This window comes from Argiope bruennichi, chromosome 10 (genome assembly GCF_947563725.1).
Source record: "Argiope bruennichi chromosome 10, qqArgBrue1.1, whole genome shotgun sequence".
Lineage (NCBI taxonomy): Eukaryota > Metazoa > Arthropoda > Arachnida > Araneae > Araneidae > Argiope > Argiope bruennichi.
The window spans coordinates 114,707,660-114,779,748 of NC_079160.1; the positions used below are offsets into that span (position 1 = coordinate 114,707,660).

At 29.1% G+C, this 72,089-nt stretch overlaps 4 protein-coding genes and 1 long non-coding RNA gene across 6 annotated transcripts; 2 read left to right on the top strand and 3 right to left on the bottom strand.

Annotated features, from left to right (window-relative positions):
• Positions 1–6,875: 6,875 nt before the first annotated feature.
• LOC129989314 (uncharacterized) lies at positions 6,876–16,211 on the bottom strand. 2 transcript variants are annotated; one of them, XR_008785753.1, is made up of 4 exons: positions 15,995–16,211; positions 12,729–12,837; positions 11,441–11,524; positions 6,876–7,679 (listed from the first exon to the last, which is right to left on the bottom strand). It is a non-coding gene; the product is annotated as an uncharacterized LOC129989314 (long non-coding RNA). The 2 variants fall into 2 exon arrangements; XR_008785752.1 differs by lacking the exon at positions 12,729–12,837 and having other exon boundaries at positions 15,995–16,210.
• An 18,915-nt stretch (positions 16,212–35,126) lies between these two features.
• LOC129987739 (uncharacterized) lies at positions 35,127–37,783 on the top strand. The gene is made up of 3 exons (XM_056095682.1): positions 35,127–35,420; positions 35,553–36,648; positions 36,804–37,783. The coding sequence occupies exons 1-3, from the start codon at positions 35,127–35,129 to the stop codon at positions 37,781–37,783; spliced, it is 2,370 nt and encodes a 789-aa protein (XP_055951657.1).
• A 477-nt stretch (positions 37,784–38,260) lies between these two features.
• LOC129987740 (uncharacterized) lies at positions 38,261–39,157 on the top strand. The gene has a single exon (XM_056095683.1). The coding sequence runs from the start codon at positions 38,261–38,263 to the stop codon at positions 39,155–39,157; it is 897 nt and encodes a 298-aa protein (XP_055951658.1).
• Positions 39,158–44,491: 5,334 nt separating this feature from the next.
• LOC129987808 (zinc finger protein OZF-like) lies at positions 44,492–48,495 on the bottom strand. The gene has a single exon (XM_056095746.1). The coding sequence runs from the start codon at positions 48,270–48,272 to the stop codon at positions 46,701–46,703; it is 1,572 nt and encodes a 523-aa protein (XP_055951721.1). The 5' UTR covers positions 48,273–48,495; the 3' UTR covers positions 44,492–46,700.
• A 3,146-nt stretch (positions 48,496–51,641) lies between these two features.
• Positions 51,642–57,675, bottom strand: LOC129988579 (gastrula zinc finger protein XlCGF7.1-like). Its single transcript, XM_056096830.1, has 2 exons — positions 57,579–57,675; positions 51,642–53,375 (listed from the first exon to the last, which is right to left on the bottom strand). The coding sequence occupies exon 2, from the start codon at positions 52,893–52,895 to the stop codon at positions 52,038–52,040; it is 858 nt and encodes a 285-aa protein (XP_055952805.1). The 5' UTR covers positions 52,896–53,375; positions 57,579–57,675; the 3' UTR covers positions 51,642–52,037.
• Positions 57,676–72,089: the final 14,414 nt, after the last annotated feature.

The window sequence follows — 72,089 nt, forward strand, 5'->3', positions numbered from 1 at the left end:
ACTAACTGGGGGAACTATATTCATAAAATTCAACATTCAATACTATTTAAATAATATGTAAAAAAGAACATATGTAATTTTTCAAAAACACTGCCATAGTCATTTGTCAAAATGTATCCTTCGGATGAAAAAATGGGGGTGGGGGGATATGAGAAAGGAAAGAATAAAGCGGCACCAGACGAATTAAAAAGCGATGTTAGTTAATTTTGCATAAACAATAATTCTATTGAAAATATTAATTAAAATTTTAATATAAGAAATAAAAATATATAACTGAGAAAATGTGGAGAAAATAATTCAAAATAATATCTTAAAAAAAATTAGAAGTTTTTAATAATTGATCGGCTAGCTTAATATTTACTAAACAATGTCAACAACAATGTAAACAGTGTCAACGTTATCGGCAGACATCTCGACATGCGCAGAACGGTTGAAAATTGAACAGAAGCGGTTTGTTTGGTACCTGACCGTGAATTGACCCGATTACTCTCCACAGTTAATACACAGCTATCGAAAAGCCATACATGTATTTTGAACGACTCTTCGTCTGTTGATTAAAACTAAAATTTGTCACAGAACTATAATTACAATAGCCAGATAACAAATGAAATTTCATTTATTTAAGTTAATACCATTTTGAGTTAACTCGTTTACGTGCATGTGAAAAGTACAGACAGACAGTCAGTCCCTGATGGAGTTGATTCCAAATTAGTTACGAATCTAAATTTCAGATGTTACATCTATGTATCAAATTTTATTTATCAGCCTCTTTACAATTTATAGTTGTTGTATTACTTGTGTTTCATCAGACAGACTTCCTTTGAACGGATTTAGTACAAAATTTGACAATATTCTGCAACTATATTCTTAAGTCCATATGCTTAGCTTGATTCATTTAGCTCAAGGCATTTTTGAATACCGTATTCTCAGACATATATGTATAATGCCAAAAATATATTTCTGGTATTTAGGTAGTTCTAAAATGTTTAAATTCTTCAAAATCTCGCAGTCTCTTATGAAGAGAATTTGATGACCGTTAAAAGAAACAATTTCTCTTTATAAAAGCGTATATGAGCAAACGATCGCTATAGTTTTTGCTAGGAAAGATGGTTTGATTCTTTTGAAATTAAGGGGAACTCTGTTGTAACATGCAAGTTTTTAGGTTAGATATTCATTGCAAGTTGCGCGATTTTACATGTAAAATGGACGCAAAAATCCTTCGCAAAGCTATACAAGGCCGACTGTTACCAATAATCACCAAATTTAACAGGTAACATCTTTTTATTAGTAAACACTTTATAAAATACCGTGCTTCAAGATTTTAGTTGCTTTCTACATAAAATATTATCCGAATTTTTTCAATATTTTTTTTCACTCAAACTCGGGAGAAATCATATCTCAAAATAATTATTTTTACTCTATAAAATTCAAAAGAGAGAGAGAGAAAAAAGCTTTTATGTGATATCAGTTCTATTTCCCACAATATTTTTCTATTGTTTAAGAAAGACAGGAAATATTTGCTGTTATGATGAATTTTTAGATTCGAACCTCCTTTTAAATATTTTATAATTATTTTTTTGATGTCATATTCATTGAATAATAATTAGAGTTGTTTCCAAAAAATAAATCATATTCAATTTCAATTGTTTTTTGCGTTGTTCATCTTAGTTAAATTCTTGTTGAACTTAGTATATATATAGTATTTTGTTTGAAATGTTTGCAGATTCTATTTATTCTTTCTTTTGTTAAAGTTCTATCTTTCATTCTCTGCTTCAATGATATAATTCCAAAAATATATTTTTCAGATTCAAGGAGGTCTGAAACGCCACGATTCGTCAAAATGTCAAATTCGAATTTTTCGATGATTATATATATATATATATATATATATATATATATATATATATATATATATATTTGTATGTCGCGTGTGCCAGAAAAGTTTTAAAAAATGCAATTATGGTTTACAACAGCCAAACTCCAGTGTTAGGCCAGAAAAATTTATTATTATTACTCCCAAGAATTTATTCTTTAAAATAAAAGAGACAAAAAAAAAAAAAAAAAATGTTGGAAAGGTCTCTTTATTACAAGGCAGTGTGATTTCCATTTCCAGAATGAAGGTAACAAGAGTTTAATATGACGTTTAACATTCAGTATCAAACAAAACATACAGATTTCAATTTTCATATAAATTTCTAATAATGCAATGGTAAGTCAAATTGCATTATCATTCACAAGGAAAGTTAGCTATCTCAATGACCTAATTTGCCAAATACGGATGTGATATCAAATATGCGAACAGGCTTTACATACAACTGTGAATCATTATTTAGTATGCGTTGAAAATGACGGAGAGCAGGTTGAGACAATCAGGAAATTGACTTATCGCATTTGAATGACCCGACACATTTCTATCATTTGAATGGTAACATAATATGGATTCATCTTTTGCATCTCAATAAAAAAAAGAATAGAATACAACTAAAACTTCAAAATTAATACTAAGCAATTCTTCAATCTGAATTATTTTCATGGAATTCGAACAACTTTTGAGAGGGAAAAAAAAACATCGTTTGTAATTATCGGCGTATGCGTAATCTGATAGTCACTTGATTGTTTAAACCCATTTTTTAGCGGGAAAAAAAATACTGGCATCGAAAGAAAAATCAGAACTGAATTGATTTTAAGATGGTCAAAAACCATCGCTTTTCTTCAAATTAATTGCAATTTTAAAAAATAACATTGCAATCAATTAAAAATGGAAATAAATATACAAAATAAGATATTTTTAAAAAATTTAATAGGCATCAAATAAAAAAAATAACCTAACATATAATAATATTTTTATATAATATTTAAGCCGTAAAATGCCAAGAGAAAAATATTCATTATTTTCTCAAAATCTTCTAAAATAACACAAAACTAAATCTTTCTATAGTTATATAATAACATTATCAAAAATCACCTGCACAATGAAACACAGACCATTCTAAATTTAATTTTTTTTAATCAAAATTTTAAATTTTATATTCTAAATTTAATGAAAAATTTAGAACTATTCGATACAAAATGGTTCAATATAAGATGAAAATTTAAAATTTAAAGCAAGAAAACATGTTATATTAATTCTATAATTGAAACACATCCGTACAAAGCAGTTCTGCATATTACATTTTATATTTCTAATAATAAATCACTGATTTGAAATTTCAAAAAGGTACAAAATGTCATAGAAGAAAAATTATATATGGTATAGGCATATACAATAGTAAAAGAAAAGTACTTTAATATACAATACTTATCAATAAAATACAAAAAAAAAAAAAAATACCTTTGCTTTTCTAAAAATTAACGATTTCGCAGTACAATAGTAATGTGATCATTCCAAATCAGTTTAAACCAAACATTCGGAAAAAAATCTGCTCTCGAGAAAAAGCTTTGGAGCTCCAAAGATTTTGAGTAGAAAAATAATCATCGTGTTCTATATATCGATGCATTCGTAATTTGATAATCATGCATCTTCTTAAAACCGGTTTAAACTGGTATTTCACGAAAAAAAAAATTTTGCAACTCAATCGATTTAGAGATAGTAAAAAAAAAAAACATCGCTTTTCTAAATGTCGGTGATTGCGAAGTATGAGTCATGTCAGAAAATGATGTTTTTCTTTATGTTTTTAAACCACATGGGATCAAATTCTAATGTTCACATATGATAAAATAAAATTTGCGACAGCAGATTTCATTTTTTAAAAATTTTTTACAGTCTTTATAACTATTCATAATTTCATTGATTGATCAAGGTTAATCTAATATAAAATTTCTACACAGATACACATGCAAAAGTGGAGAATTTCCGAATCCGAGAATAAACACATACACAGAAAATTTAGCTGAAAAAACAACTTAGCAATCAATTAATAATGGAAATAAATATAAAAAATAAGACAAAAACTTAATACGCATCAAATTAATTTTTTTAACCTCATATATAATACAATTACGTAATATTTATGCCGTAAAATGTCAACAGAAAAATATTCATTATTTTCCTGAAATCTTGAAGAACGTAAAATTAAATCTTTCCATAGTTATTATATAACATTATCAAAAATCACCTGCACAAAAAGACACAAAACATATTAATACATTCCAAATTTTAAACCTTGTATTCGAAATTGAAGGAAAAATTTTCCAAGAACAATTCGATACCAAAATGGTTCAATATAAGATGTAGATTTAAAACAAGACACCATGTAATACAAATTCCATAATTGAAACACATCCGTACAAAGTCACACTTCTGCATATTACATTTTATATTTCTAATAATAAATCAAATCACAGCTTTGAAACTTTAAAAAGGTACAAAGTGTCACAAAAATTATACATTTATAGGAACACACAATAGTAAAAGAAAAGTACTTAAATTTGAAATACTTTTCAATAAAACGCAAATTTTTATTGGAAACATATTAAAGCATGTGTATGAAACATGATCACATGGATAAGATGACTTCCCATGAAATAAGTAATTAAGACATAAATATTCATTTACATATTTCACAGAATATAAGATGATTACACAAGAATATCCTAAATTTGCCGGTTTATTAATAGAAAACAATCTTCTTATTTATCGGAAATCAAAAATAATAAGTGAAAATTTAAATTCAAAACAGTTAAAAGAGTTCAATGCGAGTCCGTCCGGAAACGAGAAGGATATCGAAGTACGATAACACATCCACACTTCTCTGCATACCCGGAGTGAAGCGTTCAAAGGTAGCGAATATGCGTGTAGGGTGACATTTGATTTTTTCCCCCTCCCTTGCGGCTACAGCAAATTGAAGGTGTTTGTCCCCCCTCCGTAAAAAATGATGTTCATAAACTTAAAACGTGCATATCTTCAGGCTTTCAAAGCGTGATATTGGAGAAACTGAAAGGGTATGGGATGAGTGATCGTATCGTCTTGTTCATAATTTTGGAGGTGCTTCTAGTGAACATTTATTACTGTGTTAAGTTTTTAATTGTTATTTATAATTTCGGATGAACAAGATTTTACTTTGTTTCATTTACTTCAATAGAACTGCATGGTTGAAATATTTATTTAAGTATACGAATTACCCTGCATAATAACAGTGAGCATGCATTGTGTCCTACAAAATAGAATTTCTAGAAGAGATTATTTCAATATATTTAAGTAAAATAATAAGCCTTTATTTCTATTTTTTGTCTATATTTTCTGAATCATTAACTTGCTAAAAAAATCATTATTATAAGTCTTTCTCTTTAAAATGAAGTGAAGTTCTCCCATTAATAAGCGTTCAACATCAGATCTGTATATTCATTCATTTTCTATGATATTTGGCAAATGCATTAAAGAAATGGAATGAGAATATCTTATATTACAAAATTCACATGAATACGGTTTCTTTTTCGTATGCTATTCTATGAATTCGGTTTCTTTTTAACTTTGATATACAAGAAAATGTATATTTAAAGATGCCATATGCATGCGGTTTTACTTTCATATCCGTCCTCAGATGTATGTTTAAATCAGAATGCTAAAAAATGGTTTACAGCAAATGTCGCATGCATACTGTTTCTTTTCCAAATCGATTATGAAATGCAGGTTTAATCGATGCCGCATAAAAAACCTTTCACTGCAAATTTCACAAACATACGGTTTCTTTATCATATGTATTCGCAAATATAATTTTAAACTAGATGCATTAAAGGCGTTACAAAATTTCCAAACATGGAATTTATCATTCGTATGCGTCAGTAAATGAGTTTTTGACTGCTGAGAATATGTCTGTAAAAATTCACATGTTTACGTTTTCTCTCAAGTATGCGTACGTAAGTGTCTTTTGAAACTCCAATTATCCAAAAAGGGTTTGTTACAACATTCACATATCTATAGTTTCTCTCCCGTATGCATACGTAAATGTTTTTTTGAAATTCCCCCTATTCGAAAACAGTTTGTCACAAAATTGACATGAATTCGGCTTCTCCCCAGCATGCTTTCAGAAATGTCTTTACAAACTTCCCTGATCTGAAGAGGATTTGTTATAAAATTCACATGAATATGGTTTCTCCCCCGTATGCGTCAGTAAATGTCTTTTGAAATTCCAACTAACCGAAAAGGATTTGTCACAAATGTCACAGGTATACGGTTTCTGTCCCGTATGCAGATGCAAATGTACTTTTAATCTCCCGTTCTGGGAAAAGGCTTTTTTGCAGAACTCGCATGTATAGTTTCTTTTGTGTATGTGCTAATAAATCTATTTTGAAATCTCCTTATCCGAAAAGGGTTCGATACGAAATTCACATGTACACCTATCTAAATGTCTTTTGAAACCCCTCATATCCGTAAAGGATTTGCTACAAATGTTACAGGTATACGGTTTCTCACCGGTATGCGTACCTAAATGTCTTTTAAAATACCTGTTATCCGTAAAGGCTTTGCTACAAATGTCACAGGTATACGGTTTCTCACCGGTATGCGTACATAAATGCACTTTTAAATGCCCCTTCCTGGTAAAGGCTTTCTCGCAAAACTCGCATGGATATGGTTTTTCTCCCGTATGCGTACGTAAATGTGCTTTTAAATTCTTCCTATTCGAAAACAATTTATTACAAAATTCACATGCATACGGTTTCTCCCCCGTATGCGTACGTAAATGTGTTTGGAAAGTCACCTGCAAAGAAAAGGATTTGTTACATAATTCACATGTATAAGGTTTCTCACCCGTATGTATACGTAAATGTCTTTTAAAACTTTGCCTACCCGAAAAGGATTTGCTACAAAATTCACATGTATACGGTTTCTCTCCTGTATGCAGACGCAAATGTAGTTTTAAATACTTATTGCGGGAAAAGGCTTTCTTGCAAAACTCGCATTTAAACAGTTTCTCTTTTGTATGCGTCCGTAAATGTCTTTTGAATTTGGAAATCACAGTAAAGATTTTGCTGCAAAAATTACAAGGGTAGTATTCCTTGTTCAAGGGTAGATGCGACATTAAATGGAATTTTAAATGTGATCGTTGAAAAATTTCTTTGACACAAATGTCACAGGTAAGTGTTTTCTCCTCAGTATGCACCAGTAAACGTTTCTTTAAATTCTGAAGCTGAGAAAATATCACAAAATTTGCAAGCATATGGCTTTTACATTAAGTGGGCAATGAGAAAATTCCGTTTGCGAAACATTTCTTTCTGTATGACACAAGCACGAGACAACTCTTTAATTCCAGATTGCCAATAAAATTTTCATGATGGGCACAATTTAAATGTCGTTGTCCATATATGTCAAAAATGAAGTTTCTTCATTATGTTACTCAAAAGGGGAAATTTTGAATGTAATTTTTGGAAGAATGTTTTATAGCATGGATCATAAGAATAAAATTCCTTTTTATATGTCAGTAACAATACTCACCCATATGCACTAATAAATAATAAAAATTATAGCTTAATTAAAAATTTCTAAACAGATGTATTGGGGAATTTATTATTTCATGATTCTCGATTCCATCGAGATATGTTGTATGTTGCAAGTTCGGATTGTGGATCTTTCAAAAGTCAATCCTTTCTTATTGTAGCCAATTTTATTGCGAAAAATATGATGATTTATCAGCTTTTCTCATTAGCAAGGCATTAGATTCGTGACAACGCAATTTTGGAATCTAAAAAAACAAACAAAAAAATTAATGCAGTGTTACAATAAATAGTTTTAAATAATAATATTTAAAATAAGCAAATTAATCAACTAAATTTATCACTATCTTCTTAAATATTACCGTTGTTATACTACACAGCTAGAGGAAGTTTGCATTCTATATAAATAGAGAAAGCACTTTGAACCATGATTTCATAGTACGTCATTTGAAGTGGTCCCTTGAAAACTCACAGAGTATATATATATATTCATGTCTCCGAGAGATAACATGGACATTACCGAAGTTAAAATATCCTTCTCTAAATCCTCATGCTTCATCACAACGAATTTTACATACATTCAGATCTGTACACATGGCTAACTTTAGAACCAATCTAGTCTGAAATCGAATACAACTCCAAGATTGCCACTTCATCCCTAAGTGAAAATACATCAAAAATGAAATTAATCAATTATTTTCGGAATTTATTTTTATGTCCCGGAAGTCCCCTCTTTTAAAATCAAATGATTATGGATATGCCCGGCAATACAAATTGCATATTTGTATATTACATATGGAATAAAAATAGTTTCACAAAAATTTTGCAAAATAATATTTATTTATTGTTTATATTCAATATTCATTATTAATCTTATTTGCGAATAAGATTTCATTTTTGTTATATAAAAAATTTCGCATCATCCGTGTCAAAATGAAGATTTGGGTTTATGTAAGCATCCTAAACTTTTAATATCGCAATCAACTTCGCACTCTATGTTTATTACATTTTTTTTTTTTCGTTTGAAAGTCAGCCACTTATATGTGTCATCAAAAAATAAAACTTTCCACTTTAATAACATTTAACTCTTTTCATTTACATATGCCTATTAATCTATTAATTTTACATTCTATATTGCAATGTAAAATGTAATCACATTGAGCCAAAGTTCATATATCTAATGATCAGCATAAACCACCAAATAGAATATTTTATTCCAAAGAGTTTCTGCAGCCTGTATATTATTCTGATAGCTTAGAACTTCCATCGATATAATACACACAAAATATTTTCTTCATCATACAATTCTATACTTGGAAAATTATTATGGTTTATTCTTTTTTTTTTTTTTTTTTGTAATAGTTTTTTACTACAAAAGCACGGAAAGATTATACTTAAATCGATTATTTGAATGACTCCTTTGAATAACTGATATAAAATGAATTAAAATTTAACTATTTGTAATTAGGTCAGAATAATAATTTGGAATATATGAATAAAATTATAGAAAATAGCATTTAAGATATTGAAATATCTATTGATGTTATTACACTGTTTTATATTAAAAAAAAATGACTAATTCTTCAATAGTTGCAAACTTTCCCTTCTGCATGAGACTTTATGCAGTTAAAAATAATTACAAATGGTGTTACATTTTTCAAAGAAAAAAAAAATTCAAACTCTATTTAGCTGTGCAAACAGGAAAACAGACCAGCCGTAGAAGGCGTGAAATCCAACTGGAAACAATATTAATCAACCGCTCTGACTTCCCATAAATTTGCACCTCAGATATTTTCTTTTCTTTTTTTCTTCTCCCACATTTTCAAATCTTGAATATATATATATACATTCTCAGAAGCTTGGAAAAAAATATCAATGCAGAGAGAGCTAGAAAAATTATAAATTAAATATATAAGAGTGAAAATTTCTGATACATTTAATTAATAATTTTTAAAAACAGTGAACAACTTTTTGTCATTGTTCCATTTTTACTTTCTTATATACAAAGCAAAGAGAAGGTATTTTAATTGTTAAAAAATTGGTGCTCAAAATTTTGATGAATATCCACGTTTTAGATGTTCCTGGGTTTAATAAATGCTTTTATGGAAAATGTCCATCTGTCTGTAATAGAATTAATTCAAAAATGTTTTTGTCTTAATGGATAAAATTTGATATATGGTCTTTATACTGAATTTGTAGATTTCTGTGAAATTTGCAGCAAAATCATCCAGGAGAATTCTGCCTATACACCTGTTTGAGTGTAAGATAACACAGCAACTACAACACAGAGAGAGCTCGAGAGCTGATATACACATAAAGATGTTTTTATATATAATAGCATACAATTATTCATTTTTATAGAAAGAGTACTCAAATCATCAAATTCAATTTCAAGATTTTGTCATCTTTCAAACCTCCATAAAGCCAAAAGTAATTCTTTGAAGGAGATAAATCTACCTGAACTAGATATCTCAAGAGTGCTGGATGCCAGCGAGATGAAATTCCATATGGGGCTTGAAACTTACTTAATGTTGATTTCAATCATATTTTGGCAAAAATTTATCTATGGAAGGTCTGTACATCTGCCCACCATAATGCTAACAAGATTATTCTAAAATGCAGAATTAGATGAAGGAAATATAAAAAGTGATTCTTTTACAGTATAAATTTCAATTTATCAATTCGGTCTCTGAACCTATAAAGTCGATAGCAAATTATTATCAAATTAATTTTATTTTCATAACTACTTTAATTCTTAACCATTTGCTTTCTGCTAAATGTCTTTCCTCAGTAACTCAGAAACAATCATACATGGAATATTCAATAAATCAATCACACATAAAAAATAAAATATCTATCTATCTATACTTATATAAAGCTCAAAGTGTGTGTGTATGTGTTGGCGCTCTACAGGCCAGACCGTTCGACCTGCAGCTACCAAATTTGGCACATGCATACCTTGGTGCACCTGGAGTTCTTTTTATTGAATTTTTCATTAAAATTTTAATTATTAATAAAAAACTAACTTTCCCGCCAAAAAATCTTTTTATTTCCCCACCGCCAAATGAGTAAGGCTTCAGTTTTTTTTCCCACGCAAAAGAGGATAGGCTTAAGAAATTTTCGGCAGATTATTTCAAAGGATTCTGTTTATTTTCTTAAGGTTTGATGCATTTAAAGTTAAACACTGTTAATTAATCGATCTTTCAGATTCATTCTGAAGTACTATTGAATTAAAATAAAACAGAATAAAGGAAATTAAAAATTTCTAATCTGATAGCGTTACCCCAACTGGCGTAGAAAATTCACGCATGCGCATTGTGTTCTGATTGTTGACAACGAATACGGACTTGGTTTTGAAGGCTTAATATGTTAACAACAAATTATTTCAAACAATTCTTTTTATTTTTTTAGTGTTTGATGCATTTGAAACTAAACATTGTTAATTAATCGATCTGTTCATGATGAATCTGGGAAAATTTTGTTGAAAACTTCTTGAGATATTATATAAATTAGGAAAAATATTCTTTAGTGCCCATAAGGTTTAAATACTCAGCGACTCTGTTTCCAGTACTCATATTTTTAAACAAATGCTCCGTTTCAGTAAAAAAAATATTATATTTATTGCAGTTTAATCATTTCCACTTTAATTTAAAGCATTAATTCTACAGGGGCTAACAGAAAATTAGAGATATACATATTACATTATGGCTGAAGGCCTTTATAATATTATGAGTGATTTATGACTATTAAAATTTGAAGTTTTAAAATATTTTAATGAAGAAGCAATTAAAATGGTAGTTCTATAAGATATTTAATTATTAAAATTTTAACATGCATTAAGATTGGCGAACCGGCTCGTTGTCAAAGGCGGCTAGTAAAAAATAAAATACAAATTTATTAAAAATATTTTCATTATTTGCTGTTCCTTTAAAGAAAAGATTTTATTTATATAAAAAATATTAATAATACAGCTGAAAATAATTTACAATTAGTAAAGAATATAACTTACTCAACAAATGAAAGAGTGGTCACATTCTTTCACATAAAGCTCTTAAATGCAATCTTTTCAATAATGTATTAGTGAGCAACAGATCTGGAAAAAATAAGAAGAAGAACATAAGAATTAATTAAAAATGGCTCATTTAGTAAGAACCCAACAATGAAACCATTTCTCAAACTGAACAAATGCTAAATTAATAAACAAGTATAGAAAGATAATTAAGGAGAAATATACCAAAAAAATATTTATCTATTATTTCTAAACAAATTTTTTCAAGTAATGTCACTCAAACATAACAAAACAATTGTTTCAAGAATGCAAGTTTCTTTGCCTTCCTCTGGAATTTCTTCCAATATAATTAAGATTGTACGTATTTTAATATTTTTAATGATTTAAATAATTCTACATATTTACAATATGCTCTACCTAAGATATCTAAGGCACCAGTTAATAAAGTTAAAAGTGTACAAAGAAATAGAGAAGTTCAAAACCAAATAAATAATTAAAAGAATTCCTTACTTATTTGTTTAATGAGCAAGATCTGCAGAATTTGTATGAGATCTTCAATAATATAGATTTTTTTTTTTTAGACATGATGAATATTATTATTCTTTATTTCTATTTCTAACAATGGCTTACGCTTTCAAGAATATATTGTTGTTAACATAATACATTCCTCTAATTTGAGAAGCACAATTCATGTACATATTTTTGAATATTTTTTCAAAAGAATTTTTGGCAGAATGCTTATGTGTGTTCCACATATTTCAATTCTCTTTGAATTAGAATGTCAGACATAAAAACAAAATCATTTCATAAATATTTGTTCATTTATATATTGTACTTACAATAATATTTGTTTTTCATTCTCTTATACTGAAATTTTTTTATTGAATCTTAAAAGATGAGATAAAGCTGATCTGATGTAAATGTAATTAAGTAAATTATTTTATAATAAAATTTAAATAACATTCAAATGGCAATTTAAATCAAAGAATTCAAATTTTTTTGAATTTAAACACATATGAGCATTTTTGATTTTGATGAAATTTAAAACATTTTAATTTCATTAAAACATTATGACTGTAAATAGCAACCTTCTCATCGCTCTTGCATCAATCCATGCTTTGATCATAAGTGCAAGAAATAATTTAGTATAAATAATTTGCACACTGTTAAATTAATGAATCATTCAATTTAATATTAATAATTTATGGCTCACAAATTATAAATATGCAAAGTTATCAATTGAATCTACAGTACTTTAGTTTAGTTATGTATTGAGAAAAGAACTTACTGAATTAAACCTTCAAAACTTCACACATAATTTAGCGTAACAATAGTATCTTCTAAAATGACTACCATCAATCAACATATTCCTTTTTTATTATGAGAAGTAACAGCAGCTGCATGGAATGATATAAGCTATTAACTTAATTTACAAAACAGTTATTTCACAACAAATAAAAGTAAGCAGGAGAATTCTTTTAAAATATTTTATTCTTTAAATACTAAAAAAAGATTTTTACACATTTATCTAATTTACACCAGAAAATGAATGCAAACACATATTTTTTATTCCCAAATTTAACAATAACTTGTCAATATTAATGTCTAATAGTATTATTTGCAAAATGTTTTATTATAGCAGGTTATCAATATATGTAGTGTATTAAACTATGATATTTATTAAATAATGGTGGAAGAATCAAAACTAGTGAAATGTATCAAGGAAATTCACCAACTTATGAACACGCTTCTAAATTACAAAAAGAAAGCTAGCATCTGTTAACACAGTTTATACAAAGTTTACAGGCAAAATATCATATTTCTGCCAACAAATTGCCCATCCTACATAATTCATTAATAAGTACCTAAACTATTTTGTTACATTGAATTATTATCAAATGAAGTTCAAACATTTTGATACCATGGAACACTAACTTTCTATTTTCTCACTAAATATGTTGATGTTTCTCAAAACCACTTTTTAATAGCAAGTGTTACTTATCATTAAGTCAGTGAATTCAATTTGCATATAACAGGGTATATTTACAGAATACAAAAAAAGGTAACAAAGGTATTTTCTTGGGATCAAAACATTAATCATCTCTAGAGCTGAAAAAAAATTAAATAAAGATAGATGGTCACATAATATCAATACAAAATAAATGGTGCAATATGAATAAAATATACAATTTTCAAAATATTAATATAAAAAATAAAACAGCTGGATATTTCACTATTGGATAACTGGTATGAAATAAGAAAGGCTATAATAACCATGAAATTCATCTAATTTATTAAAAACATTCTGTAAGATACCCATTCCTAGAAACTGGCCTGTGTATCGTGTTACTCATTGAAGGAAAGAAAAAATTCAAGAGATCACATTCACACACCTTCATAGTTCAAGCTATTTAAAAGTGTGTTAAAAATATAAACAGTATAAGGTAATGTAGAGCAATATTTTAGAATATAAGGCAGCAATTATTCCTTTGGTACAGTAATTTGAAATATATATAGCATAAAATTTCAACTACACCATATAAAGTAAAGATAAAAAGAAATATCTCGATATTCATATCCCATGATTCAACAAGGTCACTTAAAGTAATGATAATGATGAAAAGAAAATACGATAGAAATTCTAATTTCATATTCTAATAGAAGACATTTATCATAATCTGAGAAGTCTTCAAAGAATTTATTACCAAAGGAGAAAAAAGGTTTTATAATAGTAAAAGAAATATAATCCAAACCATGCACAAATTATAAATGCAAAATCTTCTGCTTTCTGTCAAATCATCATCTTCCAATATCAGCACATTTGAATACAAGTCATTAAATTTTTAAGTAAGCTTCAATACATTGATGAAATGTTTAAAAATACCTACTAAAATTCATTATGAAATATATGAAAAGCTACTGAAAAAAACATTATCTTTTTGAAATATGACACTCTGAACTGCAACTTTAGGGCATTTAACAAATAAAATACAATTCATAAAAGAAAAAGTGCTTTGCTTCATTCATTTTTAGTAACATGTTACTTTTCATCTGAACTAAAGATGATAAATTGAAATGACCTATATTGCATAAAATAATTAATTGTTTTTGATGAATTACAGCAGTATCTGTATTTATACGAAAATAAAGCTTTCATGAAAGAAGCAATCTATTTTCAAGTAAATTCATGAAAAAAATAAGCGAAGAGAGAAGAAATAAGAAGTGCCAATAGGGAGAAAAAATAAAGCTAGTGAATTAAATGTTCTTAAGTTTTACTGATACTCTTTCTATGCAAATTATTAACAATAAAATTTAAAAATATTTTTTTCCTTTTATTTCTTAATCTGAAAATTATAATACTGTAAAAAAATAAACATAACTTTCATTAAAAAAAATGTTTTGATACACAGATATAAATTTTAAAACATGGGCGATATACTTTTTCTAATTTAAAATTGCCCTTTTTTTGCAAATATATATTTGTTATTTTAAATATCTGCCACAAACGTATTTATCACATTAAGAATTAAAATGCTTAGAAAATAAGGTGGTATCTCATGTACAATCCTTATTATTTGATCATGGATTTCTTATTCTTTGTATATCATCACAAAGAAGCAAAAAAAAAAAAAAATGAATAAAGATGAAGCCTTGAGAGAACTAATTTTTGATCATTATCTCCCTTGAATATAGTATTTAAATGGTAGAGGATATAGAAAGCTCAAAACATCTTTTATATTAAAAAATATTGGAAATCAAAGTCAATTTATTTTGTGAGATTTAAAATATGGAGTAGGCCTTAAAATTGACTTGCACATAGTTATCTTAGAAACAAATAGTTTAATTCCTTACAGAAAGAGTGAAACTGGATAGTTAATAGTTTTCTTCTCTATTTTTATTTTAAATTCGATATTGTAATATCTAATTGTTGGTGAAATTTTTGAAAACAAGACGATACAGAATGGTTCCATTTTCTAGTAAGACAAAAATCATAGTGCCCAATAACAACAAAAATTGAGCAACTTGAAATTTACAGTTTCAAGAAGACTGCATTTTGCTGCATCCTGTTCCATATATTACACATTTGATGTAACATTCAAATAAGTTTTTTTTCTTCTATTTGTTTCAGTAGTTGAAAAAAATAAAAAAACCAAATCTTTACTAGCATACATAACCATAAAAAGATTAAAAATGCTAAAATCTTCTAAGACTAAAAACAGATAAATGAAAACTTTCAAACAGACAACATCCTGACAGATAAATGAAATCTTTCCAATTCGGGTGAATGAGTACAAGCTTTCAGAATTCAATTTAAATTTCAAGATGTATAAAAAAGCAGCAAGACATAAAAAATACGAAAAACAGCAGAACCTTGAATACAACTGTCCATATAGGAATATCAGGTACGAATCGGCGAATGGAATAAAACTTTAATAATGCAATATTTTTAATTTTCCTTTTATATTATTTTGGCAAGAATTTTGTTCGCCTTGACGTAAAAGCTGATACCTGATTCTCCTATTTTATTCACCATCATCATTTATCTAAACTTACCTACTGCGTTAGTCCTATTTTATTTCTTGCTTAATAAAAGAAATGCCGAAATTATTCGATTGCGCAGCAATTTTCATAATACAGTATTATGCAGCATACGTTTTTAAAAATAAAAACGCATTTCTTATACTGAGAATTAGATTAAGCTTACTTAACAGTTTCAATATGAGACTCGTTAACCGGAGGAAGCTTGAACCCCCGCAGCAGAAGTTTAAAGGGGGGGGGGAAGCAGCACGGGTTTCATTCCGGTAGTGATGGAAATAGGGGAATCGATGTATGGTTGCTTACGGAAAAGCTTTTTTCACCAAAAGGTGAAAATTTATTTACACGCCAAGAATGAAGCGCATTTTTGGAATGCATAGGGTGGAGTGTAGACGACTGTCGGTCGGATGTATGATGAAGGCAGACCTTATTTATGCACGTTCTTTCTTAATAAAAGAATAATATCGTGTTATAATATATTTATTTTTGCGCATAATTACGTTTTATGAATCTAATTTTTGACTAGAAATGAATGTTTATTGTCACTGGGAACTTGTTAAAGCTAAATTTTCTACAGGCGCCTTCTATTTATAATTAATTAAATGGCAAGAAACTAATATAATAACTCAGAATTAAATTCTATGTTCTATTGGTTTGTTAAATGAAATTTTAAGTTTTCACAAAGTAATGGAATGAACTTACAAGTTTCATTTAAATTCTTAATGGAAGCTAAAAATGATGCTTTATTCGGAATACAAATTCGATGTAGTTTTAATTTTATTTCTTGCAATTTGGCTGTATTCATTGGAAAGTATTTTAGTTTTTTTATACTATTAATTTTAATGCTCATATTTTTTTTTAATGTACAAAACTAAATGTTCTTTTTTAATTAGCTAAAAAATTTTTAAATGATGCTTTTTTAAAATTATATATATATATTTTTACCTCATTAAGTAATAAATTAGTGTTATAGAACATTTAAAACATTTTTTATAACTGCAGGCATGCTTTGATTTTGTTATTTGCTAGTATATGTAGTAGCAATAGAGCATTTATATTTTGTGGTCTAAAAATTGCAATAATAAAAATCTGTAATCTCTTTCTTGCAGTTTTGTCCATTCTTTTTTTTTTTTTTAATATTGATAATGTGCATGATAAACTCTATAAAATTTGTTTTCAAATTGAATAATTCATACTTGTAAAAATATGCATTGTAAAGATATATATATATATATATATAATTGTAGCTAAGTTTTTGATAAAATATGACTTATTCTCTGTTAAGAAAGTATGATAACCAAAAATCCTCAAAGGAATCATCAAAATATTCAATATTTTCTATTTAATAAAAACTAATTTTTGTTTTCTTAAAATAAGATTTATATTGAATTAAAAATTATATGCATAAGCTTATTAATATTACATGATTTTAAAAAGTGCTTTTTCTGTACATATACTTCTTATTCTAATTTATTAATTTTTTTTTCATAAATGCTTAATACATTTATTTATGCATACAGCAATTTAATTCTTCTTTTAATGTTAAAAATCAGAATTTTGATTAAAAGTAGCGAAACTAAATCTGAAAAGGTAATAGAATCAATCTATACGATTGGTGTAATAGTATTTTAAAAGAAAAATTGTACTAAAAATTCTAATATCTTGGATAAATTTGTTCAAAATGTTGGATTTTCTACTTTTATAATAATGCACAAAAGTTAAAACTTTTAAAGAAAATTTGGAATGTAATTTTTAATTTCAAAAAATAAAAATTATTTTTTAATTTAATATAATAATATTAGTTTATTCTAAATTAGTCAATAGAATTTTCAATTAAATTGTAAAATATCATTTACTAATTTTTGCATAGTATTTAAGTCATATTTTATTGAACACTTACAAGAAAATAGAAATATTATAGAAAAATTTCTTCAAGAAATTTTTCTTTTTCTTAGTTTTTTGAAGCTTAATTTCTTCTCATTTTGATTTTCAATAATAATTCATGAAATAAAAGTGATTTGCTTCACAAGCATTCATTATTGTAATATACTAATATATAACTATTAGTTAACCAAACCATTAATAAAATAAGAAACATTTGCTCCATCTTAAAAAATGCTATACTAATATTGTTTTAATTGATTCAAATGAGTGGATAAATACCGAGTGGTGAATATTTCTGAGATATTGTGTAAAAAAAAATTATAAAGTATGATGAAAATCCTTAAAACCTATATAACTTATATAGTTTATATACCTACTTTATCTTTTAAATTAAGGTTTTGACTAAATTATTAAAAAAGACAATTTCTATGAGGATATAGAAAAAAAATGTTGAAGAAAAATGAAATGGGAAAATAATTTTTATTGTTTTAAAGTAATGATAATTACAATGGAATAATGAATTTTAACACTGTTTAGGTTAAATTAAAAAAAAATATTTACAATTTAGAATCAATAATAAAAATTATCATAATCTCTGAATCAAGTCATCTCCGAATTCATTTGTTCAATAGGAATTTAATAACTTGGAGAATATGACTTTAGTCAATTGGAGACTTTAAAAAAACTTCCATTGCCCCCCTTACAAAAATGTGAAGAAAGGCTAATTTCCAAAAATAATTTAGTATTGATTCAATTCACCTTCAGCAAAAATTTTAAAGCTAATGACACAAGTAGGTTAAAACTGTCTGAGTGGTTTAACTTACATATATCAATTGGATCAATAAAAGAAAATAGATTTCAATCAACTGAAGGCAGATTTTATTCATTACAGAAAAAAGGATGAACAGAGAATGAAAAATATCAGAAGGATCACAAAATATGTTTTGTCCACTGTTTTGATGAAGGAGTTTGCATGAAACCAATATTTTAAAAATCAAAGTAGTTTTGTACATTTTAAATGCAACTGAAAGAACTTCCTGGGTCATTATATTGACAAAAGAAAATTATCTTATCTTATATTTAAAAATCTAGTATTCTCGTTTATATGAAAACTTTATCTTTTCATACGTAAATATAAAAGGAAAATTTTGATTATAAAACATACATGCTATCTAAGATCGGTATTCTTTTTACAGAATAAAAATACACAAAGACTGATAAACCAATAAAATTAATGAATTTTTTAAAATTTTACGTTAGAGATAACATTATTTTTTGTATCAATATTTTTAAATGCACTGAATTGCATATTTCTTTCTCCCAAATATACGTGTGTTAAATTTAGTATCTCTACGTGTAGGGATTGCAACACCGGGATACCGAATACCGGTATTTTGAGCCATTTGTACAATTTTGTAATACCGGTATTCACAAGTTTAATTACCTTTTTTTCGGAATTTACTAGAAATTTTTAAAATTGTCTCCATTATATGTTCAGGTATCGTGAACATAGCAAAATAGTATACGTTTTTGTTTTTATGTCTGCCTAACGGGTAAAATTAATTAGCTAATTAATGGCTTAATTAATTGCTTAAATCTAAATTAGCGAAACATGGATTATCCCTGAAAGAAGATATTGTATCCATAACGACTAATGGAGAAACAATTATGAAAAAAGTTGGAAAGTTGATTGGTGCAAATCAGCAGTTGTGCTATGCACATGGAATTCAATTAGGAGTAATAGATGTGTTATACCGAAAAAATAAAGAACAGAAGAATCCAAATACTGTGGATATAGAAATTTCGGATTCCAACTTTGAAAAGAGTAAGAGTGAGAGTGATATTGACAATGAAGATAATGACAATGTAATTGTTGAAGAAGATATTGCTAATGAGGATGAAATATTAATCTATCAAGAATTGCTTCCTATAATTTATAAAGTTCGAAAAATTGTTAAGATATTTAAATTTTCCCCTATAAAAAGGATATATTACTAAAATGTATACTAACTGAAAATAAAACAGAATATATGTTAATATTAGATTCTAAAACACGTTGGAACAGTTGACTCCTAATGATGGAACGATTTTTGAAACTGAGAAATCCAATCCAAAAAGCAATAGTCGACTTAAACCTGTAAATTAATTTTTCAGACAGTGAATTCGATTTAATATGCAGAACTGTTTCATCTCTACTTCTAATAAAACTGACTATTGAGACATTATGTCGGAGAGATTCTAATTTATTAACAGCTAATGCAACAATAAATTTCATGTTGCAGTCACTGAAAGAACAGCACACGTCATTATCTGAAGAATTATATATTACATTGAAAAATCGCACAGAAGAAAGGCATACCGGAATAGAAAATGTCTTATGGTATTTACATAATTATAGTGATTTTAAAAATGCAAATGAAAAAGAAGAAAAGAAAAGAACCAATTCAAATCTGATTAAGTTTAGAGTAAATTTTCTTAAAATTTTTTACCCACAAACCTATCCACATTCAGAAGAATTCGGTTCAATTATCGAAGATTATGATGTCACTACTGTCGATAGTGAAAAGGAATTGTCTTTTGAACAAAAATTAGAATTAGCGATAAATAAAAAAATTTCAGCGAACCAAAATTCAATACAGAAATCAGCTGTATCCAAAACCATCCGACGAGAAATCGATTTATTTGAAGATGAGGGATTTAGAGGTAAATACTTGGAAAAAGTATATCGCGCATTGCTAACAGTACCACCAACTAGCGTAGATGCCGAAAAAGCGTTTTCGACAGCTGGTAATTTTTACACAAAATTATTTTTCAGGCTTAATGACAGTACAATTAATGCATTATGTTTTGTTAGATCACATTTAAAAAAATTTGTAATAGTACCACAGACTGAATAGTGATATTTACACTTTTTTTGCGATTTAAATAAATAAGATGTTTCTTTATTTTTTTGTGATTATATACTATTATAATTTATAAGTTACAAATTATTTTTTGTGATATTACACTCTCTAAGAGAACTGGCAAATAAAACAAAGAAACACCTGCGTTTTCTTTCTTTTTCTAAAATTTCTAATACCGGTATTAAAACCGGTATCCCGGTATTAAGATTTAAAATATACCGAATACCGGTATTGAAATTTTGGTCCAGTATTGCAATCCCTGTCTACGTGCAATGGTCTATATTTTAAATATACTGATAATCGCATATATATACATTCACTTCTATTCTTGGAAGAAAATCTTATTTTGTTAATTAAAACTTTTAGATTAAAGTCTGAATGTTCCACACTTTAATTTTTGATATAATTTTAAACGAAAATTTTGGAGATATCTGTGAAATTTGAAGTATATGCTTCCGTGTTAAAAGTCAATTTTTTTCCATTTCCTCCCCTCCCCAATCCTTTGTCTGTGTGTGTGTGCGCGCGTATGTTATCAGAAAGTTTCTTATTTTTAAGTTCCTAAAACAGTCCTTATTTTAATTTATGAATTAAAAATAAAATTCAGGATATTTAAAGGAACATTACAACTGGAAATGGAATAATAATACATAAGAAAGCATTTTTCACTATTTTTTTAACTTATCCCGCATTTACTATTTATTTGATTTTTTATAATATTGCAATGTATTTAATATTATTTTAAAATATTCTCAATGTCATTCTTTTGTCTTTTGTGACATTGTTGCAAATTTAGGTAATTTTGAATTGTTGTTTTCTCTTATTTTTCCATTGATGACGTAAATTTTGAAAGTAGAATGCATAAAAAGCTTATAAAGAATACTTACGATAAATATTAATCGCAAAATGCATATGCAGGCAAGTTAACATATATTCTAGTTGGACGAAGAAGTATTTAAATATGACGAGTCTGATTAAATGACAAATCTTAACAAAAAGTGATTAGTTAAAAAAAGCAACAAAGAAAAATACCCTCAGCTCTTGTTAATTGTTAGTAGTTGTAGAATGGTATTTAGTTTTATACTTTCATTTAATGGCAGAGGGTGCTGTAGTCAGATTTATTCAAGTATTAATTAAATTAATTTTGGAACTTCAATTTAATAATATTCCTAATTTCCGTTTACAAGTTATTCGTTATGCTATTTTATAATTCTAAAAAATTTGGAGCTTTACAATTTAAAAAATATATTCCTTCCTTTTACAATATTATTTAGAGTGTTATAGAAAGTTGTCTTTTGTTTCCGTTATTTTGCTTAAAATTGATTTTACGTTTTGACTGTGCACTTTTTTTTATTTGTACAATATTTAAATGGGCTTTTTAGAAAGGGACTTGTGACTTCAGTTTTCAAAATTTACCACATAAAATTGCTGAATAAAAATTAAATTCAATTAAATTAAAAATTTGGAGAGAAAGGGGGTTTTGAGATTTGAATTATCTCAGAGCCCCTGGAAGGTTTAAAAAGGCCATAAATTCTTCTGAAATCAGAAATAATTACATTGTTTAAAATATGGAAGAAAACGCATAGCTAATCTGTAAACATTTCAATAAAGGTCTAGATTTATATTGTTGAAGAGTGTATTATCAGAATTTCATTCAACATTATTTTTAATGACTTATTGTACATATAAAAACAATCTTTAATAAAATTAATGTTTCTGAGAACATATACTACATATATTAATGTAAAAATCATTTTACTTAATTGTGTTTTATTTTTTAACAGTAGATTTGGATCATGGTTTAATAAATAGTGCAACTAGAAGAAAATTAAATTTGAATTCAGCTAATATCTCCTACAAATTTTCGCTGATACAAATGATCAGTTAGCAAAATATTAATATACTTCCGATTTATAAGCTGCTTATATTATGCACCGTATACTTATAATATTTCATATAAAAAATCCAAAATCGTATCATGAACAAATAATTTATCTTTTTCAGAGTACAGATTTTTAAAAAAAAAAAATTTAACAACATTTAAATTAAATCTACGATGATAAACAGAAAAGTTTAAATTTGTAATGGCTTTCTACTCTAGAAAATGAATTTTTTAGAAACTGATATAGCATGGAAACCTAACATCCGTAGTTGGAATCTTTTCTTACTACTTGCGGCATTTCAAGAATTGCTTTTGTAACTTTTCCCTCCTTGCAAATCATTCCAATACCACTGACCTCATTTAATTGTACTTTAAATTTAAGAAACAACTTTTTTTAAGTGCCTATATTTAAATAACATATATTTTAATGTTCGAACTTATTGAATTAAATAAACGAATCAGGAAGAAATAAAGCAAAAACTAATGAAACGCAATTTTTTTCGTTTAATGCAAAACGTTATATTTATATAAAGTAATTCATTTATATCTAAAATCTAGAAGAAATGATTACTATTTCGAAGTGGATAAACTATTTATATGAGTAGAATGAGTCATTTCTCGTTAATTTTTATCATACATTTTTGATTAAATACATTGAAAAGCAATTCATCTTTCAGAAAAAGCAAAGTGGAAATTATTCATATAGTATTAAAACGCATGAAATTGTATTAATGAACGTATCGTTAAGTATTCGAAATTGTGTCAAACATCATGCTAACTCTTGCCAAATATGAGCATCTAGAACTGACCCTTATCAGTAACACAACCACAGTAATAAACGAGACTATTGATTGACAGTTCTACCTCTAAAACAGGATTCCTATTAATGCTTAAACCACAGCCTAAAAATTGGAAGGAAAAAAAACTAAACATCATCTTTCACTTTTGTTTCCAATATCATTTTAAGTAAAATAATAATAATAATTTAGTTAAAATTACTTTTTAAAAAATCGTCTACCTCATTATTGTTCTTTGTAACTAAAAAGAATTTAAATCAAGTATGTAAAATGTATGATGTGTTATTGTTTGTTTTTTATTAATTTTTTAAAATTTTATAAAATAAAAAAAATTTATATGCTTCTCTCCCTTTCTCTCTTTTATCTTTATACTTTTTTTGCCTCTTTATAACATTAGCATATAAGATCATACAGTTTTTTATATGAATACAATTATTTGAAAAATAAATATCCATTCTGTATATTTATCCTTAAAATTAGATAGCCGAATGCCATCATTAATCAACTCACACTCAAATTTCTTTACAGCATTTTTTTTTTTAATTTACTTTTGAAGAAAAATAATTCTTTTGAGAATAAAAGAAACCTTTGTTAAAGCTTCAGGAAGAAAATTTCATAATTTACAAATGTTATTTTTGAATACTAAATCTGAATGATAAAATGGTATTTTAACAAAATTTCGAATATGGCTGTGTTAATTTACCTAAGCATTTTTATTAAACAAATAAAATATCTTGAAGGGTACTGGAAATTGCGTTGTGTCAAGATGTCATAAGGAATTGTTATCCTCGTTTGTTGATTTATCAGCTACTACTGCAAACATAATATTCCATTTTTTTCAAAGATCATTGAATAGCATTATCAAATAATATTATCGCTGTCATACTTTTTTTTGTTTTGCAATTACTACATTGCATAAAAACAAACGTATAATGTTGAGTGACAGAAAAAACAAGTTTAAATTAATGGCAAAAGAATAAATTCGTCTTTACTTGAGTAGGTAAATTTTGATAGAGTATTGGGAATGAAAGGAATTGCATTACAATAATAAAAATTATTGTAGATATACATTCTAAAATATTTTTTTTTAGTTTATTAATAATAAAAAGACAATTGTATGATAATGAAATTGATATCAATTAAAAGATTTTGATATTAAGTTTGTAAAATGGTGTTAGTATCATTTTTGTACAATAATATATTTTGGAAATTATAAGAGGAAAATATCAACATTTTGTTTAGTTAAAATTATAATTGGAAATTTTCATGCATTGTATCAAATCACACGTTTTCAACCTTTAAAGCATGTTTGATTTATTTTCAGTTTCTGGAGTCGGCAGTCTGTCTTATAACTAATGTTAAAGTATAGATAAATATATGAACAACTATATATTTCTTCAGTAAGATTGAAATTACAATTGCATATCTGTATGTTGACCTAATGTTATTCTTTTGATTCGATATTCACTGGAATACAGCATATTGTAAAATTTTTATTCATCTACTATTCTATTTAAAAGTGAAGGTTTTTTTTTATCAAATAATTTTAATAAACATTATTTTGATATTTTACCCTTTCTTCTTTGGCATTTTAATCATCAAAATAAAATTGCTTAAATGTCGTTTCTCAAAGAAAACTTATTTGCAGAGAAGTATTTCTTAGATAGGGCAGTAGCAGATGCTTTTACGAGCATCAAGAAAGAAAAGTAGATATGTATGACAGTTCTGTAATTGATTCCTCCACTTCCATTTACTTACCTATCTCTGCTGCTTTTGAAAAGCGACCCCAATTTGTCTACGACAACAAAACCACCGGGTGGTCGTATGGTAGTATCATATGTGCTAAAGTTGCAGGATTAATGGAATTTAATTACCTTTTAGAAAAAACTTGGTAAACAGTTAGAAAAGCTGTAGAGAATGCATATTTCTCAATCTTATAATGAGAGTGATTGATGGATAATGATTCTTTTTTATGGGATAATCAACATTTTTTTCCCATGCGAAAAAATTCAGTGAATTCATGGTCTAATTTCCTTCAAATAAATGCCTTCATTTTATAAAGGCAAATGAATAAATTTTTATAGAATTAAAAAAAAAAGACAAATTAAGAAAAAATTAAACAGACAGTTATTGGTTTACACAAATAATATAACAAAGTATTTGATATTCGCATTGGTCTGTGAATATCCATTTTGTACGGAGGTTTTTTAAGTAAAGTTGAATAAACTTAATCTAATTTTCCCTTGTAGCATATAAATATTACAAATACTTGATAAAGGATATTGCAATTATTATTACGATTTATTTCTTATTTAATGCTTTTTTATCGATGTATTTTAGTCAGTTTTTGAGTTCGCTGTTTTGAGTTGCATTTTAATATAGTTTATGTTTTGATAGCAAGAATGGACAAAACCATTTATTATACAACCATGTCGAATGAGTTTTATTTTAATATATATATATATATATATATATATATATATATATATATATATAGAGAGAGAGAGAGAGAGAGAGAGAGAGAGACAGAGAGAGAGAGAGAGAGAGAGATTAATTAAAATTATAGTTGTAAATTTTGATAAATTACCTAAAAGTACACATTTTTAACCTCTAAATCACGTTTGCTAAATGTCAAGCTTTGAGGGCGGCAGTCTGTCTTGTAACTCATGTTAACGTATAGATAAACACATTAACAAGTATATTATTCTTCAATAAGATTGGAATTACGAATGTGTATCGCATCTTACTCTAATGTTATTCTTTTGATTTAATATTCATTAAAAAGGATCGAGAAAAGATATTTGTAATGCAGCATTTAGCAAAATTTTTATTCGTCTACTTAGCGATGAAGATTTTTAATCAAAAAAATTTTAATAACATGAGTTTTATATTTTACCATTTCTTGCTTGGTATTGTATTCATCAAAGAAAAAAAATAACTTAAAAGCAGCTTCTCAAATAAAGGTAGCTGTTTGCAAAAATAAATTCAGGTTAAAATATCAATTTTTATTTATTCTTTTCCTTTTTTTAATTATATTTTTTTTTATATTGAACTCAATTTTTCATTCGGTGGATATTTCTAATTTTTCTGAAAAAAATATCGCATTATTTACAAAATTACTAAATTTTTAACGATTAAATTTATAGACTGATGTTATCTCTGAATTGAGTTAGGAGACATTTATAACGCAAAATCATATTCGGGATTTCTGTAGAGCAGACCGTTGGACCGAAAGTTTAATTCGTAATTTGAGTAGTAGATGTTCACTAAGAGATGCTTTTAAAATTTTAAATAGGTTTTTACTTTAAAAGTTTACTGACGTTTTAACTTCTTGTCTCAATAACTTTGGAGCATGTTGTTGCATAGAAGCCATTCTTATGCCAATTTAAAATTCAAGACATTAATTATTCAGTGATATCAATTTTACTTCTGTGCAATTTTTTTCATAATTTAATTAAATATTTGAAAATGTTTAAAAAAATATTTCATAATTATAGTTCCCAGTTCCTTAGGTATAGGGTCAGTCTTAGAAGGAGAGGGGCCCAATTTAAAAATATTTTCGATAATATTTATTTCTTAGCAATTTTTACCAGAAATGTGAAATAACAATAAAAGAAACACTTTTTAAAAGATATACTGATTAATGAATTAAAAGTAGATTTTTTAATATTTAATTGATTTTATTTTTTTTTATTTTTAAATCATTGTTACTGTCCCCCTTTGGCAAATAGCTGGTTTGCCAGAATTTACACGCTAAAATTTTCAATTAAATATTTTATGTAACTTGCTCTCTTAATAGATTTCCAAACAAAATATTTTGAAGCTTCAAATTTTTATAAACATATCATTGATACTATTATAGAAGCATAAACTTATTCTGCTGAAAGTAGTTTTGGAAAGGATTATGAAGTCTAAATTTTATATGATCCTTCAGGCCTAAGAATCATATTCAGTAAAATAATCTTGACAACCTAACGTTTCCATCTTCTGCGGCCAAATCTGACCGAGTAATAAAGCCTTGAAGATCTTTATTTTAGGACAATTAAAAATGTAATCGTTTTAGATTGATCAATCTTATGGAAACTCAGGGCACTGATTTTGTATCTTCTAGACAGTCGATGGAGTTCCATGTTTTTATAAAACAGTGACATTCAAATTGTCTTAACTCACTCCGTTTTGGTTGCAAAAGAGCGAAATTTATTTAATGCAAAAAAAAAAAAAAAAAAAAAAATTATTAAAAGCATGCCTTATATTGAAGCCAACTCAACATGGAAAATAAACCGAGCCTTCATATCTTGGTCTTATCAGTCAGAAAAAGCCAAGATGCGGTATTAGGTGCATTAATGTAAATGGTTTCAGTTTCACTTGAATAATAAAATATAATGTTGTAAAATAAGCTTAAAAACTTTTTAAAAAAAGGAAAATTATATAGCAAAAAGTTGGCATCATTAAAAAGATAATGTTTTGAATTTTAAGATACTGTACAAATTGTTTTTCTGCTGTATTATTTTCAGAAATTAATGCAAAAAACGCCAAAATTTCACAAATTTTAATTAACTGAAAATTTAAAAAAAATCGCAGCCGGAATACAAATTTTCGCCCTCCATATATGTGCAAAATTTGGTATTTATAGATGAAACGATTTGCCTGTACAGTACCATTACAAACGCATATAAATGTATCTTTATAATTAGTGTAGAGTATATGCATTATGTGATTTAAAAATAATTTTTTTCTCAAATTTAGTACCTGATGGCATTACTCATGGGGAATTAAAAATTAATTAAATTGACAAGTTAAGTCCTAGCAAAATTATGTATAGTCATAGAGAAGAAAAACGTGCCGTGCAATTTCGAAACTCTGTCACTTCATAGAGTGAATGAAAATTCCATTACAAAGTTTCATTTTTAGAAACATGAAATGCATTATCTATACTAATAATAAAGATGAATGTACATGTCTTCGTGCGTATTTGCGCTCTACATGGCATGGCGTTTGACCAAAAGCTCTCAAATTTGGCACATATATCCTTTTGATGCCGGAAATAGATAACTCAAAGCGATTTTTTGATATTTCAGTTAATAAAATTGAACGAAATTTTGACTCTTTTCCGCGATAACTTTCGAAAATATTATAGCACAAAGGTAATTTTTACATAATCTTAAAATTCAGTTTTTTTTTCTTTTCTACAATAAAATTTAATTGTACAAATATTTCCTGATTTATTTTTTTTTACCTAATTTTCAACAATAAATTATGTTGTTACCCTGAAATTCAAACCGTTTTCATTGTTTCTCAAATTATTAATCGCTTAATCTTTTTAAACTGTTGGGAGCTAAAGAGGGTGAATTTTATTTAATATCTGTGCAATTTACGAGATGGATAAAATCATGAAATTGCAAGGTAGATCAGAGAATTAGAAAGTTTCAAATACATAAGAGTGGAATATGTGTAAGACAATAAAAGTAACACATCTTTAATGTCTGGAAATTTAGCGATATCATGGATATGTAGTTATATCTAAATAATTTATTTGAAATTAAATATAATCAATATTTTTTGTCTAACTAGCTGGTCACCAGGAGTGATCTCTTTTAATAATAAAGATGAATATATTTTTGTGTATCTGTATATCTGGGTGTTGATACTCTATTAATCAGACCGTAGGACATATAGCTACCAAACTTACTGCGCAACTATGTTGGAAGGATAAAATGTGCACTTCGGAGCAATATTTTAAAAATTTCATTTAGAATTTTAATTAATTAAGAATTAACAAGAACTTGATGTTTTTGTCCTTTGATAACTTTCGAAAATATCGTAGTATAAATGTTATTTTTACATATTCAGAATTTTTTTTTCAGTGATTGTAATTTTTTGCAGTATAAATATTTTTTCCATATTTAAGCAATTTTTTAAAAATATTTTAAACACATTTTACAACAAAAATCTTCTGAGCAAATATTAAATATATCAAGAATAATAATACAAAAGCATAAGAATTCTGGAAGAACATCAAAGTTATTATTAAATTTGCAAAAATATATTAAGTTTTCATTTTATAGTGCAAATTATTATTCTCTCCTTTACAAAAGTTATTACTGGCAAAGCTGATTTCAGGAAAGTAAGCAATATAATTATTTAATTCCGCAAAAAAAAAAAAAAAAAAAAAGCGAGAGATAGAAACAATGACAGACACACACACACACACACACACAAAAAAAAAAAAAAAAAAAACTGGTAACAATGATGGAAAAAGAAAAAAAAAAAAAATGCCGATATGAAATTAATAGCAACATTGAAAATGGTTTTGAGCTTTTTTTTTTCAACAATAAAATATATATTGTTGCAAAATACGTTTAAAATATTTATTAAATATAGTAAGAAAAATTGTATGATAAAAAAAAATTTGGTATCGTTAAAAAGATATATTTTTTTTAATATTATGGTGCTATAAAAACTATTTTTCCATTGTAAATTTTAAAAAAGTTATCCCAAATAAAAGCCAATATTTCGATTAATTTTGATTTAATTAAAAGTTTTTAAAAATCTCTCTGAAAAGCACATTTCTACCCACCAAACTATATATTTGCCAAATTTGATTGATATATGTCAAAAAGGCTGGTTTGTAAAGTCAGCACATGCACAAACAGAAGCTTTTTCCTTATGTTTAAGTATCAAAATTTAGTTAAAATACCAATACATTTTCTCACCAAACATTCTTGCCAGCAGGCTTATATGTTTTTAGCAAAGACTAATCACTTCCTAGCCCCTTTTTCAATGAGTTAAGAAGGATTTATTGAACGTTTGACTCGCACGAAAATGTCCGGTCCCAATACCCTTCTCATGACCTTTTTCTCCCAACTAAATAGACAAAATAGCTATAAATGTTATGTTACGAACATACAATGACTACTAGGATTTGTAAAATGACTACTAGGATTCTTTTATGTTTGTTAAGGTCCATGGGAAGGCGGAAGAAAAATTAGCCCTGTATGCAGGAAATATGAAAGAGACCTTATGAACGTCGCCCAATTGGAAGCAATCGACTAAAGACTGATCCTGCTTAATTTTTGGTCTTATACTCAAAAATGTGTTCGGCAATGTCGATATTAAACATCATTTTTATTTACTTTAGTGCTGTTGTAATTAAGAGAAAGAACAATATAAATATAAATTAAAATGAAACCTAAAATATTATTATACTACGATATTTTGAATTAAAGAATAATAAAGAGATTTTTGAATATTTCGAATAACCTTGTATTTATTTTTTTTGTATCATTTTTGTGATAAATTTGAAAAGAGAATATAAGTAGTCTGTAAAAAATATAAGGATCTTTTTTATCTGCCGTAAAAGACATGCTAAAAAAAACGCCATAAAAACTGGTAAAATAAAGAAAATCAATTGCTTTTTATTAGAAAAAAAAAAAAAAGATGATGCTTCAGTTATACCTAATTTTTAATTTTATGTTAACCTAAAATGAATGAAATGAAATAAATAAAAAATAAATAATAAAAATGAAAATAATAAAGTAGATTTCAATCTTCATCCAAAACATTATAGGAAGCCTAGGTTGTAGAATGTAATTCTTTAGTTTTATTTTATCTTTCAAAAATTAAAGTGACAATAATATGCACATAAAATTGTATTTAATATCACTGCAATGTGCTCATATAGAAGTATAGTTTACTAAACCAATGAAAAATATTTTTAAAAAATTAGTTCAAAAGTATTTTGAAAAATATTAAGAACAAAGAAGAAAAATATTGAATGGAATTAAAAAAAAGAGATCACTAAAAAACTAATTTTTTTAAATTTAAAATGTTTTTGGTCAGTGATATGATTCGAAGTTATTAAAGAAAATGCTGGATTTTTGTTAATTTTTTATTAAAATTTAATTTAATTTTTGAAACATTATTTCTTAATATTACTATCTAAGAAATAGCTAAATTTGTAAGCACTAAATCCAGCAATCTGCCCTGAAAGACGGTTTATTGATATCATACGAGCCTATGAGTTTTATTATATTAAAAGTATAAATAATTTTATCTCATATTTTTTAGCAAAAAAAAAAAAAAATCATTCGCCTTTGAATGAACAATGAAAATGATTTATCTTTCATTATAACGATATTGTTGAAAATCAATATTTAAAAATTTGTTAAAATAAAGAAGGAATATCATAAGATTTTATAATTAAAAAGATATATGTATAAATTTATTTTAAAGATGAATTAAAATCTTTTTTAATCGGGAAACATTTTTGGAAGTTATTGCAGAAAAACATCAAACTTTTTCGCTGTTTTTAAATAATAAAAATCAAAAAATTGCAGTAACAAATATTACACTTTCCCACCCTCCAAAGCATATCTATTCTTCTCTGGAGACACACAAACACTTTCTCTTTTATTAGAAAAAAAATGTATATAGTAAAAAATTTATATATATATTATGTGGAGAGTCCTTGCAGCCAAATGTTATTTCAAATAGCAATAACATAAAAACATTTATTTATTCAAATTGTGCATCAAAATATTTCTATTATTTCCAACTGTTGGAAACATTTTCTTTCAAATGAAAAATAATTATACAAAAATAAAATAAATAACAAATAATAAATAAATACATTTATATTTTTAATAAGTTGTTTAATAATTATTAATTTTTAGCGAATGACTAAAAAATTCTTAATAAATAAATATATTTTAATAACGATAATGAATTTATTTATATCAAATTCAATTTAAAATAAAAAAATTATCGGATGAATTTCTGAAAGAGTGTAAAAGAAACGAGTAAATTTTCAGAAAGAGTAAAAGAAATGGAACAGTTTTATGGTTCAAAGTTTAACGGAATAAAATGAAAAACAAAATCGCGTAATAGGAAATGAAAAAGATTCGCACAATTCGCCAGAAATATGCTTCTTTGCCAAATCTTATAACCTCTATCATAGCTAGTCCTGGAATTGAGATAGTTCTTGTTAGCGCCTATAGACGGCTGCAGACTGCTACCGCCATCTACAGGCACTAATTAGAACCTAGCTTGATCCTCTAATGCCACCTCCGGCTAACGCTACCCTTCAAAATACCGCTTTCACGTTAGAGATGGGTCGTTCGCGAAAGTACGAACGATCTGATTCAGGACATTTTTTTAAAAAATGTCATTCGTTCGCGAGCGATTGTGTGGATCCAGCTATTTTCGTTCGAGAACTATTGTGTGGATCGTTACCGTTCGAAGTACTATGTATCGCACACTATTCTCGAGCTACTGTGTGAACCTTGCTGTTCTCTATTGCGGTTTGTACATAGGAAAAATAAGGAGAGGTTGGGGGGGGGGTCGCAATGTCGCTTTTCAAAAGAAGAGCAGTTGACCATTATAGATAAAACGGCATGGTAGAAAGGTTTTTCTCAGTGATTTGTTTTTGTTTCCTCCCATCATTTAATTGATGAGTTGCAGGGTTGCATGGAGAGGAAGGGGTGCTGATACCATTGAGGCTAAAGCATTTTAGTTTTGATGTTATCGTTTCTAAGTAAGGGACGTAAGACGATTTATTGAACCGGGGTGGGGAAATATGTGCGTTTTTATAGATTGATGAAAATTTATTTAAGGTATATATATGTTTGCAGATATATATTATATTTGAAGAGTAAAAATAATGTTTGCAGAAAATACGAGATTAAAGGAAAAAAGTTATTTACAAGAACTCAAATATTGCTTGTAAATCTATTATTTGCTTTTGGAATATTTGAAATAAGAGTGTTCTATGAAATGAGTATAACAATAATAAAATATATTAAATCAAAATTTTCTATATTCTTTGATTTTTAAGATAAGATTTTGAAAAAAATAGAACGATTGATTTTTCTGAAGTTACTAGCATTGTTAGAAGAATATATTATTTACTAGCCGCCTTTGGCGACCAGCCGGTTCACCAATCTTAATGTTCGTTTAAATTTTAATAATTAAATAGGTTGAACCGGAGTTTAACCCCCCTTCTTCGCCAAGTTGCGACAACGCGCCAAAGCTGGCAATCTTTATTATGCACTATAATTGAACATCTGCTCCTTTGCTTTTGAATATTTCGCAAGGCCGTTGTTCCGCGATTTTTAAAAATTGTGCCAAGCAGGGGGTTAAACTCCGCTTGTCGCGTTGATTCTTTATATCTATTAATATTGTCTATGTTTCAGCTTTTGTTTTGTTCCGAATGGCAACGGTGTTAAAAAAGATGTATATATAGTTTGGAATTCATTAAAAGAGGTTGTGTTTACTTTTGAGAATGGCTTTGAGTTTTATATTTACGCCATAAACAAATGCCCTTTCACCCAAGAAATCGAAAGCAGAGTCTTTAATGAAAGTATCTGAATAAGAATATTATCTGATTCGATGTCAAACCGTGACATCTGGAGTCCGTGACAGGACTCGGTTGCTTTTTAAGAGTAAGTACGAAACATTTCAGCATTTATTTCATTATGGAAACTGTTTTGAAAGATAGGAAGCAACTGAGAAGGCTGTTTACTATAGCATGCCTTTCCTTTGACAAGGCAGGAAAATTTAAACAGTTGTTGTATTCCGAGGAGACTTCCGATACTGAAATCGAGAGAGAAGTAGATGAGTCGGAAACTTACATTGATCGCTGGAGATCTTTGAAACAAAAGTTAGAATCATTTGTGATTGAACAGTTATCCTCTAAAAATGAAAGTTTTAATATTCATACGAATACCTTATTAAATTATCCAAAAATAAAATTACCTACTTTTGACGGTAATGTACGCAATTGGTTATATTTTTGGGGACAGTTTCAAAAAATTGATGAGGACATTAATATCGATTATCACGATAAATTTTCATATCTATCTCAAGCAATGGAACGAGGTAGTCCTGCCGAAGAATTAATTAAGAGTTTTCCTCCAGGTGGTAATAGCTATGAAAAAGCTTTAAAACAATTAAAATTGCGTTTTGGCAGAGAAGAATTATTAATTCAAGTATATGTTAGAGATTTACTAGCATTAGTTCTTCAAAAACAGAACTGTTCAAAAAACTCATTAAGAAAGTTGTTTGATCAACTCGAGAGTAAACTACGTTCACTTGAACTATTAGGAGTTACTAGGGAGAAATATGCTGCTATGTTATTTCCTCTAGTTGAGTCATCGCTACCCGAAGAAACTTTGATTGCTTGGGAGCGTTATAGATCGGCTCATCGTAGAGTTCGTGAAACGAACACGAATGATTCCGATCAAAATTCAACTAAAATAGAAAAAAGTGATTTAGAATTTATTTTAGAATTTTTACAAGATGAGGTTGAATCAGAAGAACGCATTCTTCTTGCTTCTAGAAGTTCCAACGCTTCTAAACCGAAAGCGGAAGTGAAATATAATAAATTTTCTGGTGATAAAAAAATGAGTGAAAATAAAACTAGGAATGTAAAGTTTTATGAGGCACCTAGTGCAACTGATCTTTTGACTTCGTCGCAAGTGTCAAAACAGTGCATATTTTGTTCTAATGCACACTATTCTGGAGATTGTTTTAAAGTAAGGAAAATGCCCTTGAAGCAAAGAGAGGCAATTGTTCAACAATCTCATAATTGTTCTTTATGCTTAAAAACTGGACATTCTGTCAGAGATTGTAATGTCAGAGCTAGTTGTTTGTGTTGTGGCAAAAAACACCACATTCTTCTGTGTAGAAAAATGAATCCGATATCTGAGTCTAAAGACAAAGAATCGCTTGAAGTTGATAAGAGAACTGATAGTAGTTCTGAAATGGATCAAGCTCTTTCCAACTTGTCTACCAATCCAAACGTATTCCTGCAGACATTCAAAGTTGTAATTAGAGGCAACGGGAAAAAACGTGTAGCAAGAGCTATTATCGATACTGGTTCACAGCGGTCATATTTACTACGAGCTACAGCTGAAGAAATGAGCTATGAGCCTACCAGCTGTGAATATTTGCAGCACTCCCTATTTGGTGGCAAGCATACTGGGGTATGTAAACATGATGTATATACTTTGTATTTATCGAGTGTACATGAGAATTATAATTGTAATTTTAAAGTTCTTAGTCAACAAATTATTTGTAAAACTGTGCCACCTACTGTGAATGAGTTTTGCGTGAAGGAGTTAGCTGCTTATAATGTAAATATTGTGGATAATTGTGAAGATAATATTGAAATCCTTATCGGAGCTGATGTAGCTGGGAAGCTCATGACAGGAGGTTATCGTGAAATGTCTTGTGGACTCGTAGCGATTGAAACAAAACTTGGGTGGTCTGTAATGGGACGAATAATTGATACTGCGAGAAGTGAATGTTCATCTTTATTAGTTCAGTCCATGTTATCTACAGCAGAGACAATAACAGACTTATGGTCCTTGGATACTCTTGGCATAACTGACCCATCTGTGAAGAAAAGCCAGATCGAGTTGCAAGAAGCTGCTCGAATGCATTTTCTAAATACAGTTCATTTGGTAGATGATCGTTTTGAAGTAGATTTGCCTTGGTTGGAAGATCATTCACCACTCCCAGATTATTTTGATTTAGCAAAGGGAAGACTGAACAAGACTGTTAAACGTCTTAAAACCGAGTCTAATTATGAAGCTTATGAGAATGTTTTTAGGGAATGGCTTGAGGAGGGAGTAATTGAGGAAGTTGCCAAAAATGATCAGGCTTCAGTACATTATCTGCCTCATCGAGCAGTTATCAAGGAGAATAGCACTACAAAAATCCGGCCTGTCTTTGACACTTCGGCCAAGGCAAAGGGATTTCCTAGTTTTAATGATTGTCTTGAGAAGGGGCCGAATCTAATAGAGCAGATTCCGAGTATTTTAACCCGATTTCGAAAAGAGAAGATCGATGTTATTGCTGACATCCGAAAAGCCTTTCTACAAATAGGTGTTTCACCCACATATAGAGATTACTTGAGATTTTTGTGGATTGGTAATGATGGTCAGCTGAAAGAGTACAGACATTGCCGTGTAGTTTTTGGTGTAACGAGCAGCCCTTTTCTTCTAAATTCTACTATTCAGCTTCATTTACAAACTGTTTTGGAAAAAATAGGAACTGGAGAATCTTCGTATCCAAAAGATGTCATTCAAAAACTTGCGCATAGTTTTTATGTCGACAATTGTGTTAGTTGCGTTAAAAATGAAAAAGAACTACATCGTTTTATTAACGTTTCGACTGAGGTAACGGCCGAGAAAAATTCGAGCTTAGAGGGTGGGAGTTCAGTGATGTCAATGCTGATACTTCTGCCGATACAAATGTGCTCGGCCTGGTATGGAATAAAAAATCTGACACTCTACGAATTAATACTGCAAGTGTAAAAGAATTATGCTTTGAAAAGGTAACTAAGCGATTAATCTTATCTACAGCTCATAGATTGTTCGATCCTCTTGGTATATGTTGTCCTGTCATCCTAATTCCTAAATTATTGCTTCAAGAAACGTGGAAGCAGAAAATAACATGGGATGAAGAAGTTGATAAAATTACAAAAAATACATTTTTAAAATGGCTAAAAGATATTGACTGTTTAGAGAAAATCCGTTTTCCAAGATATTTTGGTTCAGAGATTGCAAGTGGAGATATTTCAGTACATATTTTCTGTGATGCTAGTAAGCATGCTTATGCTGTCGCTGCTTTCATCCGAATACAGACTTGTGATTCAGTTAAAGTACAACTTATACAAGCCAGGAGTAGAGTTTCACCAACAGGAAAGGAAGGGATTACTATCTCTAGACTTGATTTACTTGCAGCTACTGTCTCAGCAAGACTTTCAACTTCTATTTTGTCAGAGATACAGAGTGAAGAAGTTTACTTCTGGACTGATTCTTCGACTGTCTTGACATGGATTATGAGAGAAGAAGCCTGGAATGTCTTTGTCCAGAATAGAGTGAAGGAAATTAGAGCGTTAACAAATAAAAGTTCTTGGAGACATATCCCTGGTTCCATGAATCCTGCTGATCTCCCGAGTAGAGGTTGTTTAGCTCAAAATTTATTGAAATCTAACTGGTGGTTAGGACCAAGTTGGCTTTACTTGCCTAAAGAGGATTGGCCAAAAGGAAATCTAAGCTTAAATGAAAGCGAGATTGTTTGGGAAAAGAAAAAGACCATAGTTTCATCTGTGACAAGAAGTTTGATTTCTACAAGTTTTGTTCCTAAGGAAGACTGGTATTACAAATATTTTTCGAAATACCAGAAAATAGTTCATCTAATTGCCTGGATTCTACGGTTTACCTTTAATTGTCGAGCTGAAAAAATTAAGAAAAGACATGGAGACCTTGATTTTGATGACATTTTTGAAGCCGAGAAGTTATTAATCAAAATGGTTCAAGAGGATTGCTTTGTAGACTAGAGAGATAATAAATTAAAAACTTTAGGAGTATTTAAGGATCAGAGTGGAATCCTCAGACTAAAAACGAAACTTACCTTTCGACAGAGAGTTTAATTCAGAAGAGTTTAAAATTCCAGCTATTCTTCCGTCCGATCATGAGGTGGTCAAGAGATTAATACGATATTATCACGAGAAAAATGCACATGCTGGTACCCAAATTTTAATAAATATTCTTCGAGAGAGATTTTGGCTTCTTAATGCTCGAAAAACGGTGAGATCTCTGATTAATAAGTGCACCGTATGTAGAAGATTTTCTGCAAAAACGTGCAAGTTTGCACAGCAAACCCTCCAAACGACAGACTCCGAGAAGCGGCTGTATTTGAAATTTGTGGCATTGATTTTGCTGGTCCAGTGATCTTAAAAGGTAACACCAAATCCTGGATTTGCTTATTCACCTGCGCCGTATACAGGGCAGTGCATCTAGAATTGGTTGAGTCCATGTCTACTGAGAGTTTTTTACTAGCCCTTAGAAGATTTATATCCCGCAGAGGAAGAAGTAAAATAATTTACTGTGACAACGGAACTAACTTTGTAGGAGCTTCAAATGCGCTACGAGATCTAAACTGGAAGCAGATTATTGATGATACATCTATATCACCAATTCAATGGAAGTTTAATCCACCAACTGCCTCATGGTGGGGAGGTTGGTGGGAGAGATTAATAGGTATTCTCAAGAGTTTACTGAGGCGAGTACTAGGAAGAGCTTCTTTAACTTCTGAAGAAATGATCACCATTCTCTGCGACTGTGAAGCAGTGATCAACTCCCGTCCATTGACCTATGTTACTGAAAATAATGTTACTTTGATGCCTTTAAGTCCATCTCTATTTCTTCAAGACATTGAAACAAGTGGTGTTCCTGATCTTGATGATATTGGACACAGAAGTGTGAATAAACGAGTCAAATACAGAGAAAACTTACAAAAGTATCTGCGAAAAAGATTTAGATCCGAATATCTAGGAGCACTTATTCAAAAATCGGATAAGACAAGATCAGTGAAAGTGAATATCGGTGATGTTGTATTAATAGGAAGTGACAACACCAAGCGACTGAATTGGCCACTGGGAAAAATAATAGAGATTATTCCAGGTCAAGATGGAGTAACAAGACTTGTGAGACTTAAAACGGCAAATGGAGAATTACTAAGACCAACTCAGAGACTGTATCCACTAGAAGTCTCTAATGATGATCTTATTGTTGAGAACTTTTCAACTAAGATATTGGAAACTTGTAAAGAGTCTGGCTCTAACAATGTGTGTGATGTAAGCTTTGAGCCACAGTTTCAAAAGACTAGAACCAGGCGTACGGTCAAAATACCTAAAAGACTGGACTTGTGAACAATTTTAATTTTGTTAATTTTATATATCTTTCTTGTAACTATGTGTAAGTTAAAGTTTTAATGTAAAATATTAACTTAGGTGAGAGGATGTCGCGTTGATTCTCTATATCTATTAATATTGTCTATGTTTCAGCTTTTGTTTTGTTCCGAATGGCAACGGTGTTAAAAAAGATGTATATATAGTTTGGAATTCATTAAAAGAGGTTGTGTTTACTTTTGAGAATGGCTTTGAGTTTTATATTTACGCCATAAACAAATGCCCTTTCACCCAAGAAATCGAAAGCAGAGTCTTTAATGAAAGTATCTGAATAAGAATATTATCTGATTCGATGTCAAACCGTGACACCGCTCGTACCATTAAATATTTTACGCAATTCCAACTTTAATAGATTTTTCAGCAAAATATTTTAAAGCTTCAAATTTTGATAGTCATATAATTCACTCATAATATTATAAAGGCCTTCAGTCATAACGTGATATGTATCTCTCTAATTTTCTGTTACCCCTCGTAGAATTTATGCTTTAAATTAAAGTGTAAATGGTTAATCTGCAATTAATATAATAATATTTTTTACTGAAACAAAGCATTTTTTTTAATAATATGATTACTGATAATAGAGTCACTGAGCGTTTAAACGTTATGGGCATTAATGGATATCTTTCTTAATTTATGTAATATCTCAAGAATTTGTCAACAAAATTTTCTCAGATTCATCATAAACAGATCGATTCATTAACAATGTTTAAATTTAAATGCATCAAGCACTAAGAAAATAAAATGAATCGTTTAAAATAATCGGTCGAAAACAGGTTTAAAAAAACTACTTAAAAAACGATGTACTTAAAACTATAAGCATATACAAAAAAATATATAACTACATAAATACAATTTAATTACAAAAGCATGCAACTAACCTAAAAATAATTTAAATCATTGAAAAAGGTTAAAAAAAACTACATAATAAAAGATGTACTTAAAACTATAAGCATATACAAAAAATATATAACTAACATAAATACAATTCACTTACAAAAGCATGCAACTAACCTAAAAATAATTTAAATCATCCGTTGATAATGGTTGTCATAGTAACAATCAGAACACAATGCGCATGCGTGAATTTTCTTCGCGAGTTACGGCAACGCAAATGCGTGAATTTTTCTACGCCAGTTGGGGTAACGCTATGCAGATTATACATTTTTAATTTCCTTTATTCTGTGTTATTTTAATTCAAAAGTACTTCAGAATGAATCTGAAACATGGATTAATTAAAAATGTTTAATTTTAAATGCATAAAACATTAAGAAAATAAACAGAATCGTTTGAAAGAATCTGCCGAAAAATGTTAACCCTAGCCTCATTACTGTTGGGAGAAAAAAAAACTGAAACTTACTCATTTGGCGGTGGTAAAAATGGAAGATTTTTTTGACGGAAAAGTTGGCGGTGGGGAAAATGAAAGATTTTTTTGGCAGGAAAGTTAGTTTTTAATTAATAATTAAAATTTCAAAAAAGGTGCACATTCCCGACCTCTAAGGTATACATGTACCAAATTTGATAGCTGTATGTCAAATGACCTGGCCTGTAGAGCGCCAACACACATTGAGCTTTATTATAAGTATATAGATTTGGCAAGTCAAAATAAGTTATATCACTTTTTTTGCAACAGAGAGTGAAATGGATTGATTCGTTCGCTTTAATAAAATATCTGGAAGCTTACTTTACAACGAAATAATAATATCCAAGCATTGCCCTTTTACTCTAAAATAAGTAACATATATATTTTTCTTAAACTTTTTATTTCAAGAAAGATGCTTCAGAACGAAAGGAATTACATTATGTTTTCTCCGCAATTTGAAAAATTTATTTTTACATGTGCTACTAATTAAAAAGATGTTGGAATTTATTATTAGATGCAATGTAAAAATTATATTGAAGAATTTAAAAAAATATATATATTTTTCTCTTACAATCAATTATTTTTACAATATACTATAGTTGGGAGAAAAAAAAAAGATTCCAAAAGTATATTATTTATATATATATATTTATTTATATATATTATTATGCACGCAAGTTTTATTTAGTAAGAAACTGCTTCGTACTTTCTTCTATTTTACAATTTCATAAAGAATCATTTACATCAAGAGAGAAATGTTATTTCTCTAAAAAAGAGCTATTTTTTTAATTGAACAGATATAATGAAATAGGTTCAGAATTTTTTTCGAGTAATTAACTTTTTGATACGATATCTATTTTTGATTGCAAATATTATATTAAATTATAGACTTAGAAGCAGATGCTCAATTTTTTTTTATTATTTCGCACTGAAAAGTAGAAAACCAGAATGTCAAATGTTGATTTATTCTCATTTTTATAGAGGAAATATTATGTTCTAATATCTGACTCTATATATCTATTATCGGTTATTATATATATAAATGTTCTCAATCTGTTTGTAGATAATTACTGTAGGAAAACGACATTTTTTTTTTATTATTGTTGAATACGCTGAGAAATGCAGAGAAAAAGGAGTTCGAAGAGTTTATTTTTCAAGTTTCTTTCTTTCTTTTTTTCGACAGAAAGATGAAAAGAAAGAAGAACATGATATAATTATTATTTTCTCGCAAACCAAATTTTGAAAAAAAAAAAAAAAAAAAAAAAACGCATTTGCCAAAAAATTTAACTCTGCCAACTTTTTTGACAACTGAACTTTTTTTAAACTTTTAAAAAGTTGAAGGAATCTCTTCATTTTATACCTTATCAAAGGCCTTTTGATTATAAATGGAATCAATACAAGAAATCAAAACCACATCAAAAATTGTATCTGGATTGTGTGATCACTTTAGTAAACTATCATATCGTATCGTTCACATCAAAGTTAACTGTTATATCGTATTCTTAAATATATAATTTATAGTATTATCATCACACCGTTGATCAACATTGATAAATGTATAATTTGCAATATAATTTTCGCAATATTGTGAAACGACGAGCATTGCAGAATTTACAGTAAAGTTTTCATATTATTGTTTCATGATATATTCAACATTGTTTAATGTATAATTTTCAAAATTGTTCTCATAACATTAGTTTTTAATAAAAAATTGTTCCCCTTAATTTTTTAGAATAAAGTAACAAATTAAATGAATTATTAAGCTAATATATTTGTTGCAAAGTTTTGCCTTTTGAGTATTGCTACATATTATAAAAAATTGTTTTCAGGATATCCGGCTTTCACAATATATCCCTAATATTAAATAATATCCTGATGCTATTGAGGTTAGAGGAGTTTTAATCTTTCACTGTTAGATATCGCATTTACGAGAGTAATTTTCAAATCATGCCTATGCAGAGTCTTACAACACGTCTGGAAACTGCAAATGGGGCACAAGAAAGCATTTCGCCTTTGAGGATTATATTTCTAACAAATAGCTGCTGACTTGAACGGTTATTATGGACGGTCGAGGTGCATTTCTCTTTAACTGACATGGTGAATTTTATGCACCACCGAAAAAAAATTTCGTATGACGTGACAACAGTATCTTTAATAAAAAACCAAAAAGTGAATGTATGACACGGCATTGTAAGCACTTTCGTTTTTCGCCACGTTCTTCGCTTAAGAGAGATTTTCACAGGTCCAGAAACGTGCTCCATCGCAATTTATCGCAATCCTCAAGAACAATGCCAGATCAAATTCTAGCAGATGAAAAAGTGCTATTCCAAATGTTTCTCACTATTAACTTGATGACGGAATCATCTCCCGCAACTTTCCATATACAGGATCAGTAATTTTGCCTGGCTGAGGATGCGTAAAATCTAAGATATCTCCATTAAATCCGGAAAATGCTAGCCAATATACCACTAAGCAATTCCTTCCAATTAGCCACAAGAAAATACATTTTATTGAACATTTTTTTTTTTTTTTGAAGAGTCTCTTCTCTGAAAAAGATGATGCATGAACACAGGGAAAATTGTCCAGTATCTAGAAAATTCTATTTTACAGAATCTAGAAAGCAATTGCCAAACACACACGCACAGTTGAGTAACATCCACTTTTTGTATAACGGCAAAACTATTAATAATCCTTATTAAAAGATATAAATACTTAGAATTAGTAAAATTCCGAAATGTGATCTCTTTAAAAACATACGCTTATGTATGTAAAACAACAAGCAATATACATAAGAATAAAGTAAAACAGATTTTATTCTAAATATAATTTACATAAAATAGAGTTTACAGGGAATTGAAATATATATATATATATATACTCTCTTCTGAGTAATATACAAACAAAGAGCAATATATATTAAAGAATTAAATTAATCATCTTGTGCCATTATAATTTATTTATTTTGAGTAAAAGATTTCCCCAAAAGTTTAAGCTACTCGATGTGATTATAACGAAAATGGAGTAATAACTTTATTGTAAACACTTTCATCGTCTCTCTCTTTCTTCATTTCTCCTTGTGGACTCGCAAAAAAAAAAAAAAAAAAAAAAAAAAAAAAAATGTTATGGCTTGTAAGTCTAGCTTTAAGAGGCGAGCCAGAGCAGCATTGAGTCCCAAAACTAATAGTTTTAATACAATAAGCGATGATTATTATTCAATCTGTTAACATTATCACATTATTATAAGATTTCACATTTCAATTAATATTCAATTGTAATCGTAATTCAATATCTTTGTTCTTGGGATTAGTTGTGGCGCCTGATTCTATGCCGAATACACACAAGACATTTAATACGGGACACTTGTTTCTTAAACAGGAATAATAAATAAAATATACTTGCATGACAATCTACAGTTTCTAACATGTGCACAGTACAATCAAATTTCAACAAAATCTGTCAATCCAACAGATAATTAAAAAAAAACAATCTTTAACAAGAATATTTTCGCTAAACAATCAGTTAATAAAAGGTAAATATTCATATGATGTTAATCCTTAGTTTCTTTTATTAAATTTTTTCATTATTACTATCTCTGATAAATGAAATGCACAGTAAAACACAACTCGTAGATTTGTCTTCAAATACTTAGCACATATATTTTCAAAAATAAATTTTTCAATCAAAAAGGATTCAATTTAAGAATAGATTTAAAAGACAACAAGTCATATTAAATAAGTTCTGTGATTAACACACAATGTTAATCATCATATTTTTGTAAAAAAGAAACAGGTTGTAATATAATCAATCATTTATTTAATTACATACCTACAATTCACATAGCAATGCTATGGGTTTCCAAAAATTGTATTTTATATTATTATTATTATATATATTATATTATTATATATATTATGTAAATTAAAATGCAGGAGTGGACAAAGAAAAAATATGAAATAGGCACATATGATTCAGTGCAAGAATTTTTCTTTATAAAATTCTTCAGTATATTATGCTGAATATTTGCATCATGTTCCATATAACTGCATGTAATTATGTAAAATGCGTTACATGTATAAGTACACATACATAAGTATACATGCATGCATTACATATATTAATTTTAATTTTCTCAAAAACACACACATTTTCTTATAATAAATTTTGTTATGCTAATCACCTTTTCTTAACACCATTATTTTGAATACATATCCTTTTATGTACATATCGCATTTGCAAAATTTCCACATATATGAATATACTATCACATAATATAAGCATAAAATTAAAAAAATGTTTTAGAATTTGCAAGTATATAATTACATAAAGTTAAATGAATAAACAACAGAGGCATTATATTATTATAAATATTATGGCATTATAAACAACAAAAGAAATATATTATCATAGATATTATATCATTATAAATAACAGAAGCTTTATGTTATTATAAATATTATGTCATTATAAATAACAGAAGCATTATGTTATTATAAATATTATGTCATTATAAAGAACAGAAGCATTATGTCATGAATCATTACATGAGTTATCACATGCTCCAAGTAGTCTGCTGCTAAAGGAGGAATTGAAAATTTTGTCAAATTTTAAAATATTCTATTTTTAATAGTGACTTATCATTTTCAAGCATTGCTTAAGATTAATATTTTATTTCAAACAAAAAGTTAAATTACATTTCCCTAAGGGATATTGTTTCTTTTCAGTATATGTTAATTAAAAAACATATACTGAAACCTTCGTTACTTGAAAGTGCTTCAATAATCATAACAAATATTTGGATTTTTTTTCTATATGTCCAGGCAGATATATCTTTAAAGATGATGAGTAAGGAATATTTTTGTTACAAAAGTCACAAGCAAAAGATTATTTCATATGCTTAAATTTTTTTCTCAAAGCGGATATTTCAGAAAATACATTTTTACACAGGTCACATGTAACTGATTTCTCTTCCATGGGCCTGCTTTGGTAGATGCGTTTGTAATTTGGATTGCAGAGAATATGTTTTATTACGAATGTCAAATGCATACGGTTTCTCTTTCGTATGCGTTCGTAAATGCGTTTTTAAATTCGAGTTTTCAGAAAACGCTTCATTACAAATGTCGCATGCATAAGGTGCCTCCTTATTATGCGTTTGTAAATGTTTTTTGAAATTCGATTCATCAGCAAACATTTTATTACACATGCGATAAGCAAACGATTTCTCGTTCGCATGTATTCGTAAATGCTTTTTTTTAAACATAACTTTTCAGTAAACGCTTTATTAAATCGTCGCTTTCAAATGGTTTATCTTTGGAATGCGAAAGTAAGTGTCTTTTTAAACCCGATTTTCTTAAAAATGCTTTACTACATATGTCACATGCATGCAGTTTATATTTCTCTTTCATATGTATCATAAATGTATATGTAAATTAAAGCGTACAGAAAATGTTTTATTACAAGCGATACTGGATACAAGCGCAAATGTTCCTTTAAATTCAAATTGTCATCAAATTCTTTACTACATATGCCACATGAAAAAGGTTTCTAATTCGTATGTTTTCGTAAATGCGGCATTGCAGTAAAGACTTTATTACATATGTCACATGTAAATGGCTTCTCATTTGTATGTGCCCGTACATGTGCTTCGAAATAAAGCTGTTGAGAAAATGCTTTATTACAAATGTTGCATGTGTAAGGTTTATCTTTTTCATGAATCAACAGATGTACCTTTCAATTCTCTATTTTGAAGAAATACTTTATTGCAAATGTCGCATACAAACGGTTTTTCCTTCGTGTGAGTTCCTAAATTTGCTTTTAAATTGGAGTTGTCAGCAAATGTTTTATTACACTCATCACAAACAAAAGATTTATCCCCAGAATGCGTAATTAAGTGACTATTTAAATCCGCCTTTTTGGAAAAGAATTTATTACATACTTTACATGCAAACTTCTCTTTCCTGTGCCTTCGTAAATGCGCCTGTAAATGCAACTTTCCATTAAAGGCTTTATTACATATGCCACATGTAAATGGCTTCTCATTTGTGTGCACCCTTATATGTGCTTCGAAATAACGCTGTTGAGAAAAGGCTTTATTGCAAATATCGCATGTGTAAGGTTTCTCCTTTGCATGAATCAGCATATGTACTTCTAAACTCTGTTTCTGAGTAAAAGCTTTATTGCAAATGTCACATGCAAACGGTTTCTCATTCGTATGAGTTCGAAAAGTCGCTTTAAATTGGAATTGTCAGCAAATGCTTTATTACATAAGTCACAAGCAAATGGCTTCTCATTCGCATGGGTCCATAAATGTCTCTTTAACGGATAGCAGTCAGAAAATACCTTATTACATACATTACAAACAAAAGGTTTCTCCCCCGAATGCGTAAGTAAGTGTCTATTTAAACCTGACTTTTTGAAAAAGTGTTTATTACATACTTCACATGCAAACCGCTTCTCTTTTGTGTGCATTCGTAAATGCGCCTGCAAATGCAGCTTTCTAGTAAAGGCTTTATTACATTTGTCACATGTAAATGGCTTCTCATCTGTACGCGCCCGTTCATGTGCTTCGAAATAACGCTGTTGAGAAAACGCTTTATTGCAAATATTGTCTGTGTAGGGTTTCTCTTTTGCATGAATCACCACATGTACTTTTAAATTATTTTTTTGAGAAAAATCTTTATTGCAAATGCCGCATGCAAACGGTTTCTCATTCGTATGAGTTCGAAAATGTCGCTTTAAATTGGAATTGTCAGCAAATGCTTTATTACATAAGTCACAAGCAAATGGCTTCTCATTCGCATGGGTCCATAAATGTCTCTTTAACGGATAGCAGTCAGAAAATACCTTATTACATACATTACAAACAAAAGGTTTCTCCCCCGAATGCGTAAGTAAGTGTCTATTTAAACCTGACTTTTTGAAAAAGTGTTTATTACATACTTCACATGCAAACCGCTTCTCTTTTGTGTGCATTCGTAAATGCGCCTGCAAATGCAGCTTTCTAGTAAAGGCTTTATTACATTTGTCACATGTAAATGGCTTCTCATCTGTACACGCCCGTTCATGTGCTTCGAAATAACGCTGTTGAGAAAACGCTTTATTGCAAATATTGTCTGTGTAGGGTTTCTCTTTTGCATGAATCACCACATGTACTTTTAAATTATTTTTTTGAGAAAAATCTTTATTGCAAATGCCGCATGCAAACGGTTTCTCCTTCGTATGAGTTCGAAAATGTCGCTTTAAATTGGAATTATCAGCAAATGCTTTATTACACACATCACAAGCAAAAGGCTTCTCATTCTCATGGGTCCATAAATGTCTCTTTAACGGATAGCAGTTAGAAAATATTTTATTACATACATCACAAACAAAAGGTTTATCCCTAGAATGCGTAAGTAAGTGTCTATTTAAACCCGACTTTTTGAAAAAGAATTTATTACATTCTTCACATGCAAACAGTTTCTCTTTTGTGTGCGTTTGTAAATGCGCCTGTAAATGCAGCTTTCCAGTAAAAGCTTTTTTACATATGTCGTATGTAAATGGCTCCTCATTTGTATGCGTCATTGTATGTGCTTCTAAATACCGCCGTTGAGAAAACGCTTTATTGCAAATGTCGCAGGCGAAAGGCTTGTCTTCTTTATTAGTAAGTAACTCTGTCTCTAATTGCTGATGCTGAGAAAATGTTTGACTACATAATTCATAACCGGATGACTTCTTCATTGCGTACGCAACTATGTACGTATTTCTTTAGGAAAAAATGTCCATAACATGAGGCAAAAGCGAGCAATTATCCTTTAGAGTCAGTTGATAAACGAAATCAAAAAAAAAAGAAGTTTATGTAAATTATTTGTTGTGGTGCATACAATGTACACATGAGCTGCCTATTTAGTCAAAAGATACGTTTTTGAATTTCTATACTATGATTCATTACATTACTCATGAGTATAACATCTCACACTTGTGGTTGCGTATTTCAATAGGCTATGCAATTTTAATATTTATCGAAAATTTTAAACACACCTACTGGAGAAATTATTCTTTTCTATTTCACAACGCTGGATTTCATTTAAGAAATGCCATATGCTGCAGCGTATGTTTGTAAATCTTTGAAAAGTCACACATTTTTATCACAGGTACTTGTCAGAGGAAAGAAGTGGCGATTGTATAGATACTAATCTTTTCAGGTAACTCTTCGAACACCACTGAAATCTAAACAGGAAAAAAAATTGATAATAATATTATTTTAGACTCAGAAGTTCTGATATTTCTCAAAAATATTGAAAGATGAAAATAGATCTATAATGTTTCGAGTTATGAGTTTGCTCACATACACTACAATCAGAAAGGAATGTCCTAAATTTAAAAAGCTTCAACTTAACAAAAAACTTATTTCTATAACTTAATTGTGATTTTTGTATGATTCGACATGCATCCATTTTTGCTAAAAAGAGTTTTCACTTCCACCCCCCCCCCGCAGATTTATACAAAAATCTACAAAAAATATTATGGTTAAACAATGTGATTCACTAAAATCTTTAAAAACTTTGAAAATAGTTTGATTTTCCAAAATCTTTTTCAACGTTAAAATTTTTTTATCATAATTAGCTACTTAAAAATTAAAAAAATAGTTATAATTATTTTATTTCAAAAATTAAAATATATAGAAAAAGAATCTCAAATACTGAGGAGCCCAGAAATCAAGAAAAGTAAACAACCCGGGTGATATGTCATGAAACAAGAATTATCTGAAATGCAAAATAAAATATTTACCAGTAAATATTTGGCAACGCAAAATCTGCTTTGAACAAGAAGAGGTTCTGGTCTTGTAAATTTCGAAGGCTGCTATGTAGTAATATTGAGTAGACTTTTGTCAGTTTCAGATATATAATTATTAATATGTATGAAATTCTTGTGAATACATTATTAAAGTAATACATGCACAATGAATAACATAACACATCTATGCATTCATGGATTATTTGAAATACTTTTTCATATCCTTTTTGAGGACTTTTTATATTCATTATATTCCACAATTTGTTGATTATCTCATTGAATTCAAGTTTTATAGCAAACAGAGTCATTCAACCTTCTTAAAGCTTTGGCATTTGTCATAATATTTTAGGTAGATTCCTATTGAAAGATATATATATATATATATATAACGCCTTACCTATTTCATCTAGTGCAAACACGAAAAGATGATATAAATTTATAAATGTTACGAATCTATACTTGTAGAAATAGTAGAAAAGTCAGTGGCTAGTTATAACAGAAACAAATTGTAACCTGATAGGGTGTTGTACTAAGTTCTAAAATTAAGTTTAGATTTAGATAAACTTTTCAATTGTATATTATTTTGGCCTTTTTTTCATATGTATGATCCTAGTATTCCTCTTTTTAATGACAGAAAAGAAAATCAATGCATTCTGGGATAAAATAAATGAATATCATTCTAATAAATTTGTTCTGAATATTTAATGTAATTTAAAAAAATGTAATAACAATATTATTTTGATCACTGTAATTCTTTGTTTTGATTTCATGTTCATGCAATATTTGTTATGATATTTTGATTTTGATGTTCTTGATAGATATATAAATATATAGGCTACATTTATTGCATAGAAAGGCTCATTTTTGTTGTTGTTGTTGTTTGTTTATCACATATTTTAAAAAAAATATATTGTTACTGTATCTAAATAATTCATTGGTTATTTTTAAATGCATTCAGGATCTGTCTCACGAATGATATGACATGCCTGTGTCATACCAGGTGGCAAGGAGAATACATTTTTAAAATTAAATTTTTCTGTCAACATTAGAAGAATTACGTTTAATCTAAAGCTGAGGAAGGATTGCTACCTATTAATAAAGTGAACATACTAAAATACTTTGAAGAAAGTTTTTTTAACAGTAGTTAAAAAAAAAATAATAACTTGAAAACAGAACTTGATTTTAACAATAAATGTTATCTAAATTATAACCATACACCTTTCAAACACATAAAACAAATATATATGTAGTGACGAGCGCCATCTGCTGGTTGTTAGACGGAGTTGACGCTGGTTAGACGGAGAGCAGATCAGACGGATCTGGACAAGAGTGAAGACGTGTCAGATCAGACGGATCTGGACAAGAGTGAAGACGTGTCAGATCAGACGGATCTGGACGAGAGAAAAAACGTGGCAGATCAGACGGATCTGGACGAGAGTGAAGACGTGTCAGATCAGACGGATCTGGACGAGAGAGAAGACGTGTCAGATCAGACGAATCTGGACGAAAGTAAAGACGAGACGTATTCGACGAAATCTACTGAATGTTCAATTCTTTTATGTTAATGTATATATATTCTAAATGTCCTAAATGTAATTAAATGTGCGTTCTAAAATAGTAGTGATTTCTGAGTCCTACATATACTAAATATACCACAGCTTGTACAAATGTAGTATGACTTCCAAAATGATATTGAATTCTGGATATACAGAATACAAATTTAAAAAAACATGCATATAATAATAATAATAATAGAGAGAGTAACGGGTAATATATTTAAGCATAAATATGCAATATTTAAAAAAATTATATTAATAATATGCATTGTTGCCATGGCATAATTTATTCTACTTCTCAAATATAAGCCCATAGTCGAATCCTAAAGGTAAGCATAAAACCCGCATATAATTTTATGTAAACCTGCTATATAATTTTATATAAACCTGCACAAAATTATATAACTTGGTAAAACACTGGAAGTGGCCACTTACCTCAGGTAATTTATTAGTTAAAATGAGAAATGGAATCATAATCATTTCTGCCCATTTGCTTAAAAAAAAATCTTTCCAGAAAATACTTAAAGTCTTGCCAACATACCGGTGAATACTTCGAGATAAAGCAAGTGAAATGAGCATTAATCTCAAAAAGTTTTCTAACTTAAGAAAATAAAACACAGTCAAATCAATTTTAAACTATTTTATTTTAAATTTTACCGTATGTTTTGTACAAGGACATAAGATAAAATCAATATAAGTAATTTATTTTCAAAAACATAATATGCGAATGATACATACATAAAATGCACATGATTTATTTTAAACACTTCATCACACTATATCAGACGTATAATTTCTCTTGGAAGTGTCAATAAAAGTCTGTTGAAATCCCTTGCCTGTGAAAATACATCACCAGATTTCACAGAAATATGGTACACGCTTTTTCTTAAACATGTATAAGGAGATGTATCTTAGCAGCAGGGTAAGAAAATTTTCACTATAAAAGTCACATTCAAATTACTGCTCTTTCGTATGCATCCATAAACACGGCCTTGGATGAGAATGCTAAGAAAATGTTTGTTTACAAATGTTGAATTCATACAAGTTCTCTATCATACGAGTTTGTAAATGTTTTCTCATGATTTCAAACGATTTCTTATTTGTAAACATGATAAATAAATTGGATAATTGAAAAAACATTTTAGTTCATATATCATTTAAACGGTTTCTCTTTCGTATGTGTTCGTAAATGTTTAATTAAACTCCATTTTTCAGTCATTGCTTTATTACAGATATCGCATACAAATGGTTTCTCTTTTGTATGCATTCGTAAATGTCTCTTTAAATGCGACTGCCAAGAAAATGCTCGACCGCAAATCGAACACAAATATGGTTTCTCCCCCGTATGTGTTCGTAAATGCCTATTTAAATCATCCTGCCGAGAAAAAGTTTTGCTGCAAATGTCACATGCAAACGGTTTTTCTTTCGTATGCGTAAGTAAATGATTTTTTAAAATCGATTTGGTAGAAAATGCTTTGCAACATACATCGCATGCAAAAGGTTTCTCGTTATTGTGCGTTCGTAAATGTTTTGTTAAATTCGGCAAATGAGAAAACACTTTATTGCAAGTATCGCATGCATGCGGTTTCTCGTTCGTATGCGTACGTAAATGTTGTTTTAAATTCGATTTCAGTGAAAATGTTCTATTGCACGTGTGGCAAGTATGTGGTTTCTCCTGCGTATGTGTCTGTAAATGTACTCGTAAAACACTGGACACAGAAAACGCTTTATTGCAAATATCACATGCAAAAGGTTTTTCATTCGTATGTCTTCGTAAATGCACCATTAAACTGCATTTTTTAGTAAATATTTTTTTACACACTTCACATGCAAACAGTTTCTTTTTCGTGTGTGTAAGTAAATGTGATTTTAAACAAGAATGCTGAGAAAAAGCTTTAGTGCAAATGTCGCATACATACGATTTTTCTTTTGTATGAGTCGAATCTTCCTTTAAAATCTCCTGCGCAGAAAATGCTTGATCACTTAAATCATAGGCACATGAAATTTCCATTGCCTAAGCAGCGAGAAAATTAATCACAGCCAAGCAACTTTAGTTTCAATCAGAGATCGACATTTTAAAGATTCACAATTGCTAATCTTCTTGCAGCACTGCATAAATGTAATTTCATTTTTATACGAACAGCTGTTCAAAAGAGCTTTTTTTTAAACGTGCTAGAAGTAAACATGGGAATTCAGAAGCATACATTTTTCTTGTTTGTTCATGAGTAGAAAATTCAAAATGTATTTTAAGTAAAAATTAAAAATATAACATGAATCGAAGACTTTTTTTATACATACACAGCAGACATTCTTTTCTGTAACATAGAATTGGATTCCATTCAAGATATCTCATATGTTGTAGTCAGAATAGCAGTCTCACATTAGTATCGTCACTTTCGGTCAGAAAGGTGTGGTGATATTGTAATCACTTTCTCTGAGAAGACACACTTCCAAACTACACCATTCATCCAAGTTCTTCAGAAAGCAACAACTAAATAAAATAAAACAAATTACTGCAATTTTGCATTCAAACTGCTGATAATCATGAAATGTCTGCAAAAATTGAATTAGAACCATAACGCTTGCTAATAACTCTAATAACCTGTGGTTAGAAAAAAATATCCTGCCTTTGAAAGAATACATTTCAACAACAAAACATTTTGGATTTCATTTTTATAAATCTTTTTACGGAAGATATTATAAAGTTTCACTTGGTAGGTAAGATCTTCTGCAAGTAGCTTCCTCCGTCTAATTAACAATCTTCCAGTTTACTTTTATTTTTAATTCCATATTTATTCTTCCGAATTTTGAATTTAATAATAATAATACATTACACAATGCACGCAGAAATCAAATTCATTCAGGAATGATACCACTTTCAAATAATAAAATATTTCTAAACATTAATGAAAAAGCGTAATTAAATAACGTCCATGAGCAAAAGTGAGAGAAAATTTAGCCAAACAAATCAACTTTACCCATCATATGATCCATTCTAATTTTTTAAACGAATTTCTAATTTTTTTTATATGAAAAGTTAGCCAAACAAATCAATTTTATCCATCTTATATTACTAGTTACCTGTAATTCAGTTTTCTCTGAATGAGAAAACGCCAGATTGCTTGTATCCAAAAATAAAGATTTTTTTTCTTTTTGATCATTTTTATTTGAACGAATACGAAAATGTTCATTTAAATTGCACCACGGAGAAAATTATTTAGTACAAAGTATATCATTCATTGCAAGAATAAAGTTTGTCACCTATATAAGTATGAAAAATTGGATTTAAATCACTTTTTTTAGGAAAATTGTTTAAATCTTATTTCTCAAGAATAAGCAATAAAAACGAACGTGCTTATTAAATAATGCTTCAGAGCAAAATCCTTATCATATGTTTGCACTAATAAGAAAATTCCTTATTAGTAAAAACTTTTATTTGTAAAATAATGCTCAAATAATAAACATTTTTCTACATACATCAAGAACAAGATTTTTCACTTGTGCGAATGAAGAAATGTCTTTTTAAAATACTTTTCTGAGAATAATATATGTTGTATATATCACAAAAATTAGTTTTTCTTTTAAGTCAATCTAAAGATGTCTAAATAAAAAAATTAAAAAAAAAAAAAAAAAAAAAAAAAAAAAACGTTTCTCAGAAAAAAATCTTGCCAAAGAAATCACAAGAAGAGAATTATTTAATTAAATGCCTTTGATAACAATAATAGTAATTCAAATCACATTCCTAAGAATAAGATTTCTTATGGGTATGTGAAGGGTCCCTTTAACTAGATATATTGTTTTTATTTACTGTACATTGTTTTCCTTCAGTATTAGCAAGGCAGCATTTATTCATGTTAACTCTATGATAAAATGGCCTACTATAGATAAAACATAAAAATTACATAAAAAAAGGGAATGTGTTACAAGTCTGTATTAATATTTTAATCAATATGAAATTTTCAACAAAAAATAATTAAATGTGCTTTATTTGCTATGAAAAGTGCATTTATCTTCCATGGTAGAAATTTCTTTTGAAAATAAGTTTAAATTGGATGTGATAATTATCGAATAAAAATAGTTTCTAATTACAGAATTCAAATGTACAAATTCAGCACACTGTTTTGCTTCATTAGAAATAAAATACTCTTGTCTTTGCATTACGTCTGATAATTTGCAGAGCCCATTTGAAAAGAAAACACATTTTCTTGGCCATTTAACACCTCAACACACATTATTTAGCACAGTGAAATATTTAATCAGAGAAGTTTTCCAATGAATGTAGTAAATAATGAAAGATGTTATTAAAAGAACCAATTCAGTAGTTTCAGAAATTTATCATGTATTTCCATAAATAATTGGTCATCAATTCAAATAATAATAATATTTTTTTTTTTTTCATAAAGAATGATTATTAATGACCTAAAAAAAGAAGGCAAAAAAAAAAAAACTAAATTGCTGACAGAAAGAAAAAAAAAAAATTAAGCATTTTTAAAAACCTCTCTATTTCAAATGTTTTATTACATTTTTTATGTAATGCTTTGATTTCCATTTAAACGTACACACATATTGTATGCGAGTTTATAACATCAAATGTGTGTGTGTAGCATCCAAAAGAGTTTGATATGTAAAAATTATCCATTCCATTTTTCAAAAAAAGAAAAAAAAAAATACAAGACAAATCCTTTATATATTTATATAAAATAGTACTCTATGGAGGGGAAAAAAATTAATGAAGATGTAGATGATAACGGGCAACTAAGCAACAGTTTGAAACTGGAATAGGAATATATGCAAATAATTTGATTTAATTTCAGATTATTCATGTTTATTTAAATGTTTTTGCTACTCCAAATTTAGAAAATCTGAAAAGAAGAAATTATACTATTTGTGTAACAAATGTGCTTCTTTTAATTTTATTTTGATATCAACAAAAATAATATTCCTAAATTAGGATTATTCTGAAAATGTTGGCACTATAAAGTTATAAAACATTTAGGAATCCAAATTTGTTATCCTTATGACAAGCAAATGTATAATACTATTTGAAGTATAATTAAAATGACAGAAAATGAAATAAAAAATGAAATTCCAGGAAAAAAAAATAGTAATGTCCCTTTGAAGAAAATTAATAAACTTTACTGATCAGATAGTCTTCTAGAAATATAGAAAATAAATAACTTTTTATAAAATTCAATCCCTATTGCATCTAATAATAGTTTAATAACTGTTTAAAAAAAAGTGTTACTTTCTTGAAAGGAAATTGAAACAGTCTTTATTTCACTGATACCTATTATTCTAGATAGCCCATGAGGTTTTACACTAACCAGGTTTTATAAGTAAATAAAAATGATCAAACACATTCATCTTCAGCAATTTAAATATTTTTTAAAAAATAGTAATTAAAAATTGCAGGAGTTTGATTTTTTCTTCTGGATTCTTATATTTTACATAAGTGTGTGCACACACACACATACACACAAAAAAATTCTTAAATAAATTTATGGCACTTTTAATGAACACTCAAATCGAAAAAATTAAGATAAGATTTTCTTATATTTTCTCAACTTATTCAATTATTCTAATTATTAGTCTTAAGGTCTGAAAAATTAGTTTTTAAAATGAATAAGCTTAAATTTTTGGCATCAAATCAAATCTCTAAAATTTTAACAATGTAGCATAAAAAATACACATATAAATTATTAACAATGAAAGTATTATAAAAAATGCATATAAATATAAATTATCTGCCTTTGAAATGAACATGAAAAACAAGGAAACTGTTCAGGCATCTAGATGGTTAATGAAATAAATACTTCAATTAAATCATTTGAATAAAGCAACCTCATAAAATACCATTATATAATGGATATAAATATTAAATCACTTCCACTTACGAAGAATTAGGATGAATTAAAAAAAAAAAAGCAAATTATCTTTTTATTATATTCCTCAACAGTTTTTCATAATATAAAACCTTATTAAAATTGGAATTTTGTGGAATGGAACAAGAGAAAGGGATAAAATAAGTATAATGAACAAAAACAGAAGTAAATGCTTTTATTTAAAAAAAAACTACTTTGCACAAATTTCAATAATTTCCCCTTTCAAAATTAAATTATGTATAATTTCTTCACTACGTAAGTTATTTATTCCAAAGCCAAATTTTTATTAGAATCTAAATCAAAACAATAATTCTGAAGGTTATATTCTATTGATAAATAGTAATGTAGTAGGGTACCATATTACTAAAAATATGTGTAATTTTCTTATATTACAAAAAAAAACATATTTTTGGTTTATAACACATTTATGATATTAAATAGTAAAAATAAAAAGGATAGAGAAAGAAAGCTAACGGTGTTGTTCACTAGATGATCATTATGTGTGATTTGACAAAAATCTAGTAAAAACTTGTATTACAGTGTTTGTTTTGACTAAGTATCCTTAAACATATTTAAATAATCAGAATAATACTTTCGAAATACAAAAATTCTCTTTGAAGGAGCCTTCTAATGAAATGCTCCTTTTTGCAAAAAGAGGAGCTCTAAAACGAATACAAAGTTATTACATACAGATGTCTAATTTATCAATATTACAAAAACCATTTCTAATAATAAATACATAAGGAAGGAAAACAAAGGAAAAATTCAAGAAAGACAAAGACAAAAAATCAAGAAAGACAAAGATCAATTACCTATCAATAATGTTTTGTAATTAAACATAGTAAATATTTTTAATACTAGGCAATTTCTACCATTTCAAATTAGTATGTTTAATTTCTTCTGAATACTAATCTGTTTGTTTACACCATCAACGCATAGAGAATAACGCGTTCAGTCTGAACGATTACACTCATTCGGATTCCACACACTGAACAAATACGCAGTTACGTCAGGTGAACTTAAGACCACAGTGATTACCACTTGTAGCAAGTCTATGCGATCGAGTTTTTCTAGAGATGCATAATCCACGATTTTTTGAATAACAAATAATATTGCTATTGTTATTTTTAAATATGCGTTCCAAATATCTGTTATTTCAATCATATTATTAATTAAAAATTATTACTTAATATTAAATATAAAATTTATTAATTGTAATTAATACTTAATTTACTAATTTAATTAACGTTTGATTGAATTAATTTATCTGTTTCAGCTTACTTCTTAAATTTTATTTTTTTTCTCAAAACTATTTATTTAATTTATTTATTAGAGTGAACCATTTTCTGGAAAAGATTGTGCGGGTTGAGGTTCGAACTCGCAATGTTAGGGTTCATAGGCGAGTAACATAACCACTAGACAAAAGTGTACACTCTTCTCCGGAAGTTGTTAACTGGCTTATAATGTTACCACCACAACAGTCCCCCACCAGTGAGTCGGTAGAGTTTATTGCGCCAGTTATGGCAAGCGACGAACGTGATTATCGCGCCAGGCGTTATGGCGAGCGACGAACGTTGTAATCGCGCCAAGTGTTATGGCGGGCGACGGCGAGCGTGTGTGAGTGGTTGCTGCCGGTAGATGGAGCCACGACAGCTGAATGAAGGATGCGATTGTTCAGAACCAGGGTCACCAATGTGCTGGTTGAGGTTCGAACTCGCAACGTTAGGGTTCATAGCCGAGTAACATAACCACTAGACAAAAGTGTACACTCTTCTCCGGAAGTTTTTAACTAGCTTATAATGTTACCACCACAAGATGATTTAAAAATATGTTATTTCTTTAAAATGTTTACTTTAGTCCTATATTCTACCAATGGATGGCGCCAGCAGTAAACAGAGTACATGTAATCAAAGTCAATCATGTCACGAGCAATTAAAAATGATCTGTATGGAATAGCGCATCATCAAATATGAATATCGGTCACTCCCGCAAAGTGGAGCGGTGACATCGCACTTTCCAGTGAAGCCTTGCACTTTCCGGTGAAATTACCGCTCCGATAAATTTCAGTGCTATGCAATTCAATGATACGATACGATAATTCCAATAACCGGCCCGTTCACTTTCCAATCAATCACAGATTTCTTTCGAGAGCTTCCATTGGACAGATAGTATCGATTCTTACTTTCCAGTAAAGTCACCGCTCTGGCAAATTTCAGTGATATCGTATCGATTGGTACTTTCTATCGTGATCCAAAACCTGTAATCGAAATATCATCAGTAAGATCGTATCAAGGATTTGAATCACACCCCTTTTTGAAAAGTATTGATCACTTGTATTTGTGACTTTTTGATATTATATTGGTTACGTAATAACCGCTCTGAAAATATTCGTCATCCCTAAGTTTTTCTGGGTAGGGATGACAAATATTTTACGAATATAGAAAATCCCTCGCTAGCGGTCTCACAGACCGCACGTCCCCAATTAAGGGTTAATGATTGCTACTAAGATAATAATTGATTACCAGATTTTCCCACCATTTAAAATTAAATTAAATTTTGCAAAAAAAAATTCTTTTAAAAATTTTATAGCGTTTTTAAAAGAATCTGATTTGTTGATAATTATCTAATCTCCATCAAAATTCTGTCGCTTTTAAAATAATACAATAATACTTCTAAAAATAAGAATTTTAATAATTATATGAAAGGTGAATCAAGCTTAAAGCAAATTCAAAATTAAATAATTTGGAGACGAATGAATATAGAACGCTGCAGCTATAGCATAGAGAGATTAATTGTCGATCGAAGTATCGTTTGATTGATTCTTCTTAGTCGTCATTGATGATGCGGCAATATTGAATAGTACCAGGAAAATGGTATTATTTTTGTTCATAATATCATATTTGACACTAAAAATTCACATAAATGCTCTTGTGTTTTGTTTCCAAAACAACTCCTAATATCGGCGGCCGGAGCATATCTACTGTCACGGTTTGACATCGAATCAGATAATATTCTTATTCAGATACTTTCATTAAAGACTCTGCTTTGGATTTCTTGGATGAAAGGGCATTTGTTTATGGCGTAAATATAAAACTCAAAGCCATTCTCAAAAGTAAAACACAACCTTTTTTAATGAATTTCAAACTACATATACATCTTTTTTAACACGTTGCCATTCGGAACAAAACAAAAGTTGAAACATAGACAATATTAATCGATATAGAGAATCAACGCGACATCCTCCCACCTAAGTTAATATTTTACATTAAAACTTTAACTTACACATAGTTACAAGAAAGATATATAAAATTAACAAAATTAAAATTGTTCACAAGTTCAGTCTTTTAGGTATTTTGACCGTACCACCTGTTCTAGTCTTTTGAAACTGTGGCTCAAAGCTTACATCACACACATTGTTAGAGCCAGACTCTTTACAAGTTTCCAACTTCTTAGTTGAAAAGTTCTCAACAATAAGATCATCATTAGAGACTTCTAGTGGATACAGTCTCTGAGTCGGTCTTAGTAATTCTCCATTTGCTGTTTTACGTCTCACAAGTCTTGTTACTCCATCTTGACCTGGAATAATCTCTATTATTTTTCCCAGTGGCCAATTCAGTAGCTTGGTGTTGTCACTTCCTATCAATACAAAATCACCGATATTCACTTCACTGATCTTATCTTATCCGATTTTGGAATAAGTGCTCCTAGATATTCGGATCTAAATCTTGTATTTTGCTGCTTTTGTAAATTTTCTCTGTATTTGACTCGTTTATTCAGACTTCTGTGTCCAATATCATCAAGATCAGGAACACCACTTGTTTCAATGTCTTTAAGAAATAGAGATGGACTTAAAGGCATCAAAGTAACATCATTTTCAGTAACATAGGTCAATGGACGGGAGTTCATCACTGCTTCACAGTCGCAGAGAATGGTGATAAATTCTTCGGAAGTTAAAGAAGCTTTTCCTAGTACTCGCCTCAGTAAACTCTTGAGAATACCTATTAATCTCTCCCACCAACCTCCCCACCATGAGGCAGTTGGTGGATTAAACTTCCATTGAATTGGTGATATAGATGTATCATCAATAATCTGCTTCCAGTTTAGATCTCGTAGCGCATTTGAAGCTCCTACAAAGTTAGTTCCGTTGTCATAGTAAATTATTTTACTTCTTCCTCTGCGGGATATAAATCTTCTAAGGGCTAGTAAAAAACTCTCAGTAGACATGGACTCAACCAATCCTAGATGCACTGCCCTGTATACGGCACAGGTGAATAAGCAAATCCAGGATTTGGTGTTACCTTTTAAGATCACTGGACCAGCAAAATCAATGCCACAAATTTCAAACACAGCCGCTTCTCGGAGTCTGTCGTTTGGAGGGGTTGCTGTGCAAACTTGCACGCTTTTTGCAGAAAATCTTCTACATACGGTGCACTTATTAATCAGAGATCTCACCGTTTTTCGAGCATTAAGAAGCCAAAATCTCTTTCGAAGAATATTTATTAAAATTTGGGTACCAGCATGTGCATTTTTCTCGTGATAATATCGTATTAATCTCTTGACCACCTCATTATCGGACGGAAGAATAGCTGGAGTTTTAAACTCTTCTGAATCCTGTCGAAAGGTAAGTTTCGTTTTCAGTCTGAGGATTCCACTCTGATCCTTAAATACTCCTAAAGTTTTTAATTTATTATCTCTCTCGTCTACAAAGCAATCCTCTTGAACCATTTTGATTAATAATTTCTCGGCTTCAAAAATTTCATTAAAATCAAGGTCTCCATGTCTTTTCTTAATTTTTTCAGCTCGACAATTAAAGGTAAACCGTAGAATCCAGGCAATTAGATGAACTATTTTCTGGTATTTCGAAAAATATTTGTAATACCAGTCTTCTTTAGGAACAAAACTTGTAGAAATCAAACTTCTTGTCACAGATGAAACTATGGTCTTTTTCTTTTCCCGAACAATCTCGTTTTCATTTAAGCTTAGATTTCCTTTTGGCCAATCCTCTTTAGGCAAGTAAAGCCAACTTGGTCCTAACCACCAGTTATATTTCAATAAAGTTTGAGCTGAACAACCTCTACTCGGGAGATCAGCAGGATTCTTGGAACCAGGGATATGTCTCCAAGAACTTTTATTTGTTAAAGCTCTAATTTCCTTCACTCTATTCTGGACAAAGACATTCCAGGCTTCTTCTCTCATAATCCATGTCAAGACAGTCGAAGAATCAGTCCAGAAGTAAACTTCTTCACTCTGTATCTCTGACAAAATAGAAGTTGAAAGTCTTGCTGAGACAGTAGCTGCAAGTAACTCAAGTCTAGAGATAGTAATCCCTTCCTTTCCTGTTGAAGAAACTCTACTCCTGGCTTGTATAAGTTGTACTTTAACTGAATCACAAGTCTGTATTCGGATGAAAGCAGCGACAGCATAAGCATGCTTACTAGCATCACAGAAAATATGTACTGAAATATATCCACTTGCAATCTCTCAACAAAATATCTCGGAAAACGGATTTTCTCTAAACAGTAAATATCTTTTAGCCATTTTAAAAATGTATTTTTGTAATTTTATCAACTTCTTCATCCCATGTTATTTTCTGCTTCCACGTTTCTTGAAGCAATAATTTAGGAATTAGGATGACAGGACAACATATACCAAGAGGATCGAACAATCTATGAGCTGTAGATAAGACTGGTCGCTTAGTTACCTTTTCAAAGCATAATTCTTTTACACTTGCAGTATTAATTCGTAGAGTGTCAGATTTTTTATTCCATACCAGGCCGAGCACATTTGTATCGGCAGAAGTATCAGCATTGACATCACTGAACTCCCACCCTCTAAGCTCGAATTTTTCTCGGCCGTTACCTCAGTCGAAACGTTAATAAAACGATGTAGTTCTTTTTCATTTTTAACGCAACTAACACAATTGTCGACATAAAAACTATGCGCAAGTTTTTGAATGACATCTTTTGGATACGAAGATTCTCCAGTTCCTATTTTTTCCGAAACAGTTTGTAAATGAAGCTGAATAGTAGAATTTAGAAGAAAAGGGCTACTCGATACACCAAAAACTACACGGCAATGTCTGTACTCTTTCAGCTGACCATCATTACCAATCCACAAAAACCTCAAGTAATCTCTATCCGTGGGTGAAACACCTATTTGTAGAAAGGCTTTTTCGGATGTCAGCAATAACACTTCTCAAGACAATCATTAAGACTAGGAAATCCCTTTGCCTTGGCCGAAGCGTCAAAGACAGGCCGGATTTTTGTAGTGCTATTCTCCTTGATAACTTCTCGATGAGGCAGATAATGTACTGAAGCCTGATCATTTTTGGCAACTTCCACAATTACTCCCTCCTCAAGCCATTCCCTAAAAACATTCTCATAAGCTTCATAATTATACTCGGTTTTAAGACGTTTAACAGTCTTGTTCAGTCTTCCCTTTGCTAAATCAAAATAATCTGGGAGTGGTGGATGATCTTCCAACCAAGGCAAATCTACTTCAAAACGATCATCTACCAAATGAACTGTATTTAGAAAATGCATTCGAGCAGCTTCTTGTAACTCTATCTGGCTTTTCTTCACAGATGGGTCAGTTATGCCAAGAGTATCCAAGGACCATAAGTCTGTTATTGTCTCTGCTGTAGATAACATGGACTGAACTAATAAAGATGAACATTCACTTCTCGCAGTATCAATTATTCGTCCCATTACAGACCACCCAAGTTTTGTTTCAATCGCTACGAGTCCACAAGACATTTCACGATAACCTCCTGTCATGAGCTTCCCAGCTACATCAGCTCCGATAAGGATTTCAATATTATCTTCACAATTATCCACAATATTTACATTATAAGCAGCTAACTCCTTCACGCAAAACTCATTCACAGTAGGTGGCACAGTTTTACAAATAATTTGTTGACTAAGAACTTTAAAATTACAATTATAATTCTCATGTACACTCGATAAATACAAAGTATATACATCATGTTTACATACCCCAGTATTCTTGCCACCAAATAGGGAGTGCTGCAAATATTCGCAGTTGGTAGGCTCATAGCTCATTCCTTCAGCTGTAGCTCGTAGTAAATATGACCGTTGTGAACCAGTATCGATAATAGCTCTTGCTGCACGTTTTTTCCCGTTGCCTCTAATTACAACTTTGAATGTCTGCAGGACTACGTTTGGATTGGTAGACAAGTTGGAAAAAGCTTGATCCATTTCAGAACTACTATCAGTTCTCTTATCAACTTCAAGCGATTCTTTGTCTTTAGACTCAGATATCGGATTCATTTTTCTACACAGAAGAATGTGGTGTTTTTTTGCCACAACACAAACAACTAGCTCTGACAGAAAGTCCAGTTTTTAAGCATAAAAAACAATTATGAGATTGTTGAACAATTGCCTCTCTTTGCTTCAAGGGCATTTTTCTTACTTTAAAACAATCTCCAGAATACTGTACATTAGAACAAAATATGCACTGTTTTGACACTTGCGACGAAGTCAAAAGATGAGTTGTACTAGCTGCCTCATAAAACTTTACATTCCTAGTTTTATTTTCACTCATTTTTTTATCACCAGAAAATTTATTATATTTCACTTCCGCTTTCGGTTTAGAAGCGTTGAAACTTCTAGAAGCAAGAAGAATGCGTTCTTCTGATTCAACCTCATCTTGTAAAAATTCTAAAATAAATTCTAAATCACTTTTTTCTATTTTAGTTGAATTTTGATCGGAATCGTTCGTGTTCGTTTCACGAACTCTACGATGAGCCGATCTATAACGCTCCCAAGCAATCAAAGTTTCTTCGGGTAGCGATGACTCAACTAGAGGAAATAACATAGCAGCATATTTCTCCCTAGTAACTCCTAATAGTTCAAGTGAACGTAGTTTACTCTCGAGTTGATCAAACAACTTTCTTAATGAATTTTTTGAACAGTTCTGTTTTTGAAGAACTAATGCTAGTAAATCTCTAACGTATACTTGAATTAATAATTCTTCTCTGCCAAAACGCAATTTTAATTGTTTTAAAGCTTTTTCATAGCTATTACCACCTGGAGGAAAACTCTTAATTAATTCTTCGGCAGGACTACCTCGTTCCATTACCTGAGATAAATATGAAAATTTATCGTGAGAATCGATATTAATGTCCTCATTAATTTTTTGAAACTGTCCCCAAAAATATAACCAATTGCGTACATTACCGACAAAAGTAGGTAATTTTTTTTTTGGATAATTTAATAAGGTATTCGTATGAATATTAAAACTTTCATTTTTAGAGGATAACTGTTCAATCACAAATGATTCTAACTTTTGTTTTAAAGATCTCCAGCGATCAATGTAAGTTTCTGACTCATCTACTTCTCTCTCGATTTCAGTATCGGAAGTCTTCTCGGAATACAATAACTGTTTAAATTTTTCTTCACATGCCATCATTAATAACGCTTTCTCCTCAATTAGCTTTAATTTATTGATTTTATCGGCACAACTCAGTTGATTTTCTGCCTTGTCAAAGGAATTGCATGCTATAGTAAACAGTCTTCTCAGTTGCTTCCTATCTTTCAAAACAGTTTCCATAATGAAATAAATGCTGAAATGTTTCGTACTTACTCTTAAAAAGCAACCGAATCCTGTCGCGGACGCAAGATGTCACGGTTTGACATCGAATTAGATAATATTCTTATTCAGATACTTTCAACTTACTCTTAAAAAGCAACCGAATCCTGTCGCGGACGCCAGATGTCACGGTTTGACATCGAATCAGATAATATTCTTATTCAGATACTTTCATTAAAGACTCTGCTTTGGATTTCTTGGATGAAAGGGCATTTGTTTATGGCGTAAATATAAAACTCAAAGCCATTCTCAAAAGTAAAACACAACCTTTTTTAATGAATTCCAAACTAAATATACATTTTTTTAACACCGTTGCCATTCAGAACAAAACAAAAGCTGAAACATAGACAATATTAATAGATATAGAGAATCAACGCGACATCTACACCATTTGCGTCTCTTATCAACCATTGATATATGGCTTGCAGAGAAAAGATAGGAATGATGTAGGGATACCCCACAGGTCGAATTAGACTTTTCCGTTTAAATCCGTAGATGGATTTGTACTTCTGAGAGGGGTTCTTTAATGGGGTCAATTCACGGTCACGCGTCAGGTACCAAACAAACCACTTCTGTTCAATTTTCAACCGTTCTGCGCATGTCGTGATGTCTGCCGATAACGTTGACGAAACCATTTGTGTAGTAAATATTACGCTGGCCAATCAATTATTAAAAACTTCTGATTATTTTTAAAGATATTATTTTGAATCATTTTCTCCAAATTTTCTTAGTTATATAATTTTATTTCTTACATTAAAATTTTAATTACTAGTTAATTAATTAATTATTGTTTTTGCATAATTAATTAACATCGCTTTATAATTTGTTTGGTGCCACTTTATCCTTTCCTCCCTTCCTTTTTTTATCCCAAGGATGCATTTTGACAAATGATTGTGGCAGTGTTTTTGAAAAATTACATATGTCCTTTTTTATATATTATTTAAATATTATTGAATGTTGAATCTTATGAATATAGTTCCCCCCAGTTAGTTCCTTTTAAAAATAATTATTACTCTTAGATAAGTTAATATTTTAAAGCTTACTAATAAAATTATTATATATTTTTTTCTTATGTAATTACTTTTATAAATATTGAAACTTTGATGTTTTCAGTTTGCTCAGAGGAAAGAACATGAAACTCAAATTAGTATATATTGAATAAATTATGTTTACAATTTCAAATTATGAAATATAGAAGGTATGGATATCTTTCTTTTTTTTTTTTAAATCTATGTAACTTATGAATAAAAAATTTTAATTTAATTTGTAGAAATCATTAAAGGAAAACAAACAAAATCATGCTTTCATAATTTTTATTTACACATTACAAATATATATATATATATATATATATATATATATATATATAGAGAGAGAGAGAGAGAGAGAGAGAGAGATAAAATATATATGATAATTATTTTTAAAAAGATGATCAAATGGATGTTTCAATGTACTCACTAATTCAAAAAACTAAAAAACTATTTATCAACATTTATTTTTCTGGACACTTAGAAAAAATATAAACACAGTATGACAAGAATGTTAATGTAAATGATGAAATCAATTTTATTCAACAGAAACATTCTAAATACTAAACAACAGTTTTTTTTTATCACGAATAAAAACATTATGTTGAACAATATACTTTTAAAGCAGAACATTTATGAAATTTTTTTAAATGTTAAAGTTACATTGATAAAAATTACATTGAATAAATATCATAAAATAAAACATACAATACAGTAAATTTAATAAACAAGAATAAGGTCATGATATATATATATATATATATATATATATATATATATATATACAGAGAGTGAGAGAGAGAGAAGAGAGATAAAGATGAGTTAGAAGAAACACTTTTATGCTTTTACAGAATTTTATAATTCAAAATTGATATGTTAAAAAAATAGAAAAAAAAGTGAAACATGCATGTAGCAATGAAGTTGGGAATAAATAAATGCTGATATGGAAATTGATTTTCAATGAAAAGACCCATATTTATTAAAACAGAAATCACTGAGGTGCAAAATGATATAACATGATATTATGATAACAGTCAATTTCAGTTTAAATACAATAAACTATTGCCATTTCATTTTTAAGAATAGAAAAGTTGTTTGATATAAATTCCCTTTGAATCCATCACAAATATGCAAATGTAATTAGAAAACTCGTAATATTCACTTCCACCTAAGTTTAGTATTATAGCAGTTAATATTTTTTCAACAGGAATTTGTTCACTTACATTAATTAAATTTAGATAAGATTTTGTAAAAAAATGCAATGCAATACTCATGTAAACATTTTAAAACCTTCTAAGCATATTCAAAATTATCAGAAATTTCATCAAATGTGAATAAAGTAAATTAGAAATGCACTCACGATTTTGTTTGATTGTTTATGACGGCAAATCGCTTACCGATTTCTTTTTCTTCGAAGAGTTTTTCTAACAAATTACTGGAAGAGCTTTAATAATAAATGGACACACACTGAATGAATTCTTCAAAACGATCGGAGCATATCACCGACTTCGAAGGCTTGAAAAAATCTATACCAAAGCTATCAACCCAAGTCAGGATTGTTGAAAGGAAAATAAGAAAACATTTTATCATGACAGTCACTCTTATGTTTCGCATTAAAGCATGCATCCATCAGCACACCAGTATTTATTCTTTTAACATATAATAAGAGAAAAGAAAATGACTCAAAAATTATAACTTCAAATGTAAACAAAAAAATCCGCTTCAGACTTGGCGGAGAACGTTAATGGCAGACTGATCGACGAAAGCGGTGCGGATGAAACTTAAATGCCATGCGCAAGAAGTACATGACACGTGACTTTTACGTCACATGAATTGACCCCATTAGAATAAATTATTTGTCGCTTCGAAATTCTTTCTTCCTCCCTTCTAGAACTTAGCATCAGATCAGAAAACATTTTTTCCCCGCTTTAGATGTCATTTCTGATAGCATAACTTAATATGAATTAATAACTGTAAATGAAAAAAGTGTAATTCGTCATCTGATAGATACATTCCTTAAAGAAAGCACCAATACCGACTATAGAATTTTTTAAACACGAGTTAAATTTCTTATTCCTGTTTCGTAGCAATAATTCTGCCATTTCCACCAAATTAAAATAAATAAAATGTAAGAAGTAAAAGAGAATACGATTAAAATACTATTTACTAAATACTTTTAATAAATATACATTTTTTTTCTTTTCGAAAGTTATAAAAATATTAAAGAAACTTCTTTATTAAAGAAAGTATTGCCTCAAAAATTAATGCTGAAAAATTAAATCCCGGGACAAAGAATAGCATAAACTGAATGTATTATGGGAAGTGGTTATTTGGATTATTATTACTATAAAAACATGTGTTTTCAAAGAGTGTAGTATGAATGGGTTATTCGGAAAGTTTCTGATAGTTTGCCTTGATATTAAGCGTTGTATTCCTTCTACAGGATGCTTGAACATATTTGTAAAAACCTCATTATTGAGACTTTTCATAAATAGATAGTGTTGCTCTATCGCCGATTGAATTGAATAATTCCAATCGGGCTCAGTTAGACAGCAAGAGTCTATAAGTTATGTGGCGTAAATAAGGTGGAAGATGCGAGACATGTGGCATAAACATCATTATTTCTTTCTCTCTTTAAGAAATTCTCTTCTTGATAAGCGCTTTAAATCCATCAGGGAAATTAAAGCGCACCTCTCGGATTATTTCTTGTCCAAAACATAACAATTTAAGACTAAAGGCATAATGAGGCTTCCTGAGAGATGGAAAAAAGTAATAGACCAAAAAAGTTCTTATACAACAAAATAAATAATATTTTAAACAGTAAATATTGTGTATTCATTTCATATTAGAAATAGGAAAGAAACTTATGGGACACCCTAATATTTATTTTTTCATTAATAAAAAAAACAGAAAAGAATAATATTTATTCAAGTTCTCAAGTATTTTTATTAATTGCAACCTTTTGGTATTCAGAGGCTAACAGACTTTGTTGCTTTATATCTTGTGCGGTTTCCATTAAGATTATCAAAATTTTTAAAAATTACTTTTACAGATGCATTAACAAAGGAAATCAATTTTTATCGTAAGTAATGATATTAAAACAAATATCTGAAAAGTGTGAAGGGTAGATAGAGACGTTCTAAATAAAACGTAACTGTAATCATATTTATTATGTATCTCAATTTTTGCATAATGAATATTTAAGAATATTTATTTCTTATGATTTTATTACTTCTTTGTATCCCTCTCCTAATGTACAATCACACCATCCTTTTCGAATCCAAACTGATACATTTGGCACGAAAATTGGCTTGTTAACAGTGGCAGAAGCAGACGCCTACGAGCTCAAACAAGTAGATAAAACATGTTATTAGCCTAACTGCCAAATAAGTGAAATCCAAAAATACAATTAATGAATTATAAATTATCAGAATAACATTAATACTTTAAGTATAATTGGCTCATGTCTATTTCACTACTTGTTTGTTTGAGGGGGATTAAGGGATTTTTAGCTACAAAGGCTGTCATCCCAGTGTTCAACAATATCTCCAATTAATAAATGTCAAAAAATTTCAAGTGTTGAAGGAAAATATCGATAGACAGTTTATCTGCAAATGCTTTGCTCGTGAGTTGTTTAAAATTACAGGTTGAAAGAGAGTTGAGGCCCAACTTCGATCAGAGGCAACGTCTGATGCTTGAGTATTTTCGGCAGTGCAGTAAGATATGATCCAAATTATTCCAAGAGTGACATGTTTCGCAATTTGGTTGATTCGACAGGTTAAAACGAGTAGAAGGCCAAGTGTAATTAGTGTTTTGGTAGGAATTCTAGCGCAAATGATGTCTTCTCTTTTATTTCTTGTCCATTTAGCAATATTTTTTTATGTCTGGAATTTCTCCAAGAATTTCATAATATTTGCTCTATCTATAGCTGTCTGTTGTTTTTCTTTTTGAGATTTGTTTGATGCGTGAGATGATGTCTTCCAATGCGATCCATTCAATGCATGGGCTGATTTCTGTTACTGATTTTTCGATCAAGTCCGCATTTTCATTCCATAATATTGTCGAATGCCCTGGGATCCATAGAAAAGTAATATGTTGGTTAATCTGAGATTTTTCCACAATTTTAGGAATGTGGGATGGGGATTTATATGAAAATTTTTGCTGTAAGAACTGAAAGACTATCTGTAAGAAGAAGTAAAGGTTTCTCAGGAACGGAAATATAGACAAGAGCCTGGCAAATTGCAAGAGCTTCAGCAGTAAAAATTGAGTTGATGTTGTGGGTTTGAAAAGCAAATTGAGACAGATCCGAAATGCCGGCGATTGAAGTTAAGTTTTGCGATTTCGATTATGAAACATTGTTTGAAGTCCTTTTGTAGCGTTTCTTGAAAACTGCCATTAATAGCTGAGTGTGGGAGAGATTTGTTTTGAAAAGGGTATTTTGAAATAATATTACTGCAATTTTCTCTAGGAAGTTGCAAAAAATATTGATCAGAAATAATGCGATTCCAATTAATGTTTAGATCAAAAAAAAAAAATTTTATCAAAAAAAAAATTGGCCTGTTCAATAAGAGCAAGATTGAAATGTTCTAAATCTAATTTATAGATGGCGGAGAAGGAACTGATAGAAATCTGCTTAATGAGAAATTATAAGGATAAACGTTTGATTTTTTTAACTGAGAATTTCTTGATTAGAGATGTAAAGGAGAGCTTTATTTAGTGTCCACTGTAGAACACCAAGTGCAATGCGAAGTGCTTTGGTCTGAATAATATTACATGCTTTATGTGAGTTTCTGGAAATTTGTTGATAATTTGACTGGCGTAAAAAAATAAGTTGCTAATGCTATTATCTGTGATTGTGATTAAATATTTTGTTATTCGGCCATAATGTTTATATGCAAAACTTTAAGTAACATATTTTTACAAACTTAAGAACATTTTTTTACAATAACTTTGTAAATTTTTCATAGTGAAAGAAGAGAATAGTGTCTGAATAAAAAAAAGCTAATTAATACTTAATTTTCTTTAAATGTAAAAATTAGTTATTATGAGTTATTTTAAAGCCAAATTAGAGAAATTGTGCTTGCCACCCCCCCCCTCCTGTCGGATTTGTATTGTGCCCCCGACGGCAAAACTCTGCCACAGCCTGCCCTAAGGAACTTAAAGCGGAAAAAGCGGATGAAAAAGCGGACTTGATCGAAAAATCAGTAACAGAAATCAGAAAATATAATACAAAGGAATAGAACACAGATTTTTCATCATTATCGGCCAAATTATATTAGACAATAGAAAACTCGCCTAATATCAACTTAAGAAAATCATTAGGCTACCATATTTGACAATTTATCGCCTTTAAAAAAATACAGTTGGGCATTTGTAAACAAGTTAATTCTTTTGTTTAACTTATAATAAAATAATATTTTGACTATTTTATAATATTGATATTTAGGAAAGAAAATCAATTTAATTTAATAAATTTGTTTTTTATGCGTTCCTTCAAATTAATAATCATTTTGCTTTCTTTTTTCAACATTTCGAAAAGATTCACAATTTCAAATCAAATTTAGCTTGCAGTACAATAAGTTTTTTAAAAGTTTCCTTTATTTGTTTAAAATAAATTTACCACAAAAATTCCTCACTATATATTGATGAATTTTTATATATATTTTTTAAATTAAAGATTTTCTC

Bases quoted from the DNA above. Each gene is read 5' to 3' on its own strand.
- LOC129987739 (XM_056095682.1), top strand. From the start codon at position 35,127: ATGAATCCGATATCTGAGTCTAAAGACAAAGAATCGCTTGAAGTTGAT. The intron at 35,421-35,552 runs GTATGTAAACAT...TTTTGCGTGAAG, and splicing joins TTGGTGGCAAGCATACTGGG to GAGTTAGCTGCTTATAATGT. The intron at 36,649-36,803 runs GTGGGAGTTCAG...TCTTATCTACAG, and splicing joins GAAAAATTCGAGCTTAGAGG to CTCATAGATTGTTCGATCCT.
- LOC129987740 (XM_056095683.1), top strand. From the start codon at position 38,261: ATGTCTACTGAGAGTTTTTTACTAGCCCTTAGAAGATTTATATCCCGC.
- LOC129987808 (XM_056095746.1), bottom strand. From the start codon at position 48,272: ATGAAGAAGTCATCCGGTTATGAATTATGTAGTCAAACATTTTCTCAG.
- LOC129988579 (XM_056096830.1), bottom strand. From the start codon at position 52,895: ATGGAAATTTCATGTGCCTATGATTTAAGTGATCAAGCATTTTCTGCG.